This window comes from Triturus cristatus, chromosome 6, assembly GCF_964204655.1.
Source record: "Triturus cristatus chromosome 6, aTriCri1.1, whole genome shotgun sequence".
NCBI classification, from domain to species: domain Eukaryota; kingdom Metazoa; phylum Chordata; class Amphibia; order Caudata; family Salamandridae; genus Triturus; species Triturus cristatus.
Genome location: NC_140589.1, coordinates 1642789912 through 1642862000, shown reverse-complemented (window position 1 = coordinate 1642862000; position 72089 = coordinate 1642789912). Strand labels below are relative to the sequence as shown.

At 47.0% G+C, this 72089-nt stretch overlaps 1 long non-coding RNA gene across 1 annotated transcript; it reads right to left on the bottom strand.

The window, feature by feature from the left end:
- Positions 1–27083: 27083 nt before the first annotated feature.
- On the bottom strand, positions 27084–53074 carry LOC146821753 (uncharacterized). Its single transcript, XR_014962766.1, has 3 exons — positions 52738–53074; positions 29957–30065; positions 27084–27760 (listed from the first exon to the last, which is right to left on the bottom strand). It is a non-coding gene; the product is annotated as an uncharacterized LOC146821753 (long non-coding RNA).
- Positions 53075–72089: the final 19015 nt, after the last annotated feature.

The window sequence follows — 72089 nt, the reverse complement described above, 5'->3', positions numbered from 1 at the left end:
GCTCACCGTCTCTGCAGTTCCCTCCCTGTCTGCCTCAGTCGTGGGTAACCGCAGCCGACTCTGGTGGTTTCGCCGCTGTCACTCACCGTGTGGCCTCCGCTGGGAACAACATCCAGCTCCCGAGTCTCTGCTTTGCCACAGGTCCTGCCAGCCAATCAGGGCCCTGTGTCAGGCTCTTCAGAGGTAAGGCAACCACAGCGACAGTCCCCACGCCGTATCTCGGGTCCTGAGCCGTCCGTTCTGGTGATCGCGTTGGCAGGCTTCCGGGACCCCTCCGCCGTGTCCTTGCTGTCGTGCCAGGTATGGTGCGTGAGGCCTGATATCCCAACCTCTCGTCCTGTTTCCCGGCCCCCATTCCACGCGGGCCCCCACTGTCCCACTTCCGGAGTCACTGGTCTCCTGGGCGGCTCCGCCTGTCACTTTCCTCTGCCACCGGGCTGTTCTGCATCAGTTTTGGGATTGTCGCAGTAGCGAGTGGGGTAACAGCATCGATCCCCCCCTCGATGCTAGGCGCTTGATGGACTTTTCCGCTGATGTGGGCCAGATTGGGCGGATGGGAGCGGGGAGACAAGTCTTACCCACTCGCCATCTTGGCCACGCCCCTACAAAAAAGATTTTAAAATCAGAAAACTACTGCCTGAGGGGGCATATGCGCTCTTGGGCAAACTTATCTTTGGCAGACCTTCTTGTCTCTGATGAAAAAAATTATCTGGTTCCAAAAGCAGCAAAATAGTGCTTTATTAAAAAAAAGAAGTAGGGTTTTTGTCTGTCTCTGCACTTAGAACCTGCACTGCTCCTGGAGCAAATGATATTGAAGCTCCAGTACAGTTGTCTAGTCCGTAGCATGAGCCAACTCTGACCGTGCAAGCCTTTGCGGATGCATAGAGCTCAGGTGTCTCCACATCCCTCTGGTATTTATACTATATTGTTTATTTCTGTTCCCCTGGCTAAAATCTTTGCTGCAAAGTTTACTTTGCAGATACCCTCTTTGCACCTGGCCTCATTTCAAAGAATTGCCCCACCAAGGATTCCTTGGGTGACTGTGGTGGCTTAGGTATGTAGAAACCCTTGGTCATTTATCTAAGTCAGATGAAGGCATCTTTTTTGCTCAAAGAGTAAGTCAAATCTGTCTGCTCTCATCAAGGTCCAATGGTGAAATAAAGCAAAAAGGATGGAATCCTCTTCTTCTAAATAAAGACATCCATATGAACTAATCAGAATCCTTCTTTAGGGTGTGCTTCCTCTCTCGGACCTCTCGTAAGTGGCTTGTGGGCATCCCACGAGACCGTAAAAAATACTTCCTTTGTATCGTCTACAGAACAGTACACAGTTAATTTTTCTAAACGACATGTCTAGTGTTCTATTTTGTTCAAAATGACAGTAAAACTCCGGAATTAACTTAATTCTAAATGTAAGATGAGTGAGTCGCAAGAGCTGAGCATTTGTATATACCCCCAGGTGGGTCAGCTCCTGGGGGCATGCGGCCATTATGATTTACAACAAATTGGGGGACTCAGGAAACCCCCCCCTCCTGGCCCGGGGACAACCAACTCCCCGGGTCTTATACACAAGTTATGGAGGGGATCTCACAGACCACCATGCCCCAGAGACCGCCACCTCCCCTGGGCTATTGTTCAAATGAATGCAGGGGGGTATGGCCCCTGTGGGTCTATTACAACAGAAATTGGGGGGCCTCCTGCCCCAGGGACCACCACCTCCCAGGGGTTTTTACATTCATTATGGGGGCCTCATGATCACCTCCTGGGGCCAAATTTTATTTAAAAAAATGGGATAGGGGCTGCACAGCTCACCTCCTGGGCTGTTCTCAGCCCCAGGGGCCACTACCTCCCCAGGGCAGGCCCTGGAACAAGAAAGAAGAGGGTGGCATAGCCCCCCTCCTGGAGCCATTGATGGCCCTATGGACAGCCACCCCCATGAGGTTGGTTCCGGCTATGTTCCAGGGTGCCCACCAGTGGGACATGGCTGTTTGCTGTGGCTATTGTTTTGAGGGACATCCCTGAAATACCTCCCAGTATAAGTATAATTAAATCTAATTTCATTGCGTGTGCTGAAACGCCAAATGGCGATGCAGCACGCACAATGAAATTTGTTTTATTTAGTTATTTATTTATTTACATTACTCAGGTCGGCCGTGAGCCGAAGTTTACTACCCCCCACCCTGCCCCTCCCCTGCCCCACCCCACCACCCCACAGCACTCCCTCCACGAGCCGCTACTGTGCGCATAATACAGCCAGGGTTTGATATGGTAACAATGGTGAGCTCACTCACCATTTTAACATTGAATCTGGTGTTTGCCAGGGCTGTGTGTCGTCCCCAGGCTGTCCATGCTCTACTTTAATGATTTATTTCGAGAACTTGATTTCCCAGTCAATGATGCACCAAAATTGGGCCCCATCAAAATTGCAACGCTGCTTTCTGCAATGACACTCTATTAATATCCAAAACTCTGCATGGTCTGCAGGCAATAGAAGATTATTTCTTAAACTTTTGCAGCGCATGAGACCTTGAGCTTAACATCAATGAAACTAAATTTATGGTGCTTAATCCTTATAGATCAACCAGCGCTAAGAAAGTGGCGTAGGGTGTTTCACTTGAAAAAGTGCAGGGGTTTGTGTACTTGGGGACCTGCTTATATCATTAAATGAGCTGGTCCACACACATACAAAAAAGTGCACTGAAACTCCAATAGGAAGCTGGGGTTATGTCCAAACTGCATAAGAAGGCCAATGCCTGCTCTCTTGCTACAGTAGTGGAGATTTATAATCTTAAAGTTAAAAACTCATCTATGTATGGTGCAGAACTGTGGGGACAGGCTAGGTCTGTTGAACTTTGTAAAATAGAAAAAAGGTTTGCGAGGAGTGTCTTTAACCTCTGGCAGAGTGTCTCTTGTCTTCCCAAACTCCTAGACATTGGTTTATACCGTATTAATCACACTAGCATGGCCAGACTCATTATGCAATGGCATAGACTTTAGTCTACAGAAGAACTGGAATCCAACAGATCTTTGATTAAGACACTTTTTAATTCCCCGGGGGAGTGAGAAGATCACCTAGTTTGCTTATATCAAGTCCATGCTTTACGAACTAGGTATGCCCTCTCTTTGGGATTCACCGGTCTCCAGTTACAGGGAAACCAGTGGTTAACCTTAACTGGGTTAGTGTCCATCTTGGGCGACCAAACTGCACTCTGATGACTACTACAGGTCCTGAAGACTCAGTGTAACTTTTGAGGGTTGGGACTTCAGTGGTCAACGGAGGTCATGAGATTGTGCATACTAACTAGCCAAGGCAGCCTTCTGCAGCTTTTATGGCCCTGTAGTTGTAACAGGATGTCAGCCAACTGACTCATGGAGTCACGTCTTGTGTCTGGAGCTCAGGAGGACTTTTCGTCAAGCATGGCACCACAGGCACAGTCTTGTCTTTGCTAGCCCAAAGATCAGCAGGTGCAGTCTAGCCTTTCCTGCAGTCTCTGTTTGCCAGCAAAGCAGGTCAACCTCAGTCCTCTCTTAAGTGCAGATGTAATCTGACGATTGTGTGCCAGGGGTGCCCTTTTATGCCCAGAAACTGTTCTTTAGGGATTTTGTGATTACTAGCTAATGGATTACCAAGTCCCTACTTGTTTTGCCTGATGACTACTTCTTGCAATATTCTGCCTGCACCCTTCGCTTGGTGTGTGGAGCTTGGTAGCCCACGCAAGAGATATTGCTACCCGAGGGTTACACACCCTAAGGAAAACTGGTTCTGCAACTGTTTCCCCTCTCTGCCCCTGACCCCAACCTGTCTACTAGAACAAATGAGCAGCCCTTCTCATGTGTATCCATTGTTTGTCCTTCAAATGCGGCTCCCTCTTTGAAGCTCGCATTTTGGACTCACAGCCTCTTTGACCCTTTCTTCCAGGGAATGGTAACAGCTCTTCCAACGGCAGGCCCTTTGTGTTCCTTCCTGGGAGTCATTCATACCTTCCCCCAGGAGGGCAGAAGGTTATCTCATGGCCAACAACTGTAAACAGTCAGTGGAAACCTGTGGGCATCATATCACAGTGGCAACTTTCTAAAAAGTAAAAAGTTACTTCAAACTTAAAAGTTATATTAAATTTGCCATGGGCATCAAGTTGGGTTTAATGCAACAATTCTTTTGTTACCTTGAAGTACCAACTTTAGGAGTGCCATTCAGAGGTTAGCACAGCTGCGTGGTTAGCATGTAGCCCTGTGCTAGCCAATGGGGTTACCTACCTTTCTACATCAAAAACAACAATTATGGGGTTTTCCTGTTGAACAGGTAAAAACACATGTTCTAACTTTTAATATAATGCACCCTGAGTTAACTCTCGATAGACCTGCCTAAGAGGAGACTTAGGTACCATAAAAGAAGAATTTCTGGACTTTGTCATTATTTTAAATGTCAAACTTGAGTTAGCAGTTATAGCCTGCTCTGCCAGCCAGTTTTGCCACAATTGTAGTGAGATGCAAATCATGAGGACCACTAACTTACAAGCTTTGAGTGCCCCTGGTACCATATACTTGGGCTCTAAGGAAGTAAGTTAACATATGCCCATTGTGGATGAGCCAATCAATCACGCATTTTAAGGGTCAGAGCACTTGACTCAGTGCACTCTTCGAGTCAAAAAAACAGCAGCAGTCCAAAATGTTTGGGGTGATCATGCACACAGAGGCGTTCTTTATCACATACCATATTATACTGTACAATGACAGGCTGCACCATATCATACTATCCAATAAAGTCACCCTTACCTCCCTTTACCTTTGTCCACCACTGAACTCTCAAGTCACCCTCACCTCCATTTACCTTTACCCACTCCTGAACACGCAATGTATCCTCACCCAGCCCTAAACACGCAACTCATCCTCACCTCCTTTTACCTCTACCCATTCCCTGAATCGTCAAGTGACCCACACATCACCTTACCTCTACTCAACCTTGAACCCTCATGTCACCCTCACCTCCCTTTACTTCTAGGCATCCCTGAACCCTCAAGTTACCCTTACCTTCCTTAAACTCCACCCTCCCCTGAACCCGAAATTACACACCACTGAGCCCTCAAGTCATTCTCACCTCCATTTACCTCTACCCACACCTGAATCATCAAGTCAACTTCACTTCCCTTTACCTCCACCCACTCCTGAGCCCTCAAGTCACCCTCACCTACCTTTATGTCTACCCACCCCTGAGCCCTTAATTTACCCTCACCTCCCTTTACCTCTACTCACCCCTGAACCCTCAAGTACCCTTACCTCCCTGTACCTCTGCACACCCATGAACCCTCATGTCATCCTCACGTCCCTTTACCCCTACCCGCCCATGAACCCTCAAGTCACATTCACCTCTCTCCATCTTTACCCACCCCTGAACCCTCAAGCCACCCTCACCTTCCTTTACCTCTGCCCACCCACAAACACTCATCGCCCTCACCTTCCTTTACAACTATCTACCACTGAACCCTCAAGTCACCCTCGCATACTTTTACCTCTACCCACCCCTGAACTCTCAAGTCACCCTCACTTCCCTTTACCTCTCAACTACCCGTGGTAAAGGCTGTGAGGTAAAGGCTGTTTCCCTCCAGCCTGGACACAAATGTTTTGGGGGTATTGTTGGTTGTTAATGCCCTTCAGTATGTTTGGTGGGCACCTTCACCTCTTTGACAGTTTGCAACTTATGATGTTTTGTTTTCTTAGCGAGCTTAGAGCCCGCCCACTGCTTACCATTGGCTGGCTTCCTCATCACTCTCATTTCATTCCTTCTCTTTGGTCAGGAAGTGCTGGCTTCACTTCCTCCCTGTGAGTCTGTTCCTACCCTGAAGCAAGCCCAAGTAGTTCTTCCCTTGTCCAGTGTCCTTCCACTGCTTCCTTCTTTCGGAAGTACATGTTTTTTCTTTTACTTGAATCCTCTTCCTCCTACCCCCTCTTGCATGGCTGCTTGCCCTTCCCCCTACCCTGTTCCTGCATTGTCGCTTGCCCCGTCCACCTTCACCACCTCCCTTTTTGTTGCTTGCCACTTCCTGTCCCGCTACAAAAAAAAGCCCAAACTTCATGCCAAGTGTCAAGATGTTAAAAATATGGAAATGGCACTGCGCTCCCTATTCTGCATGGCTTTTTTGACTCTGTCTTGAAATGGCAAACTTTAGCTCATAAATAAAATAATTGAATAGATTTTTTAGTGAAGGTAGAGAATAATCCCGTACAAAGAAAATGAATCACAGGCCTACACGGTCAGGGCTGGCTGTGTCATAGCCCCTTTTTAGGTCTCGCCTGATCCAGCACTTGCGCTGATCTGGCCGAGACATTTTGTATACAGGCTTTTCAAAGTGCTGCCGTGGCCTAAAGCTTCAGTGCACGTGAACGTGCACACGCACAGCGCCATGTGTCTTTCCTCCGAAGCACGCGATCGTAATCGCGATCACATTCACTTTCGCGGCCGCCGCGTTGCCAAAGCTTGTTAATGCTTGTTTTGTTTGTTGCAGAATCTACTTTAGAATTTGCTTCAAACTACGCCATTGGCATTCCCCCACCCCCTTGCAAAAAACCTCACAGCCTACGGCAACTTTTCCATCTACTTCATGTACATTTTTTCTGCTATTCACATCACCCACCCCTCGTTCGCCGCTTCCCTACCACGTCCTGCTTCTCGGTCACCCCTTGCACCGTCCATACCAGCGGTCCCCAGAACGCACGTTGCCCCCCCCCATCTCGAGTCCATTCAGCCGGTTCTGTGCACCCCGCGGGCCGCCCTCACCTCCATTGACGCCCTGACAGTCGCGAGAGGCGCCCCAGAGGTTCTTCCTTCACGGCCTCCACACGGTCCGCGTCGCACGCCACGACGCCGCAGCCCACACTGCTCCAGTGTGTTCCTCTAATGGGAAGCAGCTGGGCTGCGGCGTCTGCTCGGAAACGGACCGGGAGGCATTATTCCTTTGAAAATGAATGGAAAGGTGGTCTCAAATTATTTAACATTGCTTTCAAGGTGCTGTGACTTCTGGAGGGGCAAGTGACGGGCGAGGCAGATGGATTTATCTATAAGAAAGTCTGACATGTAAATTAACAGCGCTAAGCATTGTGGGACTTGTAGTTTTGTTTTCTGATTAATTTTATAAATCTCCACTTGCTTTAATATATTGCTTTTCTGCTAACTTGTATCTCACCCAGTTACTCATTTACAACTGGAGTTACTGGATGACGCACAACAGAAGTAGGCAAAGCCAACAAAACAAAAAACAAGTATTTGCAATGCAATAGGTCTCTCATTTCCTCGAGTTTGAGCTATTAACATTGTAAATAACAATGCCTTTTATTTTTGTTTTTACAATGCCAATCGCTTAAACTTGCGTAATTGCGAGATCTATTGCATTGCACATGCATGTTTAAATTGTGTGTTCTACCCTGGTTAGGTCTCGCCTGACCCAGCGCATGCGCTGGTCTGGCGAGACTTATTGAGAGGGCTCCAAAAAGTGCTACTAGGCCAGCCTAGAGCTACAGTGCATGTGCGCAGGCGCGCGCTCCGCGCTTGACCGCGATTACTTTCACGGCCGCTTGTTCTTCTTTCGTCAGTCTTGCCTGCGTCCTGCCACCGGCCGCTTGTTCTAATTTCGTCTGTCTTTCCTGCGTCCTGCCACCCATCACCAATTGTCTGCAGCCATAAATGAATACCCCAATAACTAGGCATTCGCCTACCTCCTGTGGTCTCTTCCTGAGCTCCATTTATTTATGAGTACTACGCGAAGCGAAAGCTCGTGACTTCAGTGGAAATACTTGCTCTAACAACGGCCTTAAGTGTTGCAGCTGACCCCACCCTCCCATGCCTTCTTCCTTATGCGTGGTAACCTTACAGAATGTTCATGCCCTATATAGGTGTTCTGTGTGTGCCTATGTGGCTTCGTGGGTGCCCAGCTGTGTTTTGTCACTGTATGTCTTTAGTCCTTGTTGTAGATGCGTTTTTATAATGGTTCTTGCTTTAATGTGCTGATGCGGGAAGACACAGGCATGCACAAATGAGGTATCCTTTCTTAGCACATTAAACCCAGACTTATTAGCTTTGCCGATACGGTTATTCATAGTAGCTTTCATTCGCCACTTTTGATTGATTCAGCTCTTCCGTGTCCTCTCTAATCTGTGTACACACAGATCCTGCATTCATAACAAGACTACGTTTGTGGGTCCTTTTGATGTAACTACATGCCCCCCCCACCGCTTTTGTGTGATTGATGCTACTTCACACAAAGGCAGTGGCCAAATTGAGTTCTTGGTGTGTTGGCTGTAAGCTGGCTAGAATGTGTAACTCGGTCATTATTTGCTAAACTTGAATGTGGAGGCACCACCAAACAAATGATCTACTTTAGACAAGCGCCAACTGATATTGTCAAGTGATGTTCCACATCCCTTTACATATTTTACACTGAAACCCTCAACTGGAACATAGAAATAACGTTGGATATTATCTGTGGTTCTCGTTTTTTGTTAAAGTGGCCAGTCGGATGATATGTTATTAATATATCAATAATGACTACGTTTAAATACGGCTCTTTATGTACTGAATCCCCTTTAGTCTCTAACCAGAAGCATTTGCATCCAGTGCAGTAGTACCTGTTTTATCTAACATTGAAGGATGAGAAGCTGAATGCACCTACTGGCTCTGAGCCTGTGGTATTTTCAGTTTCACATAGGTTGCAATGATAAACTAGGCTATTTTAATCTGTATTGGCGTTGGGAGTGCATGAGTAGCCTGTTCATGTACCGTCTTGGCCCAAGAGGTCGGGGTGCTTTTCCTTTTACTGTTGTCCATCGTGAAGTTTCATGCTCTCCAGTTCTTTTTCTGATCCACTCCTTTACGCTCACAGAGGTCTGAATGAGTGGTAAGAAATTACTGGATACCAAATACTACTCAGTTATTGAACAATAGTTATTGAATAGGCTGCCCTATATGGGAACTTATGATTCAGCCTTGCATTTGCACTGCAGCTCTATTTTATTGTGGTTAAGATGGTTATGAAATCTTTCTGACAAACAGATTTGTCAGTGACTGTAGCCCCCCTTACACTCCGTTTTCCACTGATGAACCTTGTGATTGCTACAGTTGCCAGTTAAGATGAATGGACGTGTATACATAGGCTCCTATTTCTGGAAGTGTGAGTCAAATAACCTAATTGCGTCTCCTAATTGGTTTGAAGCCATGGTGTTCCATAGCTGTGTTGTGCGCCCTATGGAGGGGTAAAGCTAAAGGATCTCCCCTACATCTCCGACTTGCAGCATGCGCAACTGAAACCCTTTTACTAATGATCTGTGGACCCACGAACTCTCTCTCCACTTCCTCGATCCCTTGTGTGGCCCTACAGGTCTTAAGGTTAAGATGCGTTCTAGTTCTACCGCATAGCCGTTGGTGGCGTAAATATAAGGTGTCCTTTACTTCAGTGTCATCCTGTTCGTCCCTAGTTCAGGTTCATTACCCTGCACTGCTGATCGAACACAGATGTGCCCATTAGTTCTGTTAGGTGGTTGTGAACTCATGAAGAGGTCCAGGGTAAGGGGGGGGGGGCAAAATCTTCACTGTCTCAGTTATCCGATAATCAGTTATATGCAACCTGTTACGAGGCTTGGTCAGGGACCGCATAGCGTCTGTCATCTTGGATACATGCATGGTTTTAAGTGGGTTGGGTCCTGCCGCTGCTCAGCACCGAAAGTTCTAACAAGCATTGGCATAGGCAATAGGTCTCGCCTTTGGGACCTTACAAGTGTTTAGCCATGCAACAGTTCATGTTGTTGCACCAAGGATATTGTGCTGCATAACTAAATACTTATAAGGTCCCAAAAGCGAGACCTATTGGCTATGCCAATGCTTGTTTTTGTTACTTTCAGCCACACTGATGTACAACACGGCTACAAGACACTGAAAGACCCTGTGGCTTTTCCAGTGTTTGTGTAACAATGCAGTCAATACCCCTTGAATTTGCAAGAGCACAGACTGCGCTAACTGTACTGGTAAGTTCTGCACTCCACATAAATTTGAAAGTGTTTTCAAGCCTAATTTTGTAGATCGCAGAAGCTTGTTATTGGTAAGCAACCTCTTGAGTACAATGTGTGGCACATTGCTACTTGGAGAGGCACGTTTGCACCTGAACACTTTTCTTTCTTATATATATACATTGAATTTCTTTTGCAAGAGTATCTCTTCATTTTCAACAATTGAAATATAAAATATAGAATTTTCTTTATAAAACAAGAATCAGTAATCTGGATCATTTGAGCTAACTCCTATATTATACTTGGCTATGATTGGTTGAAGGTGCCCTGTAGAAATAAGGAAACTAACCTTTATCCTTCAAGATTTTAGCATTTTGTTATTTGAGTCAGAGTGGAAGGGCTTAAGTTGTCGTTCACAGGAGCAGACCTCAGTAGGCATGTGGGTGGACCGGTTGAATGGACTGCTAGCAGGGCATTTATTGCTGAATGCAGCCACTGCTCTTCTATAAACATTCTTTGGTTAAGTGAATAGTGCAGAGCATCTGAGATCAATCAGACCTCAGTTGAAGTGAAATGAATGGCTCCATTGTCATTCCAGGCAAGTAAATACCATTCACGAGGACTTTGTAAAGAAAACAGGAACAACAACATCTACTTGTCCGTTCAACAAAATGAAATGCACCCTAATGGTGTTTACAAATGGACAGCCAAACCGCAAACATAATTACTATGGCAGGTCCACTTGAGACCATCTGCAATAAGTGGCGTGTCTAGGGTGCCAAACAACATATGGCTCTTTTTACTTATTAAGTGTAAACAATCACTAATGGGCTGATGAGGAAAGGAACAACTGGGAAAGACTGACAAAGCTATGTGGGCTGCCTGCCTTTTTCCAAAAACGAGCTCCCACCCTGACAAAATTCCCATGCTTTGAAACATATGGCTGAAAGTTATGCACTAGTTGGCTAATTTTAATGGACAGTTGTCTTTCTTCATCTTGTTGTTGAAAGCTGTTTATGAGTAAGACAGTATGAGAGAAAGCTAGGAAGAGAGGAGCTGCTGAAAGATATGCTTCAGGTCTTTTCTCATGAGCAACAATTGTCTGCTGTTTTCATCCATGAAAAAGGTACATGGCAACACAAAAACTACCTGAAATGAAATCTCAAAATCTGCTATTGCACGAAATCAAATGTCTCCATCAAAAATCTAGCCTGATATCAGGAAAAGCATATGGTGAACTTTAGCAGGTGCTTGCAACGTCAAAGAAGGTATGAAGCTGAAGTTGCAAAAATGGAGAGAAAGAGGCTCAGAGTTGTAAATCTTTCAAATATTGTGGAAGACAGGCCTGTGTTGGTTTCAATGTAAATATATCCTGCTTTTTCATGATGATTGTAAACCATTTAGCTGAGCCAGGTGAGAAAACATGGAACTGATTACATACTTTTTTTCCACTGAGTGGCAAGTGCTAATCTGTTTTCTCTAGAAAAGTTGAAAGCCATAAAACAACATACGAAGCATATTTTCTTTTCTACAAACCAGATGCAGAAATCATAAGAGTATTCTGAAGAGAGAATAATTGATGATGGGGATCCCCAGCTGATGGCATTGAAGTAGGAGATGAAGATGCCTCATCAGAATGAGAACCTCAAGGCTCGTGCAGTCTTTGAGTATTCCATCTGCAGATAAAAGAAAAAGAACCTTCACTTCTCCCCCTGTATTGTTTAATTTGAAATGTGGGCCTCATTTGCAACAAAATGATGCAGAGCGGCACCACAAGACAATTTGCGGCGCCGAGCTGCGTCATTTTAAAAGCACAAGGATGCATCGTATTTTAAACTATATGGCGCACCCCTGTGCTTTCCTCTGCACTGGAGCATAATTGGCTTCCAGGTGCCAACACAGGCACGTTTGCCCCATGGTGCAAGGGTGCCTGCGTTGCAGGGGTGATTGTTGTTGTACAGGAAGAAGTACTTTCCTGCACAAAAACTATCATTGATGGTCGTTTTTCCTCTTTCTATGCATGCTGCAAAATGCAGCACAGATAGAAGGAGGAAAAACAAGGAGAAATAAAAGTATTTCTCCTCGTTGCACCTCTTTACGCCTCCCGTGGGGAGGCATAGGATTCTGACACATTCCCAGGTTCCCACGGTGACTCCTCCTCAATGGCGGAGGATGGTAGCCCCACTGGCTCAGAGCCAGCAGCTGAAAAATAAAACAATATTCTATTATCATTTTATTTTTCAGCTGCTGGCAAACCAGCGAGTGTAGGGCGGGACTGGGGTCACAAGGAGGAGTGGTTGGTGCACTTCTAAGAGCGCATGTCTGTTTGGCCAGCCGTCTTAGACTGGCCAAACAGACATGCGCAGTTAGGTTTCTCTAACCCGGGTGTAGAATAATGCCACAGGATGGAGCATCAAACTAGTCCGCTCAGGCCAATCCCGGCACTAATCTATTGTATGAGAGCAGCATCTGAATTGGTTGGGGAGCCTGTCCCAGGGAATGTCAGGAGAAGCAGGAGAATGGAGGAGAACCAAAGCATGAGGCGGCCGCAGGATCAGGCACGTTTTTGTAAACATTTTTTTCATTCAACTCCCCCTCTGCTTCCCTGCCACCCCCCACTGCTTATTCGCAGCAGCATTGACTGTCAGGTTTACGAAACCATGTAAATCTGGGAATGCGACAGAATCCATGGGTGTTGCGTGGGAATATCCACAGCAACACCCATTGAACACCCCTTTCACGCAAAGTGATGTGTGGAAAGGAGCCGATTTAGAAGGCCATCATAAGCCGTGCAGGATGGCTTTGCATGGCCTTGTAAATATGGGCTAGCACACCGCGCGACCAGTGTGTAAAAAAACATGATTCACCAGGTGGTGCAAGGGGCTTGTAAATAAGCCCCCAGGTTTCTCCTCCTTTATTAATGATGAGGGTTCTTAGGTTCTCTTTGCTGTCCTCTAAATAGTGTCCAAGAATCGCCAGATTTCTCTGGATGCAATATGAGAGTGACTGAAGTTAAATCACTCTAAAACTGAGAATTAGTCTACTACCAATTCCCCTAATATCTGAGATAGCAGACTGTGGCAACAGTCAATGGCCTTTGTTTACTGTCTCTGTTAAGAAAGTTAAAAGCCTAGGAAACCTGGTGCTGGAAATGTTTCATCAATTGAATACATACATTCATGCTCACATTGTTTATTGTAATCCTTTCTACCTAGGTCTCGGAGAACTCCATGAAGAGGCTATATAATCTGTTCATAATGCGGCAGCCCACACCCTCAATTGGCAAAGTTTGACCGTGTGACTGGTAATAAGAGGGAACAACATTTTCTCCCAGTGAAGGAAGTGACTGTTTTTAAATCTTTATTCCTAATGACTCATGTCTTTACACCTCTTTTCTCTCTAAGAGGATAAATAGACATTCACCTTTATTGCATTCTTATTCTGCGATGTTTTCAAGATCAGAAATTCAAATAAAGCTCACTGGGAAGGTAAGTGTTTTCAGAACTTAATAACCTTTGTTATGGATTTCCATTGCTATAATTCTCAAATGCAATCCAAAATTGCGTATGTTCAGACACAGATTGAAAAATTGCCTTTTGATCAGAAAGCAGGTTTACCTTTTTTTACCACTCTCTCTCCAATGAAAGTGCATTTGAACTTCTCACCTTAAATAATTGCGGTACTCACAAGAGACCCTTACTAGGGTTGTACTAGCACACTAGAAACATTCCCTAGAATAAAGAATAAATATGTGGACCATGCACAAGCCAATCACATGTGAGGCTAATTGAGAATGACATAAATACAATTACCTTTGTTAGAAATGTGGTTGCTAGTTGACTGTGGTTTAAACCTAAGTCAAGCAACAAACACAATCCCTTGGCAGGGTGAACCACTAAAGGTCACTGAATTAACCTGCGCTTAACCCTAGGTAGCTTGGCTCACAAGCAGTCAGGCTTAGCTTAGAGGCAATGTGTAAAGTATTTATGCAGCACACAAACAGTATGAAAGTGAAATCACAACACAAGCAAAATCCCAAATGAGATTAGAAAAATAGATTATGTTTAAAAAAATAAATTGACACAAAAAAACAAAAATCCAATATGTAAAACCAGAGATAAAAATTAAATGAAACTAGCACCAAAAAGCACTAAGTGCCAGCAAGGGATATCTGGTCGCACTGGACTGGTTCAAAGTCAAAGTGAAATGTTGAGGAATCACCTTTGGGCCACTTCCAAGGGTACAGGACTGGGGTAGCAGCACTTGCAGGGTAGACTCACCGATGGCAGAGTCCACATGCAGATGCCGGATAGCTGGATGTCTATTATGGCCCTGAGACGTTAGATCAGGAGGTTAGCCAACTATCCCTTGGAGCCACTCTGGGCTCTGGAGGTCAAGTGATGCAGGTATAGTCCTTCTCACCCAGAAGGGCAGCAGCCAGCAGGTCAGCACAACAAGAAAGCAGTTCTTCTAGAGCCACAGTCCAGCAGAGTGTAAGTCTTTCAGCAGCACAGTAGTCCTTCTTCCTGGAAGAGTATCCACAGGTCCAGAAGTGTACTGAAGTGGAAGGGTCTGAAGTCCATTTCTTATACCCAGTGGTGTCTTTGAAGTGCAGGAGACTTCAGTGAAGAGCTTTGAAGTGCACAGAGGTCCTTCCTTCCTGCCCTGGCACAAGAGTCACTACAGGGGCTATGCAGCTCTTTGTCTGAGGATATGGAACTGCCTATTCAGGTGAAAATGTGAGGTAGTGCCCAGCTCCTCCCCCCATCCTCCCAGGATGGCCATCGAGTCACACCTAAGCTCCCTTTGAGTGTGGCTCTCTAGATGGAATACATAAGCCCAGCTGTCACTCAACCCAAACATGCAATCAGAGACAGGCTGCAGGCACACAGAGCTAAGAGCAGGAAAATGGCAACTTACTAAAAGTGGCATTTTCAAAACTGTAATGATACATTTGAATTTCCCATTAAAGAGGATTTATCATTGCAGTTTCAAAAGTACTAAACATGACAGATCCATCTCCTTCCAATTGGGATTTACAGTTTATTAGATGTAAAAAGGAATCCTCAATGTTAAACTATGGGAGGGGTAGACCTCAGAGTAGTGAAAAGCAAATTTGGGAGTTCTTTACTACCAGGACATGTAAAACATAAAGGTACATATCATGTTGATATGGCAGTGCAATCTGAACATACAGGCTCTGCAGTGGCTCTGCAGTGGCAGGCATGAGACAGGTTTTAAATGGCTACTTAAGTGGGTGGCACAATCAGTTCTGCAGGACTACTAGTAGTATTCATTTTACAGTCCCTGTGCACATGTAGTGCACTTTACTAGGGACTTATGAGTAAATTAAATACGCCAATTGGGTATATATAAATCAACCCATGCTTAGGGTAGTACTTTAGCGGTGGTAAAGTGTACAGAGTCCTAAGGCCAACAATAACGAATTCAGCAAAATTGGAGGGAAGCAGGCAAAATGTTTGTGGGAAGACCATCATAAGGCTATCAGGTCTAACACCCTTAAAGTAGAAAAACGTCTCCAACACACACACACAGGTGCACCACACATACACGTACCCACACACTCATGCACACACTCAGACAAACAATCTTACAATATGTCTAATTTCCAACTAAAATATTTCTTTGTGGATGTTTCATTTATGTGGTGTAGCATTTGCATTACAAGGCCTTCAATATTCTTCAAAGCATCCACGCATCAGTGATCAACACTGCCCAAAAATCTAATACTGAATAAGTCAGGTCAAATGTGTTAATTTACTGTGGGGTAGAGACTGTTTGTTCAACCGTGAAGTGTGCAAACCCTAACATATTCATAGTTTGTTTGCAATAGTCATTGTTTGTTTGCGATAACGCTGCAGTCAGACAATCACTCCTTTCAAATCATTGTTTTTAATTTAACACTTCCCCGGTCCACTGCAGCAATATCTCTGCTGTTTGAGTGGGGGGAAGTTGTTTTTCTTATAGCAATAAACTACTCACCATTTTCAACTGCTGGCCATTTGCCTTCTCGTCCCCCCAGGCAACTGCTGTAGAATCCTTCAGCCCAAGTGGTGGGTGGTCCCTCTGGTAGGGGTGACTTGCACTCACTTCCGCCGGGCCAGTTTCGAGCCGCCGTCTTGAAGTGAGACCCTCAAGTCTCCTTCCAGTGACGTGGGCTTTGGCTCCAAAGGGTGAGCAAGGCGCTGACGCACAGTGATTAAGCTGCAGTGAGACACTCACTCCGTGAGGGTGCCTGGAAACTGCTTAGAAAGTAAGCACATTTTGCTGTCTGTTATTTTATTTTCATCACAAAATCACCTACTTTAAGCTTGTCTTTTAACTGCTTTTACTGTTTTTTAATTTAAGACTTCTCTGGTCCACCGCAGCAATATCTCTGCCGTTTGAGTGGAGGGAAGTGGTTTTTCTTATTTCAATAAACTGCTCACCATTTTTAACTGCCGCCCATTTGCCTTCTCGTACCCCCGGACAACTGCTGAAGAATCCTCCAGCCCAAGTGGTGGGAGGGCCCTCTGGTAGGGGTGACTTGCACTCACTTCCGCTGTACCAGTTTCGAGCCGCCATCTTGAAGTGAGACGCTCTAGTCTCCTTCCAGTTACGTGGGCTTCTGGCTACAAAGGGTGAGCATGGTGCTGACGTGCAGCGGGTGTGCTGGTGGCACGCCAAAGGCAAGAACGTCTGCACCCGGCCATGACTGTCCATGCCTGGACCGCACCCAGCGCCTGTCCCCCTTGTCCTTTTGCCCAAATTACAGCAGAGATCATTAATTACTCACACGATGCACTATTATTTTTAAGACAATAGTACTCCTGATACTATGCACTTCACTCCTGCCCAGTCCTCCTCGCCTATCCCCGCCCCATAAACTCCGGATCTCCTAGGCCAAAGCGGTTGAACAATATAGGTGTCACGGGGTCAGCTGATCAGGTCACCAGAAAAGGCTTGGACTCCAAAACCTCAAACATGGCTTGCATACTAGTAAACACCAGGTCACTAGTGAAACATTATCAAGAGTTCTCGGACTTAGTTACAACACAAGGTGCAGACCTGGCATTCATTACAGAAACATGGGCAGACCTTAGCTCAGGTCCAGAATTGGTCACAGCCACCCCCCTGGCTATGCCATTTATAGGTCAGACAGAGAATTTAAACAAGCATTGGCATAGCCAATAGGTCTCGCCTTTGGGACCTTATAAGTATTCAATCATGCTGCACAATATCCTTGGTGCAACATCAACTGTTGCATGGTTAAACACTTATAATGTCCCAAAGGCGAGACCTATTGGCTATGCCATTGCTTGCCTGAATTGCAAAGGTGGCTTTGTGCTTGAAAATCAAGCTGTTTGTTGGAGTAAGTCTGGCTTAGGTGTTTAAATAGTTGTAAGTATTAGGCCCTGTATGTTTGTTCGTGTAACACTGAAAAACACGATCAGGGCTGCGAATGAACGGCAGATACCATATTTGTAAGTTTCTCTTCCTATTTTAAGCAGCAGAACAGAAAAACAGACATTTGTAACTTGAAAGGCCGAACAGAAATAACACATGCACATTTGCTTTCCACCCCGGCTGTAATTCTCCAGGAGATCTTGAGCATTCCGAGTTTTTTTGGCATGACAACTAGCACTCATTTTGCAGCTACGAAGGCAGCCAGTGATAGAAAATAAACACCTCAGCAATGACATCACATTTGGAATTTTATGAATGCAGGGAGCCGGGCAAGGACATAAATATCGCATGCCACTTCGGCCAGATTTTTGGAAGTTGAATAGCTTTAAAAACGCTGAAAGACCAAAGAGGAACACAAATATACGCACGGTGAAGCTTGAAAAGCAAGTACTAAATGCAACTTTAGGAGGGGCGGTGTCTGTACTTTGAAAGTCAGTACATAAGCAAACCCACTCAACTTTGATAAAATGCTTTGGCCACCAAAAATCGCCTTGAAACTGCTAATAATATGTTGGCGCTGTGAAGAGACTGTGCTTCACGATGTCCCACAAAGCACCTTTAGGGCGCGTTTGGCCTTAGTGCAGTGTATATAAAGTTCTTATCTGAAGAGCCAGATAGCTAGCTCAGACGGTAATGCACGCTACCTACAGGAGAGTGAACATAAGCATTAGATCACCAGCAATGTACCCGGTAAGATAAATCAGCAAGTAAATATCACCGAGATGAATCATATGAACACCTGCTGTTCACAGAGAGTTTAGACGGCCTTGAGTTAGCCTCGTTTAATAATATATTGTTAGTACACCCATCATCAACATAGCGCCTTAGCTTTTCAGCTGCCTTCTAGGACGTTGACATAATGCGCTGCATTGAAGAAGGAGGCGGGAGACATCCCTGGGGAAGAGGGCGTTCGGCGAACACCCAACTGCCCCGATTCGAACTGGAACATCTTGGTTCAATTAGTTATAGTGCTGCGAGGGCTGCACAAAAATTAACACGTTATAAGCAGATTCCAAACCCTTTGCCACTACAAGAGAAAATCATAAGCCTGAAACCACTAGTAAATAACAGTATAATGAGTCTTGTATGATGCCGCATTCTAGTTTTTGTGCCATCTCATTGAAAAACAAGCTTACAGACTACGTGTATCAAGCCACAGAGTTAATTAAATAATTGCCCTTATTTGTGTTTCAAAACAAAAAAGCATACTGAAAGTGCCGTAATTCCAAGATGCAAACTCAAGAAGTAGAAACCAATGTGATTCTTACCCAAGTCAAGATGGCAAATAGGACTGCATGGAGAATCAAGGGAACTGCAACTTCAAACGTGGATCTCATTGGAGTAGTGGCAAGATAAAACAGCGAGGGAGCACGGAAGTGGATGCCTGCTTTGGCCGAGGGAGGACTACGGAGTGCACGAGGATCGGGAGCATTCAAGTCAGTCCCTGCTTGTGCCCCGGACGGGGTAGTCCCTCCTGCCCAGCAGAATCCAACGCCCCGGGTATAATGGGTTCTGCCTCCCCGAGCAATCCGATCCCATTGGCCGAGACTATGACGAACACTCCGTTGCCACCCATAAAATCTGCCCAAAAGACCACAAAAACTTTAAAAAACCTTTACCCCCAGGGTCCACCACCGAAAAAAAAGAGGAAGAGGGGGAATGGTTCTCAGAAGAAGTTGTCCACTCATTCTAATTTTGGGAACCTCCAAAGCCCCTCTCCCAATGTACCATCAACATTTGTAGTAGAAATGCCTTCAAATACATCATCGAAAGATGCATCTACTACTGACCTAATGGGTAGCATGGAACAGCTAATTAGATCTCTTATATCTCCGTTAGTAGAGAGGATAAAAAGAATTGCTGTACAACTGGATAAATTGGAACACGCAATTCGGGAAACTAACGGGGCTATTAAGGATTTAAAAAAAGGTACCCCAAGCCCTCCCCGGTCCCGCGGTGGACCACAATAAAATGGTCCAAGAGGACCATCAACTACCAATCTAGTTAAAACAAAATCGCTGAGAGCAATTCCCTCTATAAACTCAGGCCCAAATGTAAACAGGACAAATATGGGGTCCCAAGCAGGTGGAATTATAAATTCTCCGAGAACTGCTCCAATACCAAACCCTCGGAAATCTAACGGCTCTGATGAACCGGTAAGGTTTATCGGCCCCAATAGGTATCCAATTGATCTGCCCCCGGAAGCAGTACCGTATGTGGTGGTTCTTACTGGTGTGCCACCCCTAGAGGAGGGTAGAAGTGAAGCCTTCTACCAATTGAAAAATAAGATCATATTTTGGCTTAGCCAAAATCGCCCTCTACCGTCAAATATAAGCGGCGAAAATCTGCATGTCAGGCGTCTTCCATGGTTAGGCCAAAGAATAAAGGATATAAATGGGGACATTGTAATAATACATTTTTGTGACACCAGAGCAGTTAGACACATCACAAACTGGTTCCCCCAAAATGGTAGTAGTGCAATTTCCACCCAGGACCTGACTTACTTTTATCCAAGAGGTCTAGTGGCTTCTGCAACTAATGCCAAGCCCTTGCTACAATTCCAGCATAGCTATATCAGGCTTCTACCTTTTAATCAGGCAGTCCAACCCAGGGTATCTTCCCAACATCAAGTAGGCCGCTTAAGGCATTTTTCCTGCCAGCAGGCTGATTACTATTCCCATGTACACAACCGATATGGGGTTCTATCAGGTTTGGAGGGTGTGGACTGACTGCATTATAGGGGCTTAACAAACATTGCCGAGGATAGATCACAAAAGTCCCCACCAACAACCAAAGAACTTCTATCTAACGGCAGACTATTTGTCACGTCCCCAACTAAAACTATCCCCCGGTATGACGTGAGAGATTCTTATCATATCGGGCTAGGAGAGTCGCCAATAGCCCATCTGGGGCCAAATTCTAGGAACCCCAGAGGGGTGGAGGGGACTGAACTCCTAGGTCTGGTAGGCTTATCCTTGGCAGCAGACGTCGTGATTAATCCACAAGGGAGCAATGATTTAGGAGTAGTCAAGAGCTAGTTGGGGCTTGTGATTTGCTAATTACTAGTGGCCTACGGGCCCAGCCGCTAGACACTGTTGTACAGGGGGGCGATCCCAGCAGGGCCAGGGGCAGAATAGTTTCGTGGAATATTGCGGGTTTGGGACCCAGAATGTATTCACCAGAATGGGCGTCGTTTATAAATGATTTCGACGTCTGTATTTTCCAGGAGACATGGGCCTGTGAGCCTCTGTTCCTCCTGGGTTTTCTTAATTTTTCTGTCCCGGCTGTTAAAGGTTCAAAGGGAAGACCAAAAGGGGGTTTAACGATTTGGGCCCGGCAGGCACTTTTTGACAAAATAGTAGAGCTCCCCACAGGCAATAATGATTTGCAGCTGATCAGGCTTTGTATGTCTCTGGGGGAACCTCTATATATTTACAATCTGTATAGAAGAAGTCACAACGGAGGGAAATCCAAAGTCTTGGCTGTACTCGACCATTTGATCAGTGTACAGCCGAGCGAGAATAACATACTAATCGCCGGTGACATGAATATGACCTATGAGCCCCTTTCAGTAGAAGACTGGCATGCAGGAGAAGATGTAGATACTGAATGGGGAATCCCTAAGTTGGACTTAAAACCTGTGAGCAGATGGTCGGCTAAAGTATTACAGATGAATGCCCTATGCTGCGAAAGGGGGCTTAGAGCTCTGAATGGGAGGACATTGAGTGATGGACAAGGGGCAAATACATTTGACAACGGCCGCTGGCAAAGCCGGATTGATTATGTCATCTGTAGTTTAACGATCTGGCATTTGATGGAAGATATGAGGGTGGTCAACAGACAAGAGAGCGATCATAACCCCCTTTGCATCACTCACTCGTTCTGGGGGGGGGGGGATATGGAGGGGGAAAACTTAACACCAGAAGCACTGGCGGAGATCGTCCCAACAAATGACATGAGGCGAGTCAAGTGGCCCCAAATTGTGGCCAACCATGAGGTGCTATTAAGTATTAATACAGATTTAGATCTTACCTCCACTGCCATGGAAGCAATTCTGAACACGGGATCAAGGAGCAGAATAGACATGGCTGAGATCACCAATCTGCACTGTGAATTCTTCCATTCAATAAAGGGGCATTTTTATAGGGCAGTACGCTCGAATCCGGGTAAGAAAAATTGTCCACATGTGGCAAGGTGGTATAACGCTACATGTAGGGCAGTTAGAATTTCTCTGGGGTTGGCCATTAAGTCTAAAGATCTAGCCTCAGTCAGGGAAGCAAGGCGGAAATACAAGTCCAGTGTAACTACAGCCAAAAAGCAATGGGACGAGCAACACTGGCAAGAACTTAAAGCTGCCTGCTCCGCAAAAGACTCCAGATTATTTTGGAACATTGTTAAGTGGGGGAAAGGGGGCCTCCCAGAACCACCCTCCAACCATGTCTCGCAGAGCAACTGGTTGGATTATTTTGGCCCCCAATACAGGTGTCGCCTTGAGGATAGAAATGGGGAATCTGTGCCCCACGTTATATTCCAAGCTCCTCCCTTTAACAATGTGGATGTAGCACTAGCCTTGGACTCAGTCACGCGGGGCAAGGCACCGGGCCCCGACGGGGTGCCTGCAGATGTATTTCTTCATGAGAAATTACGCTGGGGCAAGTACATCTCGAATCCGGCTAACGCAGTAGCACTAGGGGCTCCGGTGCCAAAGTCCTGGCTGGGGGCGGTAATAATCCCTATTTATAAAAAGGGGGACAAAACTCTACCAGGGAATTACCGCCCCATCAGCCTTATAGACACAGTGCAGAAGGTTGTAGGCAAAATGACCCTGGCTAAAATTTCAGCATGGGAGGAAGAGAACAACATTCTATCTCTCTACCAGGCAGGTTTTCGTAAATTGACAAGTACGATTGACCAGATCTTCCGGATCACGTTATTGCACTGGAAGACAGTAGAGCTGGCGAAGGGCAGTCTTTATGCTGCCTTTATAGATCTTCGCGCAGCTTTTGACCTAGTCCTCCACTTCTTGTTATGGAAAGTCTTAGCTGAGATGGGGATGCCCCCTGAAATTTTATCGCTAGTAATGAGATTGCACGAGTCCAACTCTGCAAAGATCCAGTGGGGGAGACATGGGCAACTAACAGATGAGTTCCTGGTAGAACGGGGGGTGCGCCAAGGCTGCGCCATGGCCCCGATGCTTTTCTCCCTTTTTATTAATGGAGTAGTGGAGCATATGTTGTCTGCTTCTATAGACGCTCCAACATTGGATGGAGCAAAAGTGCCAATTCTACTATTCGCAGACGACACGCTCATCTTATCCAAAACCCCGAGTGGCCTGCAGCGTGCACTGAACATCTTTGAGGGCTTTTGTGCCGAGCGCGGCCTAGAAGTAAATGTAGCCAAAACAAAGCTCATGACATTCAATCCCCATTCCAGCTTTAGAGGGAACTTTTTTATGGACGGCCAAAAGGTAGAAATGGTTTCGGATTTTGTTTACTTAGGAATCCATATAGCCAAAGGTGCAAAGTGGGGGAAGCACATAGAAATGGCGGCCCTTAAATTCCGCCAAACTACTGGTACTATAGGTGTTGAACACAAAAGGTCTTTGACCAAACCCATTGCGCCAGTACTTTAAGTATACAAAGCCAAAGCCATTAGCTCGGTGCTTTATGGCTCAGAGCTTTGGGGCTATGGGAATCTTGCACCACTAACGCTCGTCGAGAATAAGTTTCTCCGAAATCTAATTGGACTCCCTAAAAGTACACCCATGAGGCCTCTGCGTTGTTAATTAGGCAGAAAAGCCATCTCAGATATTGCTAGATTAGGACCCATTTTATACTGGCGGCGCATATGGGTCACCCCCGAACTCGCTCACTACGCAAGGGGCTTCCTGGATTTAATAAATAGCGATAAATTCCACAAGATAGGATGGCTGGGGGATTTGTGTAAAATGTTGGGGACTTTAGGCATGAACGAGCTTTGGGAGAAGCCAGAGGAGGCCCTGTTCCCGTCCAAAGCAACTATAAAAACTAAGTACTGGGAAATGGTCGAACATCGGGACTGGAATGAAGCCAATCCGTCTACCATGGAGGGTCTATTCCTTGAAGTAAAAGCCTCTCCTTTTTTAGAGCCCTATTGGGATATCATAACCAAACCCCTGGATAGGAAGTTATATTTCCAGCTTAGAGTGGGGTCTCTCCCAATTAGATCATTAACTGGAAGATGGGCAGAGGGTAGCTCTCAAGTCTGGCCAGTTTGTAAAGCAAGGTCTGAGACCATTGCCCACTTTCTCTTTGTGTGTGCTTATTCAGCCCCGCGACGTGTTTGGCTGAAGGCTATGTGTAAACAGCTGGGCACAAGAGCGAGCAACATTGCTTTAAGGATTATCTGTACCAGCCCTTCAACATTCATTGCTGTGGCAGTTGCCAAATATCTGGGATGGGCTTGGGCCATCAGAAAAAAAACTCTTGTCTAATGGTAGTACAGGAGAAAAGAATTTAGACCATTGCCCGCTTTCCCAGTTAACAAAAACTTTGCCTCTCTGTTTTTATATTGGTTAAATAATTTTATGATCTTCAGTACTATGGATGTATCTTAATTTTTTTTATTCTTTTTAAAATAAGTTTTTATAAGAGACTGTTTATATGTTATGTATGCTTCATGCTTTTATGAGTTTTTATCTCGAATAAAGCTATAAATTGAATTGAATTGATTCCACTTATTAAATCTGGGGCACCACAGACCACTGTCCCCCTAAGTTAATGCACATGATTCCTGCACAAGTGGCACAATACCTGGGCCATATACTGAATAATATGTTAGCGGGAAGAACCTTCCAGACACACCTAAAACATGCCTCCATTCTGGCTTTGCTAAAGAAAAACAATCTGAATGCACTGGACCTGAACAACTATCGCCCATTCTCAAGGCTTCCCTTCGCGGCCAAGCTGGAGGAGAAAGTTATGAATCAGCAACTTTCAGAGCACCTAGAGGAAAATCTGCTTCTGAACGACACACAGCACGGTTTCACAAAAAATGGAAGTACTGAGTCGGCTCTGGTAGTAGCTACAGAGGATATCCGAGAAGTGCTGGACAGGGAAGAGACCGCGGCCCTAATCCTGCTGGATCTTTCCGCTGAGTTTGACACAGTCAGCCACGAGATCTTAGTTGACCGTATGCACAGCCTAGGGATTGAGGACGTAGCTCTAGATCTCCTCCAATCCTTTTTGGTTAACAGACAACACACTGTGTCGATGGGCAAATTTACATCTAAGCCTTTCTCCCTGCCCTGCAGAGTTCCTCAGGGGGTCTAACACTTTTCAACCTTTATGTTGCACCACTCGCGATAATCATCAAAAATGCGGGCTTTGATTTGGCGTCGTACGCCGATGACACTATAGAACCGGCTTTTTGGAGACCCCCCCACTAGGAGAGTCAAAGCCAGTGGTGCAGGGGACACCTTAAAATCTACGGGTTCTTCTTGCTCAAATCATACATTACCAAAGAGACCAGGACAACCAGCCGTGGAGGGAAGTAAGTTATTTATTAGCTTGAGCTAAGGACAGAGGTCCCAGAATGGTACAAAGACAATTCTACGGAGATTGCTGTTTTACTCCACAGCTTACACATATTTATAGCGCTAGACACGCCCATTTGTACAATACACAGTTCCACATTTTGATAAGTTCCTCATTCTTACAAGTTCTTCGTCAGTCTTGTGGTGCAATCGTGGTCAGGGGACATCTGTTCTCTGATTGCACAATGTCCACAGCCCCGTACTTCCTTGCCCAACTGGTGTGGTCACAGTGCACAGCCTCGTGCTTCCTCTATCAGTTGGTGTGGTCACAGAGCACAGCCTCGTGCTTCCTCTATCAGTTGGTGTGGTCACAGGGCAGCTGGTCGTGACAGGTTGAGTTACCAACAATGGACAGGATGTGGCTGAGTCTCTGGCACAACTGGGGGGTGAGGCATACAGGCAGCTTCTCGGAATTGGCTCGACCACAAGGAGCAGGGAGGGTTGGGCAAGTTTCAAAAGGGACGTGGAAAGCAATTCTTCATCAGGTTGCCGAGAGCATGGCAACACAAAATGGAGTCATGTGGGTCATTTTAAAATACAGTTCAACAGTCCCTCCTTTTGCCATGCAGAGACAACAATCAGTCGTCGTCCAGGTCAATGTCCATCATCTCCTGGACCTGTTTCTCGATCATCATCATGGCATTGTGATGGTGTGAATTTACTTGTTTGTGTGCCAAAGAGGTGGCACAGAGCCCACACAGCGCGGGCACGCATTGAACACAGAGGCAGCAAGAGAACAATGCGGCTGCAAGGATTACAATGAAAACCATTATCTTCCATCCCCACCGAGATACAATGCTCCAAATCCAGCCTGTTAGGGACCATGATCCCTCATCCTGATGAATGTCGGAAGCAATCTTGTGGAGCTTCTGGATTGCTTGATGAACTGTCGGTGCATTGTCAGGGATGTAAATGCAGCAACTTGTTTTGATCAATGTGCAGACTCCTCCATGGTCCGCCAGTACTATGTCAAGCGCCATTCTGTTCTGTAAAGTCATGAGGCGGTCCGCTTGAAGTTCAGCCATGATGTTACTGAGGGCACTGGCAGTTGCGTTGATGGTGGCTTCTACCAGCCTGGTGAGATGTCGGAGATTGCGACTATTGACCATAGGGCCCCAAAAGGGGAGGAACCCTTTAGCAAAGTCACCAAATTCTTGGCCAGCTGTGTCTTTAGTATCAACCACACCTTTCTTCTGGATGTGGTGTTTTGCATCGGCTGTGTAGGTGGGGGGGAGCAACCAAGGAATGTAACAGGTGCCTGCCCAAGACTTGGGCAGCCAGGTGCAGGCCTTGTTCCCACACACAAAGTACGTGTTCAGTGAGGACACCAGAGCTGGGAGAGTCGAACCATTGAGCTGGAGTGTGTAGGCACAGTCACTTTCTCCCACCCATACTGTTCCACTGCTCTTCATGCAGTTTTTCCCGGGATGTGGGTAGACAGGGAGATCTCTGATAGGTGGCAGTCTTTTCTTTCCCCCACCATTGTAGATGTTCGATGGATAGAAAGACCCATGATTGTCCTCATATTCATTCTTTTCTGCTGAATCTTTATTCATGCTTGGCCACTCCGCAGCCATGATGTGGCGGAATGCTTGTCTGCTACTGATCTTTCCCAGGGATCGTGTGGATGTGTCACCTGAATAGAATGCATCAAAGAACACTGTGTACCAGCCGTAGGCCGAGCCAGCTCGAGAAAAAGGAGCAGGAATCAGGGACATCCCAGTGCTTGCAGTATGGGGCAGCAACCCACATACCCAACAGTTTGTCGATGTCACCACAAGCTGGTGCTGGTGTAGCATTTGACTGAAAGTTTTGTTAAAGAAACCTGTCCTTCTGTTTCTCTCATGGGTGGGTAATGACACATGTTGATGAGGCGATTCTGTAGTGGTAGGAGGCTCAGATGCTGCAAGGGTAGCATGTATTACCCATCCGAGGCAGGCCAGTCCCAGTGAAATAGTCATTAATACGATTAGACAGATCGAGTACCGGCCACGTATTGACTTCATGTACTCTTGTTTCTTTATTTCTTTGCTCTTCAAGCTTTCAGTGTTCATTTTGTTCATCGTCTTCTTCACTTGGTCTTCCCTAGTTGCTGCCTGTGATTGGTGGTTGCTTCACCGGTCAGTGATTCCGGCAGCCCTATTGGCAAGTTCCGGTCCGCTGTACCAGCTCCGGCCAAAAGAGAAAAAAAAAAAAATGTGCCGGTGTATCACAGCCCTGCAGCGGTTTGTCGGACCATGTCAAGCAGAGGTCAGAGACCCTTGTCTCTTCAGTCCTTTTTTCTGGGTCGGAGGTTGTACCGGGTGGATCTGGGTGTTGTCTGATCAGGAAACAAAGGCTCTGGCTGTTGAGTGTCCCGCAACCTCAGATGCGGAGGAACGGCAGATTGCAGGATGTCGTTGTCCTCTCGTTCAGATGAAGCCCAGGCAATGTTGGAGTCACTGAAGGGTACAAAGCGCGGGACTCTTTCACATTCGTCGTCTCCCAGGCCTTCCTTGACTCACCGGTCGTATGGTAGTGGTAGAGGCACCTTCTTGCAATGCACTCCGTGGACCCAGTATTTTTCTTCCTGCCACCTTCACTGCAGACCTGGTAGCCAGCAACACTTGCTGGGGCGGCTTCCACCTCGGCTCCAAGTTCTTTGTTCTCTGGAAGTTCCGTATGCAGACCCAGTCACCGGCCTGGATGGTGTGACCAGGCCCTCTGGTTTGGGTGGCAGGATATCTTGTACCTGATGATGAATGAAACGTAGGTTAGTAGCCAATTCATGTAAATAATCAATCAACAATGGGTATTCAATGTCAGAGTACTTCTTGGGGCGGGGTACTCCCCAAACATTTGCTGGCCGACCAAACACTATTTCGTACGGATATAGTCTGGTACGAGAATGTGCCGTGTCTCTAGTTGATAGGAGGGCAAGGGGCAGGGCGTCCGGCCAAGACAGTCCTGTGTCAGCCTGATTCTTTGCCATTTTTAATTTTAGTGTTCCATTGTGGCGCTCAACCAAACCTGCTGACTGGGTGTGATTGGCGGCATGGTCTGATCCCCATCCTTACACACACTTTCTTCATTATTTCCCCTGTAAAGTGGCTTCCGTTGTCGCTCCAGATAATTCTGGGCATCCCAAATCTGGGAAAAAATTATTTCAACAGTATTTTGGCAGCGCTTATAGCAGTGTTGTCTTTAAGGGCGTAGGCTTCGATCCACTAACTAAAGGCACACACAACTACCAGGACATATCGGAGATTGTTGCATCTTTCCATCTGTATGTAATCTATTTGGAGCACTTCGAAGGGGTAAGATGGGGGTGCATAATTCCCAGCAGGTGTCGGTGTGCCTTTTCCGGGGTTATGCATCAAACAAATCATGCAATGCCTGACTAACCTCTCAGCATATTTTGAGATGTGTTTGTTTTGCCATACCGGAGCTAACAATTTGCAAATACCTTTTGCACTAATGTGAGCTGGGCCATGAGCCATAGTGACCACTGGCAAAACCTAGGCATCGGGTAACAACCATCGCTGTTGTTCAGACAGATCAGTCCAACAGCCATTCTCATTCAATAGGCCTGTTTGCTCTTCCCAGAGAGCATTTTCTTCTCTAGTCGCCTCTGCCTGTATTTCCTTCACATTCTCAATAGTGTCCTCGTGCATCCCTTTCTCCAGTACCCAGTTTGAGGGGCCAGCTACATAAATACGAGCAGAGACATCTTTAGCTGTCATCTTTGCAGTATGGTCAGCAAATGCATTACCCCTTCCTATGAGTTGAAAAGCAGGAAGTCCCTATGTCGTAATGAGTAAAAGAGAATATACCTCTATCTAAACCAAAGAGTTAGATGCTAAAAGATCTAACGGTGTTCATCAACCACTGTGTGCCTCTATCAAAGAAAAACTTTATAAAACTTTATAAAAAACCTGCTAATCACAGTAACACAGTACAGCATACGTTTGCACAAAGAAACTCATTCGATTAGATCATGAGTATATTCAAGAAACAATTTTATTCCAAAAAGGATATTTAATCATAAATCAATAGTAATCTTCCTCCCAATATAGGTTACAATCTGAGCATATCGGAAGCCTAAAAACATTAAAAATCGAAAATCTTAAAAACATTAAAAGTCGACGCAGCGTTTCGGCGTTTGTTCAATGTTTTCACCTTCTTCAGGACAATAAAACTTTCAATCTAGACATAAAAAATATATATAATTTAAGCAAACTGGGATGTACTGTGTACTCTCAAAAAGCATTATCCACAATGATTTATAGTCTTCAGATTATTACTATACGGCACATGTATTAAAAAGCATCAATTCATTTATGACATTAACTATTACTATATTGTTTATGTAATATATTATGACACTACAGGTTTCTTAATAATTGTAGTCTCAATCGTGACAAAGGCAATACTTTGAGGACCTATACAACAGATGACAATCCTCCATATATTGTTCATTATTAAAAATGCGTTTCCCACAGTTATGATGCTACAATATCATTTAGACATTTAATCCCAACATTTTTTGTACCTGGGTATTGCAATGGATTATGTCTAATCAATTACATAATCTTGTGGAGGTAGAAATATGTCCCGCCACCGCTAGGGCCTCACTAGGGGAGCCTCTAAATTAAGAGAAAAACATTCAATTTGTTTTCTTTCTGTTCATGAGTACCCTAGTATCAATTAGTAATTGCAAAGCCACCCTCCAATTTAAGGAAAAATGGTATACCTATAGATGTATGGATCCTTTTCTTGAATCCGTTAAAGCCACCGTATTATATAAGGTGGAATGTATTATTAATATAGATTTCTTTATATGAGAGAATCTATAAGAAAACATTTTTTAAACAGTTTTTAGATCAATTATATTTATAACCGAAAACATACATTTTGAGTATATAATGTATGTAAAAGGAAAGCTTACCTATATTGTAACAGGACCATTAACGCAGGTATTTGTAATCTTTGCCTCGTTCGTTGATTTAAAAGATCCTGACTCGTATGTGTATGGGTAAAGACACCAGATTTGAGGTCTAAAAAAACGATAAAAATAGTATTTTGTGTTCATACCTTACTGACTTGCATAGCAGTACAAAAGAAACCACCACTTCATCTATATTTGTAATGTAATCTAAATCCACATAGTGTATTTTATATTTTATCGATATTATTGGATATATATTTAACTATGTTTGTTGCGGTTCCTCATTCATTTAAGATTGCCATGAACTAATGGTCAAGTTTATTACTAAAAAATTATATACTGAATTAAGAAACCTGTAGTTGTTAAATGGTAGCGGCAGTTTCAGTCGATAACCTTTCAAGTATTTGCCCGGCGGTAATCGCCTCTCATACCACTCGATAATTTACCAATGAAAGAGGCAGGCGCCGGAGACTGGAAGGCAGGAAACAAAGTTTTATTCCGTCGGAGCAGAACACATCAGATCAGACAGCAAGGTATCGTCACGAGGTGCTCTAACCGCATCTCTGAGACCTGGTCTCTTATACACCGGTTTATTGCTTTATTACACATAGTACATTCTTTTTTTTTTTTTTTTTTTTTTTTTTTTTTTAAGTTTTGAAAACCTTTATTTGAAACAGTACGGTACACAGCAAAGAGCCTACAACCCAGCGGGCCGGCCGCGAAAAACACATTTGGATGCATATCTGATCACACAGCCCCATGCCGTCAACCCGGAGGTACGGCGGCGTTAAGGAGTGTACACGTATCGTGAGGTAGAGAAGAATGTTACTTGTCTCAGACTTAAGCAAACAATCACAAATTTGGTAGGTTGCCCAGGAGGCATAAAGTGCCGAAACTTCCAACTCCCCCCCCCTCCCCCTCCCGAAACATCGGTCAGCACTGCGTTTTATGTGTGCCCTTAGCTAGCCAGCACCCTCCCCCCCACTCCCAGCTCCCCGAGTCGCGGTGACACGGGTCTAATCGTCTCCGGGGTCATCTTGCACAATGGAAGGAGGTTCGCAGATTCCCCCCCTAAAATCATTCCACTTGGACCACACCTCAACCCACTTGCGCGGGCACCCTCTAGCCACATATACTGTCTTTTCCTGCAGCATGCACCAGTCCATGTCGCTGGTCCAGTCTGAGAGTTTCGGTGGTACAGCGCTGCCCCAGAGCCTGGCAATGTTTCTTTTTGCTACCATTTGCCCGAGCGTCACCCAGATCCTCCCTTTTGGCGGCAGGTCAGTTGGTTCCCATATGTTGAGGAGGCACCTCTTGGCTTCGGGGCGAATCTCCACCTCCCAGACCTCTTCCATCTCCCGCACCACCCTCCTCCAGTACCTCTGAACCTTTGGGCAGTCCCACAGCACGTGAAAAAAGGTTCCATCACCTCCGCACCCCCTCCTACATAGCGTCGTGTCAGCCCTACCCATCATATGTAATCTTGTGCAAGATATATAGACTCTGTGTAGGATCTTCAATTGGATGAGCCGCAATCTGGCCGATATCGCGACCTCACGTGGAGAAGCCAAAGCGTGCATCCATTCCTCGTCATCTATTTCCAGCCCTTCGGCGACCCACTTGTCTCTGAGGGGAAGGAGCAAGTCTGGGGGGTTGTTAACAAGTTTTTTGTAGGTGAGGGATATGGCATGTTCCGCGAGGAGTCCGTCAAGCAGTCTATCCTCGAGCGGGGAGGCTGGCGGCAACTTGACCTCCTGTGGGATGTTAGCCTGCAAGGAGTGGCGCACCTGCAAGTATCTGTAGTATTCGGCATCTGCCAGTTCGTAGGCTTCCTGCATTTGGGCGAATGAGCGGACCCCGGCAGGTCCCCACATGTCTTTGATTTGAGAGATGCCGATAAGATCCCAATTGCGGAATCCTTTGGTGCGGCGCAGATTTCCCAACGCTTCCGAGGCCCATAGTGGCGTGGCCATCGTGAGGACTCCGGACCATCCGAGCTTTTTCTGTGCGATGTGCCACAGCTGTACCGAATGCAGTGTCGGCCCGGTGAGTTTGCGCGCCCCCCGTCTAGAGTAGAGTGCTATTTCGTAGTTCCCTCCGGGCAGCAGCCATCTATCCATGCCATAAGCCGGGTCATTCCCGTCCCCGTATGTCCCTTGGTTGATTGCGGATAGGTGGGCCGCCCAGTAGTACTTGCGAATATCGGGGAGAGCGATTCCCCCATCGTACCACCCCAGTGTCAGTTTGGCCAGTGAGATTCGGGGCTGCCCGGCCCAGAGGAGGTCGCGCAGCGCAGCTTCGATTGCTAGGAAGTAGCTGTTTGGGACCAGGTGCGGGTAATTTTGAAGTGCGTATAGAAACCGCGGGAGCGAGAGCATCTTAAATAGGGCTGCCCTGCCCAACAATGACAGAGGCAGATGCTGCCAGGATTTCGCCTCCCGTTGAAGCCGAAGGAGCGGCGGCTTGAGATTGTGTTCGTAAAGCAGAGCCTTGTCAACAGTGATATACACTCCGAGATATTTAAACCCGTCCTCTGCCACCCGAATAGGGCAAGAATCAGGGAGCCTGGGAGGGTCCCCGCGGAGGACGTATAGATGCGATTTGGCCCAGTTGACCCGGAAGCCAGAATTGCGACCGAAACTGTCCAATATATTCAGCGCCGCGATCAGTGACCCACGCGGCTTCGAGAGGTAGAGAAGTATGTCGTCGGCATATAAAGATATCTTATCCTCCCATCCCTCCGCCCATGTTATGCCCTGCACGGTGGCCACCTGTCTTATCCAGGCCGCGAGCGGCTCGAGGGAAAGGGCGAATAGGAGGGGGGACAGGGGACAGCCCTGTCGAGTTCCTCTGGCCAGCGGGAATACTTCAGACACCTTATTATTTACCAGCACCTGCGCCAGGGGTTCCGCGTACAGTAATCGCACCCAAGCGATAAATTGGGGTCCAAAGCCCAGCTTGCGCAGGACTGCGAACATGTAGGGCCACTCCAGGGTGTCGAAGGCCATTGTGGCATCCAACGAGACTACCACCGCGTCCTCTTGAAGACTGTGGCACTGCCCCAGCACCCCATGCAGTCTCCTAATATTGAGGGCCGTGTTGCGGTGGGGCATAAATCCCGATTGGTCAGGGTGGATTAGCGACGAGAGCACCGGCTTAAGCCGATTGGCCAGCGTCTTGGCAAGTATTTTAGGGTCCGCGTTTAGAAGCGAGATGGGTCTGTATGATGCGCAAGCGTCTTTGGGTTTACCGTCTTTCGGGATCGCCACTATGGTCGCTAACCGCTGGTCCCGGGGCAGCCGCCCTAGTGTTTTACTGCACTCGAACATGAGTTTGAGGTGCTTACTGGTGACGTCTGGCTGGAGTTTGTAGATCTCTATGGGTATGCCGTTCGGGCCGAGCGCTTTGCCAGGACGGAGGTCCCCTATCGCCTGCTGGAGCTCAGTCTCAGTGAGCGGGCTGTCGAGAGCCTCCCGATCTGCGTCCGAGAGAGTAGGCAGTCGTATGTCCGCGAGGAGGTCCATGGAGTCCTCCTCCGGCCTGTCCGACTCTCGCCTGTAAACCTGCCGGTAATAGTCGGCGAACTGTTGTACTATTTCCCTGGGTTCCGTGAGCACTCTCCCCGATTCAGTGCGCAACTCCGGCACCACCCTGCTGGCCTGTTGTTTCCGTTCCAGCCAGGCGATAAGTTTCCCGGCTTTGTCCCCCTGATCATATATCCTGCCAATTCTATGCCGAGCCACCGTCTGGGCCTCCTGGGACACCAGCGCTCTGTACTCCGCCGCCTTAAGCTGCATCGCGTGCCTGAGCTCCCGGTCGCCGCTGGTCGGTGCCTCCCTTTCTAGTTCCCCAAGTTGCTCCTCTAGCGCTACGGTCTGTTGGCTACGTTCCCGTCGCCGAGCCGCGATAGCCGATAGAGCCTCGCCTCGCACCACAGTCTTAAACGCCTCCCACAGGGTGGCAGGGGAGGCGACCGACCCATCGTTCTCTGTGAAGTAGCGCGTGATTGAAGTGGATATGTGTTTTCTAGTGACCTCGTGTTTCAAGTGCCAGGGATTAATTGGCGCAGTGCTGCCCTCCCGCCTACTTCCGAATGTAATCTGTGCAAGGAGCGGTGAATGGTCGGAGATACCCCTGGGGAGGAATTCGGCCTCCAATACCGCCATGTCGTGCTGGAGCAGGGTGAGGATGTAGTCCAGCCGTGAGAAGGAGTGGTGTGCGCCGGAGAAGAAACTAAAGCTACTTTCAGTGGGGTGGAGTAGGCGCCAAACGTCCGTCAGCCCGAAAGACTCGAGGAAGTCCGGCAGCCACCGTTGCCCTTGGGGCAGGTCTCTAGATGGTAATCTGTCTTGGGCTCCCGACGCCACAGCGTTCAAGTCCCCTCCCAGAACGAGCCGACCCTCGGGTAGCGATAGTAGGAGTGAGCCCAGGTCTTCAAAGGTCCGGGCCTGTAGGCCTGGGGGGATATAGACTGAAAGAAGATTGAGCGCCTGGCCCTCCCAGCGCCCCGACACAGCCGTGAAGCGGCCCTGCGGGTCGGTCTTGGTGGTGTCTACATGAAGGGGCAGCGAGCGGCGCAGGAGTATACCTACTCCTCTCGATCCAGTGGTGAAACCTGAGTGCGCTGCTAGAGTGTACCCATATCTATTTAGGGCGTAACAGACATTACCCAATAAGTGCGTTTCCTGCAGTAGCACCACATCTGGCTGGTGCCGTTTGAGGAACTGCAAAACTATAGTGCGCTTGAGTCTGTCCCCTAGACCGTTGACGTTCCAGCTGAGAATCTTAAGGCTTTTTTCCCACCGTCTAGCCATGGCTGTGTCGTAAGAGGGTGTCTTGTCCCACCACCCGGGCATCCGTTATGTGAGAATAATGTGCGTGACCGTAAAGGATCCCCAACTCCCACCCCTCCCTGGGTCCCACCCCACAATGATAAATCATACAAATGACAACAATCCCAACCGGCCGGACGTTCAACTCCCCCCCTCCCGGAGCTGGCCCTGACCTCCCGGCCCCCCCATCCCAAAACAACTCCCCCCACCCTGCCCCCTGCTCCGTGGGTCTAGAACTACCCACCACCCCAATTAGCAGAGCGCCTGTCGCCCCACCCCCCCCCGGTGAACCCACCGAGAAACTCAATTTGGGAAGTTCGTGGGCTAGTCCCCTGTGGTCGCCCGCCCGTGGTGTCCCAGTTCGTTCATCCCCCTCGTCACGGAGTCACCCATGGAGGGAAGCCACCCATGGAGGCAGTGAGGCGACCAGAGTACCCCAGAGTTAACAAATCTCAAAATAGAGGCACGTGAGGTATACATTACAGTCCGATGTCTTCCAGCGCTATTGCTCGTGGTCTCAGCGTGGCGTCCCTTCTCTGGACGAGCCCCAGCGGGGGCTGTTGGACCTGGAACGCCAGGACCGCTGACTCGGCGCACCACCCGCAGGGCGGCCTGACGCCGACTCCGTGGCGGGCAGGCCCGCATCTTGCCGCTGTAGTTCTCCACTCCGGGAGTCCTGCGTCGCCTCTCCCCCATCCAGCCACTCCTGCACCGCCTCCGGCGTGGTGAAGAAGAGGGATCGCCCATCAACGATGATCTTCAATTTGGCGGGAAAGAACATCATATATTTGATCCCACGCTCGCGGAGCGCCGCCTTGACCCCTTGGAAGGAGCGCCTTTCCCGTTGGACCTGGAGCGTGAAGTCGGGGAAGAACCGGATTGTGGCCCCCTCGTATCGTAGGTCACCGTGCTGTCTCGCCGCCTGAAGAATTGCGTCCCGGTCCCGGAAGTTCAGAATTTTGGCTATGATCGTCCGTGGCATGGCTCCAGGCTTGGGTCGTGGGATAGGGGCCCTGTGCGCCCGCTCAATGGTGAAGAGCTTCGAGAGACGCTTGGGTTTGAGGTGTCGTAGGATCAGATCCTCCAGGAAAAGCTCCACACTGTCTCCTTCAAGTCCTTCCGCCACCCCCACGACGCGGATATTACTTCTCCGAGCCCTCCCTTCTTGATCATCGAGCCGCAGGGCCATTAGGCGGTGCTGGTGTACTAGTTCGTTCACCCTGCCCTCAAGCCGCTTCTCCGAGTCCTGTAGGGCCTTAATGTCGACTTCATTAGTCTTGGATCGGTCAGTGGTTTTCCCTAGGTCAGCTCGGAGAAGGGCCACTTCAATAGTGATCTTGTCCATCTTGGTTTCCAAGTTCGTGCCCAGGGTTTGAATCGCAGCCATGATGGACTTCAGGGAAGGGTCCGCGGGGTCTGCATCATCCTTCGGAGCCCTTTCCGCCGGGGGTGGCGCCTTGGCTACTGTATATTGGTCAAGCTTGTTGGCCTGCGTTGCGGCTCCAGTCTTGGGTCGCATGGCGGTCCGGGCACCCTGTGGGCCGCAGGCGGCACCGCCCTCCGCAGAACCGAGGTGTCCTGAGGTCCGACCAGCTTTCACTGACGTAGCCCTTGGCCCACCGCTCTCGCCCAAGGATCAACAGAGGGAGGGAGATCCCCGCCGCCACAAAGGAGGCCCAGAATCCGTTACAGTACACCGTCCCACTCCCAGTCTGCCAGGCGGTACGCAGTAGCCAGTCGCGGCCGTGGGCCTCACCGGGTGAGTGGGCCGGGCGCTCCCACGCAGCAGGCCACCTTCTGCTCGACTGTGGCCACAAAATGGCGTCCCCTTCTATGCCCGGGAGTCACTCCGCCGCAGCCCCAGTCACGAGCGTGCACCTTCTCTAGGACGACTGGTGGTTCCTTGCGCATCGCCCAGGCGCCCCTTGATCCGGGCTGGGTCAACGGACGGAGGCTGAAGCCCAGAGCACTCTGCCAGGGAGCGAGAGGGGGAAGAGGGTCTCCGCCGCCACCAGCCGGGTCCGAGAAAGAGTAGAGCGGTCCGTCTCACCTCCGGGCAGCCAGGCGGTTCACAGCCCCAGGCGCGTCCCGAGGTCTCACCGCAGGGTAGGGCAGGGCGTCTCTCAGCGGCAGGCCCCCCTCCGCTCCGTCGCGGCCTCAAAATGGCGTCCTCCTCTCGGCCAGGGAAGCAGTCCGTCGCGGCCCCAGTCACGATCCCGCACCTGCTCCGAGGAAGCCGATGATCTCCGGCTCCGATTCGCGATGCACCGCTTTCTCCTATGACGGCGTCGCTCTGTGCGTGTCAGCGGGCAGGCCCACGCCGGGGCCTCAAGTGGCGTCGGGAGCCGCAGCAGAGTTCCGGAGCCGGGGCGTCCGGCCGCCGCCAACCACTGCGGCCACCCTCCTGGGTCGTGCGAGCGTCGCCTGGGGTCACCGAGCTGCCCTCTTGGGCACTGGGTCAGGGGGAGCCGGGGGAGCTACAAGGGCACTCCCCGCAGCGCGGATTAGGTCCGGATTTCGGTGGGACACCAACGGTCCCGGCGGAGCTCCGGGATCAGGCGGCCATTCACCTCGGCGCCTAGCCACGCCCTCACACATAGTACATTCTTGAGATTCTCTTGATGCATGAAAGAACATCCCCTGAAGCCCCGGCTCAGATCCGATCCCACACATAGTTACAGTAGAGGTTCCCACCCTACCCGCAGTGGGAGATGGCTATCGCGCAGCAGGGAATTCAGCTAATTCCCGGGGGTGTGTGCAACCGGCCGGGTCTCAGGGGGTAGGGGCTTTGATCTACTGTAATCCCTTTGATGCGGGGTGTTTCCCTTACAGTAGGGGCAATAACCTGCATCCGCAGGGCTAGGTGATGGCCTGGGACCATTTCGGACAATGGGGCGCAGAGGAAGGGGGTTATCAAAGGAGAGGCATGACCATGTATAGGATGTCGGTCGGATTTGGTTCCGTAGCAGGGTCGCGCAGAAGGAGAGGGTTTATGGCCCGTGTATGAGAGAGCGGGGGTGGCCGGTGCGCGGGGGGATGTTCGCAGCGCCAGGGGGAAGCGCTGGTGATCGAGAATGAGCGGGGAGAGAGTGGAGTGCCTAAAATGGCGGCCGTGCATTCGCTGTGCGTGGTGCTGGGGAGAGGCAAGATGGCGCAGATAATGTTCAGTTTGCAAGCTAAATTTCCACAGTCCTCCCTTTTAACATATCTCGCCAGCTTGTCTAGTTCGGATTTATCCCCATAATACTGCGGACTTCCACCTCATAAAGGGCTTTCATCCGCTCTGTTTCAAAGTTCAAAGTCTTAGGGCAGATGCAGTTCATAAAAAGCGAACATAAAGGTGGCAGACACTGAATCCCCAAGCAACATCCACATAGTATCACAATCGGTATTAGGATAAATGAAAACAGCCTCCATCCCCAACTTTTAATAGTGTCCCAAAACCAACTCCCCAGCGACCATTCTTCTTGCTCTTGATGGACCTCTGTGGACAGTCTGTGGAGGTGTTCAATTGCTTTGTAGACTGAGGGTGAGTTATCTGGTACGTAGGTACAACAGCTGGACCCAATGATGCGGCATGCTCCTCCACGATCAGCCAGAACCACATCTAGAACAAGGCGGTTCTGAAGAGCCACCAGGCGGATGGCCTGAAGCTCAGCGGTGTTGTTGGCGAGGGCGCCAGCTGTAATGTTCATTGCTGTATCGACTGCCTGGGTTAAGTGGCGGATGGCACGGCTGTTTGCCATCGGACCCCAGAGCGGAACAAGACCTTTTACTGCGTCCAGGAACTGTGCTCCGGCGGAGTCGGCTTGTACAATGTCTTTGGCACGTTTCTGTCGGTGATGGTTTGCTGGAGCCACATATGTCGGGGGAAGGACGAAGGCGATGTAGCAGGTGCCTCCCCAACCTTTCGGGAGCCAGGTGTAGGCCTTAGTACCACAGACGAAGTACATATTCGGGGAGGCAACAAAGGAGGGTGGGTCAACTGAGTCCAATGTTCGGGTGATGAGGCAGGAGCTGTGGCCCACCAGCTGTGCCCCCAGGCCTTCGAGGCATACAGATCCAGTGATGTTGATGACGGACAGGGCCACTGTTAGGGTGGCGGCCGTCCGTTTTCGGAGGTAAGAGAAGGTGGGTCTGGCTGGATTGTTGAACACTTGCATTTCAACTCGTTCTTTGGCGGGGATGTCCATGTGAAAGGAAGTGTTCGATCTCAGAGGGCAGAAGAGGGCGGAAGTTCTACCAGTTTTGTTCAGCCAGAAACCATGGTAGAAGTGTGACATGGTTCTGCCGGAAGTGGCATTGTCCTTGTAGCTCTCCTGCAGGAGGATCAGCCAGGCGAGGCAGGAACCATGGACAGAAAAAGGTGAAGGGATGAAAGGGATTGAGTGCCCAGTGGCATGGGGTAGCAATCCACAGATCCAGCAGTTAGTGGCGTTGGTGGCAAGATTGTGTTGGTGGAGCAACTGCACAAAAGAGTTATTCCAGAACTCCTTACGCCTTTCTCGGAGTTGGGGTGAAAGTGAGATCAGATGGTGTTCTTTCGTGGTGGTAGGTTGAACGGTGGTCAGCAATGTCTTATGAGCGGGTGTGCTCTCCTCCATGATCCAGAAGGTGACCACGAGGAGAAGGCAAAAGAGAAGGGAAATGAAAAGTGCTATTGTCTTAAAGCTGTGCATTCGGTCAGTCTTTGGGTTTTTGTAGTGGATCTTCGGACGTCCGGTTGCTTCCATCATCTTCATGTCGGGCGCTTCCATCACCTTCAAGAGACTCGGTAGCGGGCAGAACCACAGACTTTGTTTTAGTTTCTCTCCTGGTGGCCTTTGAGGTGACTAGGCTACCGCTCTGAGATTTCCACTTAGCCTGTGGTCTGCTTAGCCGAAGTTCTCTCCTTTCGTCGTAAGTTATACCCTTCTTTGGATGGCACAGTGGGATCAGGATATTCAATCAATTCAAGTGTCTCTGTATCCGGGCAGCGGCTCAGGGATGGTCGGTCTTTGTCCAGAAGTTCCTCTTGGGCGGTGATGTTGTCCGTGGTTGTCAGGGTCGGTGATACCTTCTTGCAGTGGTGTGCATGCAGCCAATTGCGTTTCCCCTCCACTCGAAGAGCTGTTCGGGTGGTGATCAGGACTTGCAGGGGGCCCGTCCACCGGGGCTCCAGACTCTTGGTGCGCTGGAAGTTACGCACTAAGACGAAGTCACCGGGTTGGATGTCGTGCCCGGGGCCCCTGGAAACATCGGGAATGGCGTGCAGCACCTGCTGATGGATAACAGACAACGTCTTAGTTAGGTTATACAAATAGTCAGACATGAGGACGTCCGGGACGTCGTGGATAGATGTTGGTTTTGGTGCAGTCCAAAGGTTCATGGGCCGCCCAAAGACGACCTCGTAGGGGGTTAAGTGGTGTTTGGTGGGGGTGGAACGCATTGATAGCAATGCTAGTGGGAGAGCGTCTGGCCATCTTAGTCCTGTGGTGGCGGCTATTTTTGCTATCTTAAGCTTCAATGTGGCATTGTGTCGCTCAACCAGGCCTGCAGATTGGGGATGGAAGACCGCATGGAATTTCTGTTTCACACCCAACCCTTTTAAGATGAGTTGGATAACTTCGGCTACGAAGTGGGGGCCGTTGTCGCTCCACAAAATTCGACAAAGGCCGTATCGGGGGAAGAATTCCTTCAGTAGTACTTTTGCGGTAGTCATAGCGGTGTTGTCATGGGTTGGGTAGGCTTCCACCCACTTGCTGAAGGCACACACAACGACAAGTACATACTTTAAACCTTGGCACCTTTCTAGCTGGACATAGTCCATTTGTAGGACTTCAAAGGGGTGATTGGGGACCCCAAACCCTCCCCGGGGTACAGCAGTTCCTTTCCCAGGGTTGTGTTGGAGGCATACTAGGCAATGTTGGACCAGACGTTTGGCTGAGTCTGGTATTCTGTCGTTGTGCCAGACTTTGGAGATGAGTTCGATCATGGGGGCAGACCCTATGTGTGCGGGGAAGTGTGCCATGGTCAGCATGGGGATTAAGTATGAGTCGGGTAGCAAACATTTGTTCGAGTCTTTAGTCCGCCAACAACCGTCATCGTCCTTCAATCCCACCCGGGCCCATTCAGTTAATTCGTGTGGTGTGCTGGCTAGTTGGATATCCCTAATCGTTTCCCTAGCATCCTTCCATTTCTCAGTTTGTGACCTGGTCACGTACATGCGGGTCGTGGACCTATTCTCGGCTGTGGTTCGGGCAGTAATGTCAGCTAGTGCATTTCCCTGTCCTATAATGTCTGTCACCTTCTTGTGTGCCTGGCATTTGATCACAGCTAACCGTGTGGGGAGGAGGACTGCTTCGGTCAGGGCAGAGACTAGATCTCCATGCAGGATGGGTGTGCCATGAGAAGTCAAGAATCCCCTCTCTTTCCATAAGAGCCCAAAGTGGTGAACTACCCCAAAGGCGTACTGACTGTCTGTGTAAATGTTTGCGGTTGTCCCTGCTGCCAGGATGCAGGCTCGTGTGAGGGCAATTAGTTCCGCCGCCTGTGCGGATCGCTGTGTGATGCGGGCTGTCTCAACAACTGTTCGAGCCGTGATGACTGCATAGGCAGCTGAGGTGGTGCCATCGGGGAGCTTGATGCATGAGCCATCCACCCACAGTTCTCCGTCAGGGTCCGGGAAGGCAGTATCCCGGAGGTCAACCCTACTCTTGGTTTGTTCGTCGGTGAGGGTCACGCAATCATGTATAGGGGATGCATTGGGGTCAGCGTCAGGGAGAGGTAGTAGTGTAGCTGGATTCAGAGTGGTGCATCGTTTCAATGTGATGTGGGGTGCAAGCAGAGTCAGTTCATAACCACTCAGTCGTGCGCTAGTCAGGTGTTGAGTCTTGGTTTGGTTCAGGAGGGTATCAACAGCATGGGGTACCAATACTGTGAGGGGGTTCGAGAGCACGATCCCCTCACTTTGCCGGATAGAGACAGCAGCGGCAGCTACTGCTCGAAGGCAGGCGGGCAAAGCTCTGGCTACGGGGTCAAGAGTGGCAGAGAAGTAGGCACAAGGGCGTTGCTTAGGGCCTATGGACTGGGTTAGGACAGACAACGCACATCCCTCCCTTTCGTGGGTGTAGAGGGAGAAAGGTTTAGTGTAGTCTGGGGTTCCTAGGACTGGGGCCGAGCAGAGGGCGTCTCGTAATTCTTTGAAGGAGGATTGACATTCGGGTGTCCAGGGGAGGGGGAAGGGGGTATCTTTAGCCAGCAGGGAAAGCAGAGGTTTTACGATAAGACTGAAATTTGGCAACCACTGTCGACAAAAGGAGGTGAGGCCCACTAGGGACCGCACTTGCTTCTGAGTTTTGGGAACAGGGGTTTCTAGAATGGTTTGAATTCGGTCAGGGGTAAGTTTCCTCCCGTCTTTGGATAGTAGGTGGCCTAGATACGTTACTTGGGGCTGGCAGAATTGCAATTTCTTTCTGGAGACCTTGTGACCGTTCTCCGCAAGGAAGCGGAGGAGGTGAATGGTGGCTGTGACGGCAAGTGGAGTGGTGTCGGCCGCCAAAAGAATGTCATCGACGTACTGTATCAACACCACTCCATCGGGTAGTTGGACTGCATCCAGTTGTCTCTTGAGGGCTTGGCTGTAAATACTGGGACTCTCAGTGTAGCCTTGGGGTGCCCTGCAGAATCTGTATGAACGGGCTGTTAAAGTGAAGCCGAACAGGTAGCGGCTGTCTGGGTGGATGGGGATGGAAAAGAATGCGTTCTTGAGATCAATAACAGTAAAGATGGTGGCAGTGGATGGAATCAGGGTGAGAATGGTGGTGATGTCTGAGACCACGGGGTACTGGGGTATGACTACTTTGTTAACCTCTCGCAAGTCAACAATGAAACGGTAGGCTTTCTCATCCCCCTCGCCTTGCTTCTTTACAATGGGTAGGATAGGGCTGTTGCAAACATTACTGACTACTTCTTCTACCACTCCTGCCTCGACTAGGGACTCGATGATTTCCACCAATGCCTTCTCGCCTTCGGGTGATATCCGATACTGTGGAAGCTTTGGGAGCACTGCGTCCGGTCGGACGGTTATGTGTACCGGGTCGATCACCATGCACCCTACATCTGAGTCGGTTTTAGCCCATAGATGTGAAGGTAATGTGTCGAGTAGGGACATGTCAGCATCGGTTATAGAGAGCATACGCCGTGTGTGACAGGGTCTGGACAGATCTGGGTTATCGTGTAGGATGACTCGAACTCCGTCTGGGGAGCATCTGATGGTAGCTCGAAAATGTTTTAGCAAATCAAGTCCCATAATAGCATCGGGGGTGTTGGAGGAGAGCAGAAAGGTCGTGTCAGTGGTGTTATCTTCTAAGTCAAAGGAGATTGGTGCTGATAAGGGGTTAGTGGAGGGCGTTCCATCGAAGCCTATTGAGGTTACATGTGAGCCAGACAAGGGTGCCCTAGGGATCAGTCGTTTGGATAACGCACTACGTGTCGCCCCAGTGTCTACCAGGAATGGAGATTTTGTGCCCAAGACCTTAGCAGTGACGTAAGGGCCTTGCTGGTCAACACGGAGTTCGACTGGATCCCTCCCTTGCCCCTGGCGGTCCTATGCGAAGTCATGGGTGCTTTCATAGTCGGACTGCTGACACTGGTTTTGTCGGGGGCGGTCAAAGGTGTTTGGTTTGCCTGGCCTGACGTTGGTTGCGTCGTTCGTGTGCCCTCGTCCCTGTCCTCTGTTTCTGGGGTCATATGCTGTGTCTCTGGGATCCCTATTTTTGTTTAGTTCCAGAAGGACCGGGCACTGGGATTTCCAGTGTCCGAACCCTCTACAGAACGCACATTGGTTCCCATCTAAGTCTCTCCGTCCGTTGTAGGGTGCAGGTGTATGGTCTCTAGGGGGTAGCTTTCTAGGGGCGGTTGGGTGGTAATTCTCTTTCGGGGGTTCCCTTCCTATGGTCACCCCTTGCAACTGTGCTATCATTACCCTCTCCTTCAGTTCCTTTTTCTTCTTCTCTGATGCCCTATCGTTCTCGTTTTTCTGATTTTCGTAGTATTGGGCCATCTGGAGAATTGCTGCGGGTTTGGAGGCTGCCCAACTACTCTCGCTGGTCTGTAGTTTCTGGGAACTTTCTTGTGTCAGACCCTTAATTCTGGACAAAGAGGTGATGTCCGGTTGCGGTGGTCATGTCTTGGCCACTGTAATCGGAAAACACAGTCTCGAATCGGGAGAAGTATTCAGACACATCCTCCTGGGGTTTCTGGCGGCAAGCCGTTACTATCGACCAGTCTACCTTTCTTTCTGGGATTAGAGTCTTCAGTTTTAGTACAATCTTGTCTGGGAGTTCTAATATGGCTTTTGGGGGTTTCTGTCCTGGTTCTCGCTGCTTATCTATGGTATCGAGTTGTACCCAGGTATATCCGAATGGCTCAGCGTGGTCAACTTTCCGGATTTGTTTCCACACATCAGCCGGCAGACATAGCCCAAAGAACAAGTCGATATCTGCTAAAGTCATAATCGTAGAACCTAAGGCTGTACCCAATTCAGTGTAGAAGGCAGTCGGGTTCTTTCTCAAGTTGGGTAGAGTTTTTCTAAAGGTCAAAATATCTTGCCGGTCCCACGGCTGGTAGACCCAGTTATATACAACCCTTCCCTTCGTATCTTGGTGGTTGATGTCGTCATGTGTTCCCAGACCTCGTGGGGGGACCCAGTAGGGGGCAGCTTCTTTAATGGGCATCATGGCATCAGCCCTTCCTTCCTGGGGCTTAGTCGCTATGGGGGTTTCTGCTTTGGTGGTCTGTCCATGTTCTTTAAGGTGTCGGTAGACCTCGAGTGTACGAGTGAAGAGGTTCGTGACGTCGCCCTCTCTTTCCTCTCCGATGTCTACCTTCCTATATAGGGCTGCTAAGCCCTCGGGACCTTTATCGTGGTATCTTTCCTCATATGCATTCAGGGCGTGATAACAGAGCCGTACGACGAAGTGTCGTCTGCGGCTGTCGGCATACGAGTTATACACGTCTGTTATATACTCCTCACTTTCTTTTCGCTCCACCAGTGTCCCTACTATCATATCAATTCCTGCTCCTTCATCCTTTGTTAATAGATTCATTCTGGTGGACTCTTTCTTTCCCATCTCATGGTCATCTAGCGTTGTAACCGACATTGGGTTCAGTACAAGAGGCTCAGCCGGCACGGAGGCCGTGAGGACCGAGGCCCCTGTACTGCTTTCGCTCGTGTTCGGGGGTTGTGGGTGTTGCACTACTGACTGGGAGGGTGCATATGGAGGGGGCATGTAAATGATCGGGGGACCTAACAGTAATTCATCATTCGTTCGCTGCTTGGAGGACAACTCAGGGTAGAGCAAAGAAGGGGTCCTAACAGCGTACTGTCCTGATGTTTCGGGCTCCTGTCTTAGTTTAGTTTCCCTTCTCTCCTTTATTTCTTCTTCTAACTTTCTAGCGGCAAGGTGAGCTGCCTTTCGTAATTCCTTTTCTGCTTTTACTTCTTCCCTCTTTTTCCGTTGCGTTGCTTCTTTGCGCCACATGCCAATACTGTCAAGCATAGTAGGCGTGGTCTTATTGCTACGCAGGGCTATTTCTAGCACTTCTATCTTATGGTCGTCGAAGGATCCCATCAGTGGCCACTGACTCTCGGGGTCCTTCTTTGTATATTTATGCCATAGCTTGGTATAAGCTACGGCGACTAGTCCATATTTAGTGAACATGTCCTTATTAGGGGTGCCCTCCAGTGGAGCCGGATGGTTCACCTCTAATAAGCGGTCCGGGCAGAACCTACTACCAATCAGTGGGGAGAAGATAGGCATGACGGGTTTCAACGGGGACAAAAGTCAGCACTACCTATCTTTTCACTGCTTGCAAAGACTAGACAGAATATCTCTATTCTTCGTTATTTGTAAGCAGAGAATACCTCCAAAGAACCAATATCGAACAACTAGTGTTCGGACAATCAATCAATCAATCAATCAATGGGAGATAAAGATAGGCATGACGGGTTTCAACGGGGACAAAAGTCAGCATTACCTACCCTTCACTATTTGCAAAGACTAGACAGAATATTCCTATTCTACGTTATTTGCAAACAGAGAATATCTCAAAAAGCACTATTCTCCAAAACAATCAATGTTCGGACAACCAATCAATGGGGAGATAAAGATAGGCACGACGGGTTTCAACGGGGACAAAAGTCTGCGTTACCTACCCTTCACTATCTGCAAAGGGAGAGAGAGAGAGTATTTCTACTCCTCCCCGTTTGTAGACAGCGAATATCTCAAAAAGAACAATCAATGAGCAATACTAGTATTTCCAAAGCTTTAAACAATCAATCAATTATTTCGCAATTTGTCGTGTATCACGACCTTACCCGGACCGCGTGGACAGTTTCTCGTCTTCCGCCTCCAGCGCCCGATCGTCCTCTACTCTCCGTATTTGCCGCGGCACTCCTGATGGTTCCCAGTCAGGACCGTAGATCACTCGAGAGAGGTCTGCTCGGAACCAGTGAAGTTCGGATGATCGGCTGTCAGACGAGGGTCTATTGGGCAGGAGCTCTCCCGATCGTTGCAGTCGTTCACTCTGTCGTCGGGACCTCTCTCACTGGATCCACGTGTCGCTGATGAGCCCCACGTTGGGCGCCAATTGTTAAATGGTAGCGGCAGTTTCAGTCGATAACCTTTCAAGTATTTGCCCGGCGGTAATCGCCTCTCATACCACTCGATAATTTACCAATGAAAGAGGCAGGCGCCGGAGACTGGAAGGCAGGAAACAAAGTTTTATTCCGTCAGAGCAGAACACATCAGATCAGACAGCAAGGTATCGTCACGAGGTGCTCTAACCGCATCTCTGAGACCTGGTCTCTTATACACCGGTTTATTGCTTTATTACACATAGTACATTCTTGAGATTCTCTTGATGCATGAAAGAACATCCCCTGAAGCCCCGGCTCAGATCCGATCCAACACATAGTTACAGTAGAGGTTCCCACCCTACCCGCAGTGGGAGATGGCTATCGCGCAGCAGGGAATTCCGCTAATTCCCGGGGGTGTGTGCAACCGGCCGGGTCTCAGGGGGTAGGGGCTTTGATCTACTGTAATCCCTTTGATGCGGGGTGTTTCCCTTACAGTAGGGGCAATAAACTGCATCCGCAGGGCTAGGTGATGGCCTGGGACCAGTTCGGACAATGGGGCGCAGAGGAAGGGGGTTATCAAAGGAGAGGCATGACCATGTATGGGATGTCGGTCGGATGTGGTTCCGTAGCAGGGTCGCGCAGAAGGATAGGGTTTATGGCCCGTGTATGAGAGAGCGGGGGTGGCCGGTGCGCGGGGGGATGTTCGCAGCGCCAGGGGGAAGCGCTGGTGATCGAGAATGAGCGGGGAGAGAGTGGAGTGCCTAAAATGGCGGCCGTGCATTCGCTGTGCGTGGCGCTGGGGAGAGGCAAGATGGCGCAGATAATGTTCAGTTTGCAAGCTAAATTTCCACATAGTGTCATAATATATTACATAAACAATATAGTAATAGTTAATGTCAAGAATAAATTGATGTTTTTTAATACCTGTGCCGTACAGTAATAATCTGAAGATTTTAAATCATTGTGGATAATGCTTTTTGAGAGTACACAGTACATGCCAGTTTGCTTAAATTATATATATTTTTTATGTTTTATGTCTAGATTGAAAGTTTTATTGTCCTGAAGAAGGTGAAAACATTGAACAAACACCGAAACGCTGCGTCGACTTTTAATGTTTTTAAGATTTTCGATTTTTAATGTTTTTAGGCTTCCGATATGTTCAGATTGTAACCTATATTGGGAGGAAGATTACTATTGATTAATGATTAAATATCCTTTTTGCAATAAAATAGTTTCTTGAATATACTCATGATCTAATCGAATGAGTTTCTTTGTGCAAACGTATGCTGTACTGTGTTACTGTGATTAGCAGGTTTTTTATAAAGTTTTATAAAGTTTTTCTTTGATAGAGGCACACAGTGGTTGATGAACACCGTTAGATCTTTTAGCATCTAACTCTTTGGTTTAGATAGAGGTATATTCTCTTTTACTCATTACGACATAGGGACTTCCTGCTTTTCAACTCATTAATATACCTCGTCCCTAATAAATATATAGGGGTACCTCCCATTCTTGTTTAACTTACCCCTTCCTATGTCATCAGTTGCTTTTTTGTGGGCGCTACATTTGATCACAGCTATCTTTGAAGGAAGAGTCGATTCTTCTAACAGCCTGCTGACCAGATGACCATGCTGTATCTTAGTACCGTGAGAAGTAAAAAATCACCTCTCAGCCCATAGTCGCCCAAAATTATGGGCCACGCCAAAGGCGTACTGGCTGTCAGTGTAGATGTTGACGGCCATCCCTGTACTTAGTTCACAAGCTCTGATCAGTGCTACTAACTCAGCAGCCTGGGCTGATTGGTAAGGTATTCTCTCACTCTCCACTACTGTCTGTAACGTGGTGATGGCTTAGGCAGCAGTTGTGCTACCATCAGGGAGTTTGAAGCAAGAACCATCCACGTACAGGGTACCATCAGGGTCAGTTAGGGGTGTGTCAGTCAAATCCACACGGCCTTTAGTCTCTTCCTCCGTCCGGAGGACACAATCGTGCGGATCAGAATTAATATCATCATTAACATAGGGTAGCAATGTGGCTGGATTGAGCGTAGTGCAGCGGCGGATGGTGATATGACTGGCTAAGAGAGTCAATTCATATCCGGACAAACGTGTACTAGTAAGGTGTTGGGTTTTTGTCCTATTTAATAAAGTGTCAACTGCGTGAGGGACCATAACTGTAAGTGCAGCATCAAGGACCAGACCAGCAGATTGGCGAATGGATATGGCAGCAGCAGCTGCTGCCCTCAAGCAACTGGGTAGTGCACGGGCCACAGGATCTAAGACTGCAGAAAAATATGCACAGGGGCATTGTCTGTCACCAAAACGCTGTGTTAGCAATGACAATGCACAACCATCATGCTCGTGTACAAAAAGAGCAAAGGGCTTCTGATAACTAGGGGTGCCTAGCACCGGGGCCGAACACAAAGCTGTTTTCAGTTCTTCAAATGCATGCTGGCACTCATTTGTCCAAGGGAGTGGGTGAGGAACATCTTTAAGTGTGAGGGTCAATAAAGGTTTAATGAGTAAAGAAAAATTGGGTATCCACTGGCGGCAGTAGCAGGTGATACCAATGAAAGCACGGACCTCCTTCTGCGTCTTTGGTGGGGGCATTTTACTGATTGTTTGTATTCGTTCAGAGGTGAGGCGGCGTCCCTCCTTCGACAGGAGATGACCTAAGTAGGTCACCTCATGTCGACAATATTGGAGTTTGGATAAAGAAACTTTGTGATTGAACTGGGCCAGATGTAGGAGCAATTTCATTGTAGCTTCTTTACACAACGCCTCGGTGTCTGCTGCTATAAGCAAATCATCAACGTACTGGAGTAGTGCTGTACCTTGGGGTAGGGTCAGGGAATCAAGTTGGCCTTGAGGGCCTGACTATAAATTGAAGGGCTCTCTGAATATCATTGTGGAGCTCTGCAGAACCGGAAACTCCGTCCTGCCAATGAGAATCCAAAAAGGTCCCTACTCTGTTCATCAACGGGTATACTAAAGAAGGCGTTTTTAAAGTCAATGACAGAGAAAAAACATGCAGACGGGGGAACCATAGTCAGTAGGGTGGTGATATCTGGGACCACAGGAAACTGGGGAACTATTATTTTGTTTATCTCGCGCAAATCAATGACAAAACGATAAACAGGGGGCTTGGAAGGATCGCTGCATTTTAGGACAGGCAAAATTGGGCTATTGCACACATTTCCTCTTGTCTCTTCAACTACACCCTTGTCAACAAGTTCAGAAATGATCTGGAGTAATGCCCTTTCCCCTTCTTTGGGTATTTTGTATTGGCGAAGTCGGGGAGGGTGAGCATTTTCCTTCAGGGTAACAGAAAAGGGGGGCATGGACAAAAGTCCGACATCAGTATCACCTTGGGCCCAAAGATCAGGAGGGACATTCTGAAGTTCCTGGGGAATTGGATCTGAGGAGGCTAAATATACCTGGTGTGTGGTGGGGGAACCCATAGTGATGTAAACCCCATCAGGAGAACAGTATATTGTTGCATGTAATCTTTTTAATAGATCTAAACCCAACAAATTTTCGCCACATGTGGAAGTCAAAACCATAGGGGAATCAACTGTGCAGGGTCCTATCGTTAGTTCCAGTGGTTGTGAAATGGGGCTAGATACTGGGGTGCCAGAAAACCCTACAGAAATGTTATTCGCCCCAGACAAGGGGGCCCCAGGGACTTTGGACCTAGCAATAGTACTTTTGGTTGCACCAGTGTCGACCAAGAATTTTTCCGTAGAGCCCAGTGTTGTAACATGAACATACGGTTCCTTCTGGTCAACAGGAATAGGCACGGGTCCCTTCTCTTGTCCTTGGCAATCCTAGTGGGACAAAAACCCAGTCCCTTCTTCAGGCTCATAATCCTCAGTAAAGTAATTGCGGTCCTCATAATTAGCAGTATCAAATCTATTCTCTTGCATAAGGGAGCGCCTGTCCTGTAACTGTGTTCTAGGTCCGCCTCGGCCTCGTCTTCTCTGGGGACATTGTCCTGTGAGGCGGTCAGCGGGGGCAGAGTTGTTCTGGGCCAACAAGGGACACTCGTCGCGCCATTGACCCTCTTGGTGACAATAAGCGCACTGGTTGGGTCCCAGACGCGGGCGAGGAGTCACGGGGGCAGGTCTCTGAGCTATTCGTTGAAACTTAGGGGTACCTCTGTGTTGGGTCTGGGTCGGGTATGCTTGTTGGAGTAAGACCTTTGTCTTTAAGTCTTTAGTCTTTTTATCCGTTCTATCTCGCTTTTCATTCTCCCTATTCTCATAGTACTGGGTCATTGTCAAAATACCAGACGGGGTGGAAATGGGCCATGCACTTTCTGACATTTTGAGCTTAGTCCCAAGTTCTGGCAACTGATTAGACACAAATGTAACCCCAAACAGCCGCTGTCCTCCTTCTGTAGTCATGTCCTGTCCACTATAGTCGTTGAATGTGCTTTCGAATCGTGTGAAAAAGTCAGAGACACTTTCATCTTTCTTTTGTTTGCAAGCAGCTAATCTGTCCCAATTAATACGGTGGGGTGTCAACATCTTTTTCATGGCAGTAAGTATCTGGGCCGGAAGGGCCAAGATCATGGAATCGGGTTTCTCACCGCCAGTTCGAGCTCTGTCAGCTTCCTCAAATTCCTTCCACGTATGGCCAAATTCTGTTTGATCATTATGGCGTATTTTGGACCATACTTCAGTCGGTACTACTTGTCCCATTAACATATCTATATCTGCTAAAGTCATTACGCAAGATTGGAGTGTCTGAGTCAATTCCTTATAATAACCTGCTGGATTTTTACGCGGGTCAGGCAATTGATTTTTAAGTTGGAGGACATCAGACCTTTTCCAAGGGACATAGACCCACATCTGCCTAAAACCTGCCGGTATTTCAGGGTTGCCATCTGCGCCAGCAACGCGGTCTCTCCAAACAGGCTGTACCTCCCTCATTGGGAAACCCTTATTTAACGAAATACCAGATAAGGAGTCTCTGTAGGCTACTAACGTGATTAGATCGCATAATAGTGCTGGGCCCTGAATGTCCCCTTTTTCAACCTTATGGCGAAGGTCAGACAGACCTGGGGGTGGACCTGATTCTACAAAATCCTCCCACATTTGGATCAGTATGTCACACATTTCACAAAAAATATCAATCTGTCAAATGCGTGTCCACCGATCCATTGTCATCCATATATCCTGAGCGGTGTACATAGTGTTATTTTCCATCCATACATGAGCTTGTTGACTCATAGTGAGTTGTTCCTGTGTACTACCTATCAGTCTGCGCAAGGTGCGTCGTCTGGGAGTGGGTGGTCTATGCGGAGTTACATAAGGGATATAATCACAGACCACTGACCATGCATTCGCTAATAGCCCTGCACTGGGGGAAGGCGTCGGATGACTGTCAACAAGAAATGGGTTGGTTGCAATGGGAGTTAAAGGCACATTAGGTTGGACAGGTATGGGACTAGTGCAAGGTGCAACAAGGGGAAAGGAAGGGTGGACTTGCATTGGTGCGGTGGCCTGAACAGTCGGGGCATTGGGAACGAGTGGTTGAGTTATCGGATGGACCGAGGCATGGGCAGGGGCAACAACTGGAGCAGTAGCGGGGGTCAACTGGGCGGGATCAACGGCCGGATACATGGCGGGAGTATAAGGGGGAGGGGTGTTCAACATGGAGGCCATGAGAGAGTCATCCTCCTTGTCCCGGGCCTTTTCCGGAACCTTTTTTGTAACGTAACATCCGTCTATCTGCATTCTATTTAATCTGTCATGTATTACTATACCCTCTTCTATTCTCTGATTATCATGATTCTGGGCTTTCTGAATCACACTCATATGCATTATTTTAGCTTCGTGCTTTTTGAGTTTGATTTCTTTCTGTTTAGACTTCTTGCGCCAAACCCGAAAGGAATCAAGCATTGCATGCCTAACTTTTCTCTGAAACAATTTCTCCTCTAAATTATCTGATACAGGAGGATCAAAACTACCATATATTGGCCATTGCAATTCAGTATTATCCTTTGTATACTTGTGCCAAATTTAAGAAAACATAATCGGGCCAACACCATGTTTAGCATAGACTTCATGATTAGGGGTCCCCAAAGGAGGAATCGGACAAGATTCCTCCAATGCGGAGTCCTGTGTACAATAACAACAACACCATTTCCGGAATTTACTAAGTCCAGGCATCTCTAGATGTGTATCTTGGATCCAAACGTCAAAGGGTACAATCGAATATTTAGAGCCTATAACTGTGCCCTTGGCTTTGGCTTTTGCAAAAGTCGAATTAAATACCAAAACCAAAATACAATTCACCAAAGAAGTGGGCCACTCCCACTCTTACCTGACCGTTTATCTTCCGTCACACGGCAAGTGTCACAAAGGTCTCGATCTCCAAAGACTAGGAACTGGAATTGGGGCGTCAGTCGGGGCGTCAGTCAGGTAGCCCACTCGAGGGAGGAATCACGCAATCGGAGACCTCGGGCCCACAAAGACAATTTTCGGCCAATGTAGTGGCACGCCTCCCTTGGAATTCGATCACGGACCTCTCACGACCACCAGGCTTGATGACGACCACCGAAGACTCCCCACGTTGGACACCAGATTGTAGAACTGGCTTTTTGGAGACCCCCCCCCCCCACTAGGAGAGTCAAAGCCAGTGGTGCAGGGGACAACTTAAAATCTACGGGTTCTTCTTGCTCAAATCATACATTACCAAAGAGATCAGGACAACCAGCCGTGGAGGGAAGTAAGTTATTTATTAGCTCAAGCTAAGAACAGAGGTCTCAGAATGGTACAAAGACAATTCTACGGAGACTGCTGTTTTACTCCACAGCTTACACATATTTATAGCGCTAGCCACGCCCATTTGTACAATACACAGTTCCACATTTTGATAAGTTCCTCATTCTGACAAGTTCTTCGTCAGTCTTGTGGTGCAATCGTGGTCAGGGAACATCTGTTCTCTGATTGCACAATGTCCACAGCCCTGTGCTTCCTTGCCCAACTGGTGTGGTCACAGTGCACAGCCTCGTGCTTCCTCTATCAGTTAGTGTGGTCACAGGGCACAGCCTCGTGCTTCCTCTATCAGTTGGTGTGGTCACAGGGCAGCTGGTCGTGACAGGTTAAGTTACCAACAATGGACAGGATGTGGCTGAGTCTCTGGCATAACTGGGGGGTGAGGCACACAGGCAGCTTCTCGGGATCGGCTCGACCACAAGGAGCAGGGAGGGTTGGGCAAGTTTCAACAGGGACGTGGAAAGCAATTCCTCATCAGGTTGCCGAGAGCATGGCAACACAAAATGGAGTCATGTGGGTCATTTTAAAATACAGTTCAACAACACCCAAATTGTGGTGTCACTGGCAAAACTGGAAAATAACTCGGGCATGGCACTCAGAACATGTATGAGCAATGTGAGTAAGTGGATGGACTACAACCACCTTAAACTAAATGCCACTAAAACATAGGTCATCCTTTTTGGTAACAACCCGTTCACTCTGGACACTGGAACGGTGGCCACCCGAACTGGGCTCACTTCCTGAACCCTCTAACAGAGTAAAAAATGTAGGCGTCCTGATAGATAAAGAATTGGAACTTAAGGACCAAGTAAATAAAATTTCATCAGCCTCTTTTTTCTCGTTAAGACTCATAAAAAAGAATAAAAAATTCTTGCCCCCTTAACTCCTGAGAATGGCTATCAGCGCATTGGTTCTCACCAAGATAAACTATTGCATCAGCCTTTATCTTACTCTCGCAGTGGGCCTTGAAAAGAGGCTCCAGACACTACAAAACGCCGCTGCCCGCCTTCTCCTCAAAATCCCCAAACATGAATCAGCAGGAAGGGCCATTAGGAAATTACACTGGCTGCCGGTTAAACAACAATGTAGGTTTAAGGCTCTCTGTCTGGCCTATAAAGCACTGCATGGACTGGGGCCATCCTATTTCAGAGAGAAACACAATTGGTATTTCCCGGCAAGGACACTCTGTTCAGGCTCCGCCATGAACCTGATTGTTCCTCCTTTCAGGAGAACCAACTGGGGTGGGAAGAGCATTTTTAGGGCCACAGCGATGCTCTGGAACAGCCTCCCACTGACACTAAAAGCTGCCCCCTCCCTACTTACTTTCAGAAAAGCTTTCAAGACCTGGCTGTTCCCGCAGGAGTAATAGGCACCCAGCCACTGGCTAAACTCGCTCGGACTACTACTGCAGCAACTTTTTATCATGTCCCTACAGCGCCAAGACGCCTTCTGGCATTAGTTGCTCTTAATTATATCAATATAAATAAATAAATAAAATAAATGTACTGTTTAACTAAGCATACAAGAGTGGGTTGCGTGTCAAAATAGACTGTGATTATCAAGTGAGAAACATACTTCCCAATTAAACACTTTTTTATATTTAAATACTTTAGGATAATGGACTATATAATAGAAAAGTGCAGCTTTTTCTTATTGCCTAGCTATATTTGTAGCCTACTGATAAGTACATTTCTCATTTGACTTAATTGGGCCCACTGAATCCAATGCTGGAAATTCTAATTTTATTTAGATGAGAAACCAACTTCAGACTTGAAAGAGATTTCACTGCCTTATATTATGGTTGGTATCAGTTAACTAGAAAGATAAAGTTAATGTTTTATAGGCCATCTTTTGTATGTACTTTTGCATTAATGTATTCATTGGGCCAAACCACAAGCTGTTGCCTTTTCTTTTGTTTGCTTGTGATTGATATGTGACAAACAAAAGGCAGGAATACTGTTATATTATATGCTTATGTTGCATCAATGCAGAATGTGACAATGCACTAGAACTTGTCAAGGAAATGAATGGTAAAAACAGTTGACTCCTCATCTGCCAAACTTGATGCTCTACCACCTCATTTAGAGGTGTGGGGCGTGCTAGGTTTCTGCTGATACAGCCTCAGATGTCTCTATCCTCAAAACCCTTGACCTGGAGACTTTCTGCAACAGGGCAGAAAAGTTGCGGTGGTGATTACCCCACCTTGTTTAGGTCTTGTTTCCTGCTATTGACTTTACTCTTCTGAGTCCACCATGCATGTTTTAGTGGATTGAAGTAGGGAAAAGTAACAATGGCCCTTATTGCAGAGAGAAAGCTGAAGTGAACTCCTGCTTTTGGTTTTTGTTATAGAAAAACAAAAAATGATTTCAGAGTGGGCTAATCAAAGATGGTGACCGCTGGGTATTCATTCATGTCCTAGGTTGATCCACTTAACCAGCCCTCGAGGGGATAGGCCAAGAACGTTTTGCATATGACTAGACACTGTAAGTAATAGAACAAACATGCTAAAAATGATAAACAGGGGACCTGGAATACACCCTTGAATAGTTATTAGTAGCTGAGATTAAAGCAAGAATTTAACACATCCCTATTGTATTGTCATTTAACATATACCCATCCTTTCCGCCACCAAGCTTCAAGCATTAACATTCCAAGACCACACCTCGCTTCCGGTTAATTAACCACACCTACACAACCTTCATCCCCTTCCAGTGATGAATTTGCAAATTTGCTTCTTTTGATTCAAACTTTGTGAGAGTCCTGGTGAATTTCCATCATCTAGTTTTCCATATTTCCCACTTTCCCTCTACCTACACCAAAGTAAGATTTGTTTTATGCTACAGCTGGATTTGTGTCAACGGTTTCTCATGAGTATGTGTTGATTAGCTTTTCTTGGAGGTTAACCATTTCAGTTTTATTTGAAAATGAATATGTGCGTAACTTTTGTCATCACCTGATTGGGGGTAAAACACTTTTCTGCTTGGACCAGGGTTCAAATTGACCAGCAATTCTTTGCGAGATGGAATTTACGGGGAGTCACAAAATGAGCTGCCTAATAGGCAGGCAATTATTTGTGATCCTCTTTGGTTGCCCGCGAATTCTGAAATGGTGGCATTAAGGGACAGCAATCCAGGGTCGCTGCATTTGCTTTCCAAAACAGGAAGCCATCTTTTTAAAGCAGGTCATGTAATTAATAGGAGAGGTACTGCTTTAAAAAATATTTTCCTAGTTAAGTGCACATTGAGGGTGGGGGGAGGTTATTCAGGCCATGGTCACAGGCCAAGCCCTGTTCTCCCACCACTATGCGACTCAACTATCAGAGGGGAACCTGCCTCACAGTGCAAAAAGTAAATGTATTTATTCCTGCGTCCTTCTGCCTTGTGTCCACTCCTTGATTTTTTGGATATGTTCTAACTTGGAAGCAAACCATGTGTCTGCAATATCTGTCTCAAGATTATGTTTTCTGAACAGTTGTGTTCGACTATATTAAGTAGGTTTTGTCCCATGTACTGATGTTGAGCCATGGGCTGTGTGGCAGGCATGGCTGAATTTTTATACTATTGGCAAATTGTCTGTGTTGAAGAAGGAATTGGAAAAGAGCGCAAGGCAGAGCTGTTAGAAGGGTAGATGAACATCTTTTCACTCTGTATAAATTCCTGTTGTGAGGGAAACTAAGCTATGCAATGTTTTTTTGTTGTACATTTGTTGAAGGTTAAGAAGGCCTCGGGCCAGATCTTCGTTCACTACACTCTCTTCAAATGTCTTTCCTGTAGGTCCAAGGGGCTCTGAGGAATGTGGTAAGACCTCAGATTGAAGACAGTTTTTGAGACTTTTTTCTTATTGGTTTCCACGAATCAGAGGAAGGAGTGCTCTTGATGTGGGTGAGACTTCACCAGGAGTTTGGTTGATTTTTGGATCCTTTTTTTAGGTCTCACATTCTAGACAGTGCATGTGCTCTTTGTTGGAATACGTTTTTGACTTATGGGTTTGGAGCCTTCTATTGCTTACCATTAGTTGGCTTCCTATCACTCCCATTTGCCAGCTTCTTATTTGTGTCCCAGCTTGTCAATCTTACGTTTATCACTCCAATGGAGCATAGCCTTTTGACCATCACTTTAGATTGACTGTAGATATGCTTCCAATGCTTGCTTTCCAAGCAGTACTTTTTAGGTCTCGCCTGACCCAGCGCATGCGCTGGTCTGGCGAGACTTTTTGTGAGGGCAAAAAAAAATGCTACCGGCCGGCCTAGAGCTACAGTGCATTGCGCGGGCACGCGCCGCACTTGATCGCGATCGCGATCACTTTCACTTTCGCGGCCGCACGACCGCTTTGATGTTTGATCGCGATCACTTTCACTTTCGCGGCCGCTTTGATGTTCTCCGTGAGCCAATGCTTGTTTTTAAATGTATTGATTTTTGGCTGGACCCGGTCTCCTTACTATAGCCCTTGCACATGATAAGTATTAGCCATTGAGCCACAAGTTGTCTGGAGAACATAAAGATGCCTGTCCAGTAGCTCCAGGTTACTAAAAGAGAGGAGGAGACTTGAAATATTACTCTTGAATTGTGCAAGGGGGTGGTGCATCTAAGTGAAATATGTCATGTTTCTGACTTGCCAGCCAATTACTCTGCATCATGTCATTCTTGAGGAAAAAAAATAGGAAATAGATTTAACAGAAAATGCTCGTTAGAACCTTAATCTTCAGGTCAGATTTTAAGCTGGATACCACAGAACCCTTTTTGAGCAGATTACTGAATTCTATAAACAATTGAGTGCATCCAGGCTCGCCCTGTCAACTCAGTACTAAATGTGAAGTGTTCCTGATGAGGGTTCAGACATGCTCCTGTTAGCGATCAATTTATTCCCCAGCAAATTATATGAATCTGCTCCAATTTATGTGTGCGTGTGTGAGTGCGTACGTACGTGCGTGTGTGTGTGATTCCCCCTGTGAATTAAAGGAGTGTGTATGCATGAACTCGTATGCGTGCCTATGCATACGTGAATGTGGATATATAAATGGGTATGGAAGGAATGTTGTTTCATCTATTCAATTTCGTTAAAGACACACATGTTGATTTACCCAAGTTCTGGGCCTTTAATTTTATTAAATATTATCCATTCGTAAAATACACCGTGGTATCACACCCAGTTATGTCTAATTTCCTAATCTCTCCACACACCCGTTCATTACAGCTTGGATCTTGTTTCGGCGGATGCTGACAACCTTACGTGATGGTTTAATCATGCCAAGGCTTAACATGATTAATATTTAGGAGACAGCCAATCCGCCGGAGCCTGGCACAGACCCTGACTAATAGGATCACTCATTTCTAAATACCGTGGGTGAAATATACATTACTGTAATAAGATTATTCTGGGCAGATTGCTACAAAGTCTGCAAATAGTTTGCGACGGAGAGAAGGGTTTTTGCAAAATATTTCATCTGTTCCCCAATACGGTCTTAGAAGCGAGAGTTTGATGTGCAGCCAGAATCGCCCTCGATTGCTTGTTTGCTTCTCAGACAAACACATGAACAATAGCAGTCTTTATATTTTATACACATGAAGAAGCCAGGCTTTAATACAAACATTGTATTGTGTTGTAGTGTACTGGGTTGTGTTTTATTGGACTGGTATGCATGATTTGAAGCGTGCGGTCACCTAATGCCAGAGTTGGAGGTAAGCAGTACTGGAGGTAAGTCTTCAGTGCTGGACAGTTCAGCCGATCAGCTCTTCCCATGTAATCGCAGCTGGGACGTCAGGACCTGATGCCAAGAATAAGTCACGCCTACTCATAGCAAATTATTTGTGGATCGGACCCTATGTATTTGCAAAGTCAGTGCAAATCTTAATTGGTACTCCACTAAAGTGCAGTGTGATTCATGATGGACAGTATAAATCACAAGGCAAAATTGTAACCCATTGCCATTCGCAAATAAAAAGGGATAGTAAAGGGTCACTCCTCCCCCTTGCAAATCACAAGAGAATAAACAAATGCTTTGCAACCTTTTTTGCGGTTGACAACTTGGATGTTTAGCATTTAATGGCTAATGCCTCAGGTGGTAACCATTCACAAAGTATAAGTTGTCCAAATTTGCCAGTTTTCACTCTTCTTGTGCAGAAAGCGGACATTGGGAGGTGCAGACAGTGGTCCTACAGACAACTGCATGCACTACCCAATGTCACATTTATAATATGACAATGTTTGTTGGATTGTGAAGCCTATCCTTCATAATGCATGCATGTTGTGAATGCGATTGCTGAGATGGAAGTAGGCTATCCTCTGTAGCACTCCATCCTATCATTTGCTAGTTTTTGCTGTCGTGTGGGTCATGTCTTTCAGTGCAGAGGCCCCTTTTTCGTTTCAGTTTGAAGGTATGGGCTATTGAACATGTAACAAGTGATGAACTGCTATCTCATCAAATACCCGTTTCTGGTGTGCTTTTATTCTGTAAATGTATAATGAATATGTCTGATAAGCATAATTAGTCTAAAACACATTCAGTGATAATTCAGTGACTGTTTAGCTTAGAAATTATTCCAGGAATGGCATAACTCTTATGACTGTTTACCCCTATAACTTTATTATTTAATCTATTTTAATCACTTGCTTTCAGGATTCATTCTTATAGTTTTAGGTTCTTAAACACATACAGCACATGTTCCATTTTAGCTATAGTCTCCATTTTAGTTAGACTGAACAGCTTGTTTACTTTTGGCCCTGAATCCATGTAATGGAAACTGCCATCCTTGACAATGGGGGCTGCCATTTTTCCTAAAATTTTGCAAAATCTTCAACATGTCAGATATTGAAGAAGACTTTATCTGTGCCTATCTTTCCTAGAACTGTGAAAGTGTCACGTCGTTCAGATATAGAGATCAACAAACCCCCCAGTGTCACATCAGTCTGGGACAGGTGCATTTTTCAAGGTTATTTTTCAACCAGAACCAAAATAGTGAAGTCTGTATTGACGTCCTGTCTTATATGTCCATAAGGAAACTTATGGGAAGCACACCTTGATGCACATGATCTATGTCAGACATTCCTCAATTTATGTCAGAAATTCCAAACTCTGATAAGATTCATTTTATAAGGACTGTCACTTGACCACTTAGGAGAGAAACTTCACCCAGGTCACAGAAACAGATCACAGATCTAGATGAGATGGCACCAGATTTCATCTTGAAGGAAGACACCTCAACCAAGACTCCCTGAGGCTCACAAAGCCTTCCATTCTGCCTTCATGATCTGGTGCCAGGAATATGTTCTCTCGTAGACAAAATCTCCTAGCTCTTGGTCTTGTGCTCGCAATAGCTGACAAGCTATTCCAAACAGACAACAAACCCTGTTGCGTAGGTATGCGCAGCACCACCGCAACTCATTATTTTCACTGTTACTGAAAAGCTTAACTACTTTTTATTGTTTTCTTTGATGTTACCAAAATGATGTGATCTAAAGCCTGGAGTTTTAAAATAACAATTTTAAGATCAGTATGTTGAAATGCCCAATACGTTTCTAGTGATCTTGAGTGTGTAAATCATTCATGAACGATTGTTTGGATTGCTGCTGCTCCCTGTTAGTAACCCAAAAGCATTGATACCACCTCATTAGGTCTCGCCTATGCAGCGCGCAAGCGCTGCGTAGGAAAAAGACCTTTTGAAATCGATTCGCTTTTCGCCCTAAAAACGTGAACTCGTTGCATTGTTTTCAATGGCAACGCGTGCACGTTTGGCGATTCCCTTGCGGGAGCGAGCTGTGACACCATATGTTTGTAATTAACTTGCAAACATATGGTGCCCCTGCTCGCTCCCGCAAGGGAGGAAACCAGCGCAGGCCCCCTCCTCTCTCCCCTCTCCCTGCTGCCTCCTTTCAGCATGAGGCACACGCGCACTTGTTTAAGGACAGTGATCAATGGAAAATTGGTCGGCTGTTTGGTGGCGATCATCGAGCTTCCAAAATGTGGGGGAAAAAAGATTGGTGAATTACTTATGCATTATGCCCACTTCGACTTGGTAAAACCCTACACCTGGAAGTTAATCTCTGCACATAATGCACTTCCGCCGCAGGGAGTTTTATTTCTGGTTTTAGTGCAGAGTTCCCAGTATAACATCCTGCAGTTTCCGGTGGAGGCCCCAGTGGCGGCTTGGTTGGGGCCGGGTTCTCTTTTTTTTTTTTTTTGCATCTTAGAAATCTGATCCTGCCCTGCCCCGGAGGGCCTGTATGTTGGTGTATCGGCAGAGGGCCCTGTCATTTCCCGGTCCTCCTGGGGAGGGAACAGGCATCAATGAATCGCTGCATCATATCTGCCATGTCATCTCTGCCCAGCCCCGAGTACCCGGGTCCAAGAGATCTGCTTTAGAGGCATTTCCAAGGAAACCAAAAGCTCTTCCCTCATAAGCAGACATCAATGCGATCACGCAGACATATATTTATGGCCGTTTAGCAATGCTTGTGTAACTAATTGGATTAGTGACATCTGAGTCCCGACTAGAGCTGTCAGTCTGTCAGAAGACGGACTGCTTCGTCTTCATTTGTCTGATACCCACTGGGCACATGGAGCCGCTGCCCGCAGCCACGGGAGGAGCGTGGCACCGGCTCATTAGCTGCGTATTAATTACTGCACTTACCTCGCCAAATGCGCCGTTTTCATTGCAGGCAATTTATGCACAAAGGGGAATGGGCACCTTGACATGTCACACACTTCAACAAGAGATAGGTGTTCGTGTGCAGGAGGCCGAGAGACTGAGTGTTGGGAAGGGCTGTGCTGGCCCCGTGCCTCTCCCACAATATTCAGTCAAAAGTCCCAATATGACATTTTAATCAGGAGCCTGTAGGGCAGTGATTACCTACACTTCTTTCATTTGAAAGGGAGCACTTCTCTGTAGGGGTGCAGTACTTTGGATTGGAGTGTACTGGCAGTCTTCAGTACCCAACAAATACTCTGGCATAGTAGGTACCGAAGACCACCCCACGTGCTGTAGGGGGTATGGTGGGGTCCTCGTGCCCACGTTGCCTATATGCGGTCCGCCGCATGCTCATGGCTCCCAGATGTGGAATATCCCATTCCTTTGTGCGACGATGAGCAACAGTTCAGTTGATGCACGCGCAGATTTTGATAAAAGAAGCGTTCGTGTAGTTTGTTAGAACCTCCGCTTCGGTCTTACTTTACCACACAAGACCCTGGAATTCTGACTCCACAAATGCAGTTATGCACTCAGCGGGGGTGGAGAAGAGTTGTTGGAACAAGGCATCACTCACTTGATTAGTCTGAGGCACTTCCGGCATGAAGCCCACTCCTTGAAAGGGACCCCCGGTCACTGCTCAGAGTCTTGGGAAGTCCCGTTTAGACAGTTGGAGTCTTTCCCCGTTTTGTCCTTTCCTTCGCCTCACCTGTCCCTTCACCGGTGCCTCACTCCTCCAACAGCATCCTTTATTTAACCTTTCACGTTCACCTGCCTGTCCCAACTCATTCTCCTGTCTTTTGCTGTTTGTTCTTGCTTGCACTCTCTTTAACCCACCATCTCTGCTCCTCATAGCCAGACATTCTCCATTCCAGCACCCTGCCTCTCTTATGCACACCCAGCTTTCACTTTCGAATCTCCACCAGCTTCAGGCCCAACTCCAGCATGCCTCACCTACTCACAGGCGTGCAACGCTCATTGGGCTTAAAGGGCTTCAGCAACCCCCCCCGTGGTGTGTCAGCCCGGCTGAGACAGCTTCCCGGGCACTCACACAGCCGCACCCGAGTACTTCACATGTCTTTAATAGACCATTTACTTGCTAACGAGGCTTAGTTGTGATTTCACCCCTTGTTAGAGGGCCTGCAGCTCCACTCTGCATATTGCTGGAAGAATCAGCCTCCCCCGAAATTTTTAGTAGCCCCCCCCAAAAAATGCGGCTCTAGTTGCGCCTCTGCCTACTCATGTGCTGCTCCGATTGGTCCATGCTGCCTCCCTGCTGATGGCACACTCTTTGTGCCCTGTAAGTCCCAGCTTGCTTGGTGGTCCAGTTTAACGATGTATGTGTACACTGCCAGGCCCTTTGTGGACTCTGCTGGGGCCACCACCTTATGGTTTAAAGTCACAATATTTTGGATACAGATAGTTACATCTATTAATTTGCTTTCAAATACCCAGCCCTCTAATGCTTGTGGTTCAGAGATCAACCTGACTTAGTGATTTTAAGATGCCTCCAAAAAATAAATAGTCCTACTTTTACTCGCCTTTCAACATGCCAGGCCTGACCATGGGGCATCCTTTGGCACCAGCTCCTACCTACATCTGAAACAGAATTCCACAAGTATGCCTCCCACCTCCCTGTGATCTGCGACTGACTGCTCTCTGGCAGTTCAACCAGCAAAACCTGCTGACGGGTCCCCCTACCAGGAGCTTATGACTAAAAAGCTCTTCCAAGGGAAGACTTCACCGCCCCTTCTATGGAGCATTAGCAAGTTTCCTCCTCCCGTATTAAGTTACGGTATGGTCTAGGCCAGGGCTTTAAGTGGGATGAAAAACTGGGGGGGAGTCTCATAAAGGGGCGTGGCCAATGTAATTAATGTGCCCCTGAACTTGTATTTTGCTGTTTCTGTCATTGCATCCAGATATGATACAACAAGTAACATCACACCTACAACAAGTCAGGGCTATTGGCTTTGTCAATAGTTGTTAGTTGCATAAGATAAATACGCAGAAACTATGGCTGGTATATAATATTGAGAAAGCTTCCACTTACAGCCTCGGTGACACCACAACAATGTTGCTGTTCCTGAGTTTCAAAAGGAGAAGGGAAATCAAGAGAGAAAATGACTCTTTAAAGGATTTCCCTTCCCCCTACAACGCTCACCTGACATGACCTCATGCCGTAACTTCTCCACTCGTGAGAAGTGAGCAGTGTGAGCAATGCGCACATCGATGTGCCTGCTGTCACTGCATTCCGGAAAAAACATGAATCGCCTGTGCCAGGCAGCAAAACAGCTCGATAGAGACCCGTTTTGAGTCCCCCTTTAAACAAGCATTGGCATTGCCAATAGGTCTTGCCTTTGGGACCTTTAAAGTATTTAGTTATGCAGCACAATATCCTTGGTGCAACAACATCAACTGTTGCATGGCTAAACACTTATAAGGTCCCGAAGGCCAGACCTATTGGCTATGCCAATGCTTGTTTTCTTTTAGGTTAAGCACTTAATGAGAGTGCATGTTTTTTCCAGCTGTCTCCCATGTGTACTTCCCCACCCCAATTGCCTGCTCGCCCATGTGTGTCTCTTCCACTAACTCCTCTTTACTCTCTCACACATTGGGGTATATTTACAAGGGGACAGCGCCACCAGAACATCACTTTAACCAACGTTCTGGTGGCGCTATGCCCTTCTCCATATTTTCAAAGCGGGGCTAAGCCACAACACAGCCTTGTAAATATGGCCCATTGTTTCTCCTCCCCCACCTCTGTCTCCATGTTTCTTCCACGCCAGCCACTTTTCAAAAACTCAGAGGCATATTTACAAAAAAAAGTCAGAGCGTGGACCTTTGCCAACTTTGGAAGTGCCGTGCTCCAACATTTTCAAAATGTAGGGATGTGCTGTATTGACTACATTAAGGAGCACCCCTGTATTTTACCTAGCACTAAATTTAGCTGCCTAGTGCCAACGCAGACACCCATGTACCATTGTACAAGGGTGCCTACATTGCAGGGAATTATTGTTTATGCACAGGACGGTGTTCCTGCCTGCACTTAAACAATCCATAATGGCTATTTGTTACTTCAATTTGTGGCAAATCATCATTATTTAATGATTGTTTATGTGCAGAAGGGACACCTTCCTGTACATAAACAATCATTTATAGCTGTTTGCTCTTTCTATATGTGCTGCAAAATGCAGCACACATAGAAAAAGCAAAAACGAGCCACCAATTTACAGATTTACAGATAATTGTAAATCTGGGACAGTGTCAAAAAGCAATGACTGTTGCAGTGAAATGCCCACAGCGACACCCTTTGCACGACCCTTTCCTGCAGATACCTGGGTGAAAGGGCAGCATATTTACAAAACGGCGTTAGGCCACAAAAAGTGGCTTAAGGGCACTTTGTAAATATGGTGCAGGGCATACCGCCACCGGAGCATCAAAAAAGTGACGCTCCGGGGGCGCTAGGGGCTTGTACATATGCCCCTTTGATAGGTAAGAAAAAAATAGGACAGAGTAGTTTTGTAGGCACGCACATGGGTTGGTGATTGGTAAAGCGTCTACAAAGTGATGCGACTAGTCACGTCAACAGCTTTTGTCATGCAGCACAGCATCGGGTTGGGGGTGGGGTGTAAAATTAGGTGATTTCGAAGCACGAATCATTGGAAGATGTATTTATTTGAAATTCAAGTGGGATTAATTGTCCTTATCAGAACGTCAAAGATAATGCTTTCTCATTATTTACAATTTTGGTTGCCAGCTGGTAACGCTAAACTAATCCTCCGTTTGAAAGCATCTTACAGAAGTTAAAACTACCAGCCAGGAACAAACAAAACACATTCCATATTCGAACACTCGTCAGCATCTCCCTCTTTGCATTCCCTTACATCCTGCCAAAGGCTGATATGCCTGGTGGATAATTACACATCCCAGTTAAGTCACCGCAATTTGTCTTGTGCCATGGAATCCTGACAAGATAACATCTGCGAACATCAGAATTATTTATTTAGTCTTTTGACGTGCAACCCAGTACCGTTTGGTGTGTGCATACGTGGGAAAGATAAGGACCCATTAAGGCAAGCACGAGGTCAGCTGAATAAGCAGAGGAATTACCAAATAAGCCACATTTAATTATCTGAGCAAGACAGGCTAAAAGTCTTTCAAAGCAGTTCGAACATTTCATGTCAACAGCAGTTCAAGCCAGGCTCTCTTTCTTTTTTTTTTCTTTTTTTTCTTCTGCTGCGCGTGTTTTATTCGTTTATACTTTACTGGACTCGTGTTCATAAACTAACTCTTTGAGTATAATGTACACGATTCCGGAGAACTATCGCCGTATTATTTTGTCTACAGGGGTTGGACTGTAACAAGATTTAAAGATTTCATTAAAAATGCCTCTTCCCGCAATATAATTTCTAATATACGAGGGACAGAATGAATGGAAATGATGTGATCTGCCAACTTGAGCTCAGCTCTTTGAATGTTTCTTACTGGAGACAATTCGCAAGAAATTGGCATGAAATATTTACTGCATGACTAGGATATCTGAGCAATGAAGCCCAAGCAAACGTTGTCCCGCCTGGAGGTTGATTTTCACAAGATTAGAGGTTATTTTCACAGTATAGCATTTATTTAGTTTAATAATAATAATTAAGTTTATTGTTTCAGTTCATTAAAACCATAAAAATGTTGCATCTTAAAACCATAAAATATTACAGTTGATTACATCATGAAATAATACTTCCTGAGAAAAAATACAACCAATCATTTTACCCAAAGATTATATGATTACTGCTACGGTATATATTTTAAAACCAATTAGTTTACATAAAATTGTTAAATGTAATCAAGGTCCATACTATTTTTATATCCGAAGCAGACTTTTCAACCCTTTGTTCACCATATGTAAATGTAGAGGTGTACATGTGTATGATTTGAGATAAAAGGAATTCATATTTAAGATTTCATTACATTGGAGACTAAGAGCGATTGGCCATCAGGTGCTCAGTGCTTGGTAACACCCAATGGATTTAATGACACAAGTTTCTTTGGCAATCTTGAAGGCTAAGTGCACAATTCAGCTAGCGATTGGCAATGATTTTGCTTCAAGGGTCCCTGCCCCGCAACTGCCAATATTACTCTGGGGTGACCCAGTTGCGCTTAATAGATTGTTCACTTGAAGAAGGAATTTAGCGGTCATGCAGGAGAGCTGAATTGATTTACTGTTCAGTAATGTCAGCACTGCGGAACGGCATGATCTTATATTGAGCATCCGAAAGGCGGGGCAAAGTAGTTTATTCCTTAAAAAGGTTACAGCCGCACAGATGCACAGAAAGTTTAATGAACTTCTGTCAAATTGGCCGCAAAGTCGGCAGGGAGAGTTCGACCATCTATGGGGCATATCAACAACAACCGGCGATAATTTTCTCTAAGCGCACTTAGCGCTAGGATAATTATCGCCGGCTAGCGTGAATTTTTATCGCTGAGATAGCGTGCTATTAGCAACGCTTATCTCAATAGCGATAAAAATCCTCACGCTAACAGGCTAACGTGAGATTATCGCTGGAAACCCAGCGATAATCTCACGTTACCTTGTTGATAGGGACAGGCAAACTTAGCCATGATATCCTCCTTCCATAGGATATCATGGCTAAGTCAGAAAAATACCAGACGTAAAAAAGCAGCGTTAACCGCGGTTAGCGCTGCTTTTTTTGTCTCTAACAGGGTTAACGACATTCTTGATAATAGGAGAAATGTCGCTTAGCGACATTTCTCCTATTCTTTTACTCTGGAACGCCCCCTTTGCATCTCATTAGAGATGCAAGGGGAAGCGTAGAGTAAAAGGGTGCTAAAATGCAAATTTGCATGTTAGTACCCTGTTGTTGATAGGGCGCTAGTTTTATCTCTGCTTTTTTGGCTTTTAAAGCCCAAAAAACAGAGATAAAGCCCTTGTTGATATGCCCCTTTGTTCTCAGAGCGGCACCTGGTCTTTTGAGGGGAAGGCTCCCATTCAGTTACTGAAAAAAAATGCTGGATGGTTTGAGAAATATGGCACGTAATGCATGGTTGATGCCCCCAGATGCTATATCAGGCAGGGCACAACAAAAGGAACATAAGTATGTCACAGTAATCAAATTGTAGCTGGTAGATTTTTTTTTTGTAACATATTTTTATTGACATTTTCGGGTTTATTGTGATATACATCAGACAAATCTTTCAATCTATGAGATTACTTATTACAGTATCCGATATCCCACAACATTTACCGTAGATTCAATGGTTGCTGGATACATAGGTTATAAACCCTATGGGTTCTGGTAGTGAATATGTCACATGAACTGGGGTATAACACAGGAAGAACTAGGGGATGGGTATGGAATATCACGTCCAGGCCCTCCTATCCGCCGCCGGGTTAAGCGTGTGTGTGCATACCGTGGCAGAACCCTGCAGCTGAGCTGACATTTACACCAGACCGGCAGAAGTGTCGACACGCGCCACGAGGCTGCCCGTGGTGCGATCGGGCCCCCAGAGTAGGGAGGGTGTAGTCGGTCACCGTCTACGGCTGCGTTTGTAGGGCTGTTCGTGCAGGTTAGCCCCCGTGTGGGTCCTCACCAGGGGTCAATTGCTTAAAGCGATTTAATAGCATGGCCCAGTCCATTGAAATGGGGTGTTTGCGGATGCCCTACACCTCCTCCTCCCTAAAATTGTAGCTGGTAGATGATGCACAAACAAAATATTAACATTTGCATTACTCTACATACAGTTATGCACTATTCTTTCATAAGTAATCAATATATTCTGGGTAGTGTCCTTCAAAATATGAAAATAAGGATAATAGACTTTTTACACAAAAGAATCCATTTGATATCCCTCGTATTTTCTTTGGGTTTGGGAAATTATCCGTCCACAATTTATTTGTGCCGACGCGCATTTCAGTGTGAAATCCAATTTGGTCAACCACTTTCTTCAAGGCGCAGGAAAGTAAAATTACAGATAGGAGCAAGGGAAGGAGCCATGGGGAAAGACCACTTGTAATAAATGTGGAAATATATGAGGCTCAAGTTACTAACAGTTACCTGAACCCATATTCAATAGAACTGGTGTACTCAGAACCAGAGAAAAAGACAGTGATGATGTAAATATCAACCCAGCAACAGTACCAAATTGGTCCCACCGTGCTTGTGTCATTAATATAAGTGTGCTATACAGACCTCTGGCTAGAAATGTGAATAGTCTAAAAAAGAAAAAACTAAATTGTATATATGATATAAGGTGGTGGTGAACTATATGGACCGAGATGTATCCAAAGAAATGTCAAGAACCATGCAAGTACCCATTTTCTTTTTCAAAAATACTTTATTGATTTTCTCAATGTGCAGCGCCTCATACAATTCTTGATGCAACCGGTACACAATTAACCCCGCAGGGTGCAGAGTAACATAAATATCTCCAAGCATACAGGTTACAATCCAGACAGGAGCTGCAAGCCAATATGAGATCTTGATAATCAAGTACGAACTCAGTACCGTGTATCTATTGCAAGCAAGTGGCCAGCAAACTCAGTGAAAACATTAAACAACCCCAATCCTCCCTCTTTCCTCCCCATCTGGCTCACCCCCAGCTAGGCCCATACAAGCCAAGAACACGGCTCTATCAGCATGGTATCTTGCTGTTCAGTCTCTTGGAATGCATGCGATTCCCTCCGACGAGCCCTGCGCTGTACGGGCACCATCTACATCCGCAAGCTGAGATGGAGCTCGTGCCCTAGTGTATGTTATAGTGTTGAGGGGTCAGTGGTTTTAAGAGTTTCCAGCATCAGATCCCATTCCATGGAGATCAGCGTTTTCTGCAGCCCCCTGTATTCCTCCCTACGGATAACTGCACTCTCTCCACTTCCCCACCTAATCAGCTCTTCAAGCCAGTTGTGTACTGTTGGGGGAGAAGCCGATTTCCACCTCGTAGTGATTGAGCGCTTCATAATTATTAAAGCTACGTCTGCGAACCTGAGCTGTTCTTCCTGTGTTTTGGAGCAACAGCAAAGCCCCAGTATGCACCGTTTTGCAGTGTCCCAGTTAGAGATCTGTGTCACGGCGCCTAATATATGTGTGACCTCGGCCCAAAAAGCGACCAGGCGTGCGTACATCCACGTCATGCGTAGTAGGTCAGCATCATCTGCATGGCATCTTGGGCAGTGTTCCTGTGCCATTGGATACATGCTGTTTAAGCGATGCGGAATAAGGTAGGCCTTGTGGAGGATCATGTACTGTATAAACTTAAATTTGGCATTACGGGACACCCTCTTATGGTATTCTAGGAGAGAGAGACCCAATCCTTGTCTGATAGGTCCTTGTCCAGATCTCTAGCCCACTTCTCTCTAAGAGTCGTGATGGGGATCTCTGCATGTGTGTGGAACTGCGGATGCCTCCGTATAGCCACCTTATCAGATGGCGACCGTCTTCCATCAGGTATGGACCAGCTCGTGAGTCAGAGGCTCCATGTTCGCTGGTGCCCAGTGCTTCTTCACATATTTGATGATAGCTGCAAGTGGGATAAACAGGGAGCAAGGGACACCCTGCTCCCGAGCTAAATTCTCGTGGTCCATCACCACCCCCTCCGCGAACAGCACCCCCACTGTGGAGACACCCTCCCTTGTCCAGTTATGTATGCTCCGCCTAGTGACCAAGAACACAATATCTACAAGAAGACTCAAGAGATCAGCTTACATGTTGTCACTAAGAATGAGGACAACTGTAGAGACCGATAGACAGAACTCTCCCCTGTATCCAGAAAAGAGCCACTAGAAGAAATGAAGAACCAAATAGCAGTCAACACGGTATGCTAAAAAGGGCACTAGATGTCTTATGGTGAAAGAAATACATACCTAGTATGGATAAAAAGGAGCCCAAAGAGTCTTATATACATAGATGGCTGGCATGAACTGGAAAATAGGTGGATAGAAGAGATAGTTCTTCAAAACAAATAATGGACATCCAACAATGGTTCAGCTATGTAGATCATCAACATTGACCTCAAAGGAATACTGTAAGTAAAACATCTATCTGAGGAGGTAATTGAAGGCAGTAGCGATCTGCTCTGCATCATGGAAGCTGATTAATGAAGAATATACATATGCTGTAGTGAGCGCATAGATTTTCTAGACGATATAATGGTAGAAAGGACCCTATTGGTGTGGAATGGATAAGAGGAATGACACCCTACTAAAGTTAAAATCGTTACTAAAGGAGATGTCACTAATATAACAAGTGGTATGCCGCTGTTGGGAGATAGACAGAAAAGGGAAACTCTATGAGCAGAGTCTACCCTAATCTCAAAAGTATGAGGACATCAAAGCTAGTCGCGAATCTAGATGTAGATTAAATGGCAAAGTGCAAAGAAACAAATGAAATAGCATATAGCACAAAATGTACATCTGTAATGACACAGATATAGAGCAAATGTGTAACACACACTGATTTAATGGGCACACCCGGAAAGACTGTGCCGTAAATAATGACAGTCTAAATTCAATGGTTGAGATATAGTCTGAAAATAAGTAGTCAGCCCGCATGCTACTGACCGCGTGCTATGCAAGAGGCAAGTGTAGTAGGACCAAAAGAGATTCTATACTGGTAAATGCAGAGCAAAAAAGTGGCTCCTTTGATGGGTAAAATATAACCAGAAAATAGACAATAAGCCACCACGCCACTGACCGTGTGCATACATATAGCAAGTATAGAGGAACAAAAATGGTGCAAAAGCAGTAAAGGTTAACCAAGTATGTGGCTCTTATGTCAAGAGGACAGCCGCTCGGGACACAAGGCCAAAATGGAGCACAGGCAGGGGATGTGAGCTGGTAGGGACCCTTACCCGTAGAAAATGAAAAACAGTGTATGGAATTGAATCGTCTGACAGAGATCCTGCTGCAATTACAACAGCTGCGACGGCTCGCTAGATCAGTCGGATTTAAACATGGGCCATTAGACATGTGATCATGCTAACGCTCCAGCGGGAAAATTTAAAAGAGATTATTTGACCCAGGTATGGCAAGAACAGATGAGAGTCACCATGTTAAAGAGGGGCCAAGAATCCTAAAAGTACAAATCTGAACAAACATATACATGATAGAATGAATAGACAAAAGCTATGAATAAAATAAGAATAAGGAACATAACAAAACCAAACAGAGGAGTATGGATCTCCATGTAACAGAATACATAAACAT